We start from the raw sequence: 72,089 nt of genomic DNA, 5'->3' as shown, positions 1-72,089 counted from the left end.
CAACGTATAGAGAGAAGAAGAAGAGAAATGAGCAAAGAAAAATGAATCCTAAGCTTCTTATTTATAGCAAGCAAGCAAGCACCTCAAATAATCTTCTGATCGATGTGGGATAGATTTGACGTGCCTACCTACCTGCTTGACATGCTAGCTAGCTTGCTTATATATATTAATTCAGCTGCTTCACTCGTTTTTCTCTTATAACTTTTAAAATATGACGTTTTATAAAACGACGAATATGTCTTTAGAACGAGCATATTTTTATCTACGTTTTAACCTAAGTTTCATTAAAAACGGAGTAAGGTAAAAAAAATAATATATTTAATTATTAATATTAAACGTTCTCATACGACCCCATATATATCTATAAACCTTACTTAGCTTAATTAATCTTGTTAGCTTAATTAATATTGATTAACTGATTAATTAAATTAATTAATCTACTCAGCTAACTTAACTGCTAAGTTTATTTAACTTATTAAGTTTACTTAGCTTTTAAGTATTCTAGCAATTCCTTGCTTACGAGTTCTAATTTCTAGATACAAGGGAACCCGTATTAGTTGTATTAACTCAATTCAACTTTAACGATAATCACGAGATAAAACCCTCACAACGATTTACAAGTGCAATACTTAATAATTCCGCGGATTCACAACGAATGACAGAGTATAGCCCGAGTTCGGACAGCACTCAAACATTCAAGTCGAAATCACGATGAATAACAAAGTATAACTCAATTTGAGCAGCACTCAGACAATCGTTGGATAGTTATAATCGATCGGAGATTGAATCGTAGCAGCGATTAGAGTTATTACCCTGATAACGAGCAGAGTTTAGGGATTTAGAGGGTAAAATCCCGAGCTATTATTTACAAAAATAAAAGCTGACGGAAAGAAAAGAATTGAACAGCGATCGAGTTAATACCCGGCATCGTAGCAGCACTTCGTGACCCGTGTGTGTTTTAATTGCACTACTACTGCTCTAATTCGACGTACATAGTGAGAATTGACGTCGTTTCAATCACAGAAAGCAAGTGCCAATGTCTGCTATTTATACACGAAATTTGGCAGGCTTACGGACCGTAAGCCATATCCCTTACGGTCCGTAAGGGAAGCACTTTATTTATAGGCTGCCTAGGTTCGGGACTAGCCTTGCTGACTTGATGATTTTGACCAATAAGAATTAAACAACGTTTTATGTTGATAATCGTTAGCTAGGGTTTACCCCCTTTGAGTTTTAGGGGCCCTGATCCTGATTCCGATTGTTCTGGAAATTTTGGGTTTATGCAGAATCACTTGGGTGTCTCAATTAGGGTTTCCTTATTGGATAATTATCATACTAAGTATTAATTTTAGTGAGAGTTGTTACAACTTACCTTTGTATTTTTTTTATCATAATCGATATCTACAAAATTTAAGGAGACATGACATCAAAGTTTTGCAAGTTGATGAAGTTTAAAGGAGTTGATTTAAGAAGATGGCAAGAGGATGCACTTTCTTTTTACAGATTTGATTGGGGTGTATATCCTTACCGGTCCCAAGCATGAAGCAATGGATGTACGTAAAACTCTCAAAGCCATCCAAAGAAGGAAAACGTCGTCTTAAACTATGTCTCATCAAAATGTTAGATCAACTAGGTAGTTCGCATCACCATACATGGAAACACTTTGCATGTGTACATGTCGCTTTATGGATTTCTTATTAATTTAATGGAACTTTTAATGTTAAAGGTGTTAAACATCAAACGGTTTCCAAATTGTCTTCACAAGCCGGACAACAAGTGGAGTGAGTAAACATTCACACTTTTTCATTATAGATTGCCTCCAAGAAATATAAATTACAAGGAGAGGTAGATTATATCGAAACCTCTTCAATTTCCTAGCATAACAAAAAAATAATATTTTTTCTCATCCTGTTTTAAAATACTTAATGTTTAACAAGTTATAAAATATTTTCCATTAGAACCTTAAAACAAATTGTTTTAGCCCATGTATGTATGGATAATTACCTTAATGTTTAGAATAATTACCCTTTCAATTCACCACTTGATGTAAACCCTAGAGAACACACAATGACACCATTGCCCTTGACAAACACTAGACAACCGCTTTTCCTCAACCTAAACCTTAAAGAGATCAATGGAGGAGCACAACCATTTCTAATCATCCACTAGCACAACCACCTTCCTAATGGAGGAGTTGGTCCGCTGCCACAATCCGCTTTCCAAACGAGCTGGAAAAGAATTTAAAAGTGAACTGAGAAACCAATGTACTAGTGACCTACATGACACAATTCAATAATAGTTTTAAGTATTTCGCATGCGATTCAACAAAGGCGATTAAAGCACATAAGAGAAGTAGAATTCGTGCCAAATTGCAATTCAACAATAACTAGGATTGCGACCCGCCGCAATGCGGCGGGGATTCTTTAGTTATAACTAAGTGGATCTAGGACCCGCATGTTATGTTAAACCTGTCAAACATGGAAAAATAGACGATGTAAAAACGTTCACCAACACACGCACGTTGCGTCGTGTTTACTCGCAAAATTTAGAATGAAACGTAAAAATGTTAAACCAAAGACACAGCTACGATGTGTTAAGTCACAAAATTTAGAACCAAATATAAAGCGAAAAATTTGCGAAAAATGAAAACTATAAATGACCAAAGTTGAAAGTAAAATAGTTATAAGGATAGATTGCAAAAGATAAAAAGTTTTGGGTTAAAAGTAAAAAACAAATAGTTTTTGGTTAAAAGTAATTTATAAAATATTTTGGGTGAAAAGTAAAAAAAAAAGTATTTTTTTTTGGAAAACCCCCAAAGCCAACGTTACGACAACAATATGCATAACCATTTTTTCTTTGAAAACCCCCAAAGCACACCCCGCGTTGCGGCATGACATAAAATGGTGTCAAATAGTACTAATGTCACACAACCGTCATCGACCACCAACACTGACTCAACCTAGGATATGCGTGTTGCGACGAACCTGTCAAACATGAAAAATAGAGGTAAAAATGTTGAACCTCACATGCACGTTGTGTCGTATTAACTCGAAAAATTTAGAACTATACGTAAAACAAAATTTTGCGAAAAATGAAAAGCATAAGTGAAAAAAGTTGCGAAGCTAAATTGCAAATAATGAAAAGTTTTGGGTTAAAACTAAAAAATAAATTATGTAGGGTTAAAAATGAAAAAGGTAATAACCTTGAGGTTAAAAGTAAAAAAATCAAGTTTTTTTTGAAAAACTCACAAAGCACAAGTTACAACTAATAATGCACAAAAAACTTGTAAACTTATACATGGAATAATATGTAGGGTTTAGTTTATTCATCCGAAATATGTTGGATGAACGGTGTGATGCATATTCTATGTTTGTCATAATGTTGTTTTTTCATTGCTTAACTACACTTTTTGTTTTGTTGCACGAATGTTTGTAGGTAGTTGAAACAACTTATTTTTCCAATAAAAGTTGTCATAAGTTTATGCGGGAAGGAAATAACTACACTTATCTTAGATTTTTTTTAGTATAATTGATGTCAACAAAATTTAAGAGGACATGACATCCAAGTTTGGCAAGTTGATGAAGTTCAAAGAATGTGATTTAAGAAGATAGCAAAAGACGCTCTTCCATTTTTACAAATTTGATTTTGGTGTATATCTTTACCGGTCCCATGCATGAAGCAATGGACGTACGTAAATCCCTCAAAGGAGGAAAATGTAAGAATACGTTAACACGTCTTAAACTATGTACTCCAAGCGGAATATTGAATATGCCTAATCCATTAACTCAACTAACTCGAGTATCTACTTGTTTAATTCTAAGATCAAATAAAAAGTTTTTTTTTCTGCTTATGCTTAAGTAGGATGAGAAAAGAATCTTAACCTTTCATTTTTCAAATTAATGGTTAAGATGAAAATGTAGGAAAAAAGATGAGTTTAAGGATATCTTTAGAAAATTCTATTTATTGATTTTCTCTCTTCACATGCATATTCCACCCCCATTTTTAAACGATCATAACTATTTTATGCGACATTCTTTCATAAAAAAATCACCACAAAATCGAGCGCTTTTTATCTTTAATTTGAGTACCATATCGGTATATAAAATATGACAACTAAAAAAATGTGTTATATTTCTATGTTGGCATTTTTTATGCTGAATTTTTGTACTACATTTTTGTGCTATACCTTTTGTGCTGAATTTTTTGTCTTAATTTTTTTGCTGAATTTTTTGGTGATGGGATTTTTTTTGAACGGCTAATTTCTTTAGTCCCCTATCATCTGTGGGACTTGAACCCAAGACCTTCCCCTTTCCAACCTAGGTGTTTTAAAGGCTTTGCCTATTTTGGTGATGGGATAAGGGTTATGACTATTAGGTCATGAGTTCGATTCCAACAAGAGGGGGGGTTCTAGATTTATTGAGTTTCTCATGAATTGGTGTATAGGCATTATTGCGGCAATATTAAGATGCTTAAGATTTGAGGAGGGTAACATTGTAATTAAATATATCTATATTACTATATAAAAGATTTGAGGAGGGTAACATTGTAATTTACCTTTAGTACTAAGATGCTTAAGATAAATTTTGGGTGATTCTATTCCCACACCCCTTAAATCTTATTTCCACATCATTTTCACTATATATATATATATATATATATATATATATATATATATATATAGGCTGGTTATTGTACAAATTGGCTTAACGTATGCTGCGTACGGGATTCAGTCACAACATGCGAAATTTGATTTATAACATGCGACTTCCATTTTTTTTCACATGCGATTTTCCATTTTTTAACACATGCGATTTCTAGTGGTTTACACACATGTGATTTCATTCTTTATAACATAACGTGCGATTTCAGTTTTTTAAAACACAAGCGATTTTCAATTTCTATAATATAACGTGTGATTTTACCCCAGCGTACGCTCGTACGTTAAGGCATTTTATACGATACACAAACATTAAATATATATATAAAGGAGGGATATGGAAATATTAACACCCTAAATTTTATTGCGTATGTTACCGATACATAGAATGTGTATCCTTCCCATTTAAGCCATTATTTGTTCTTTAGTTTACTCAATTAATGAAAGCATTAAAAACTTGTTCTTTAGTTCACTCAATTAATGAAAGCATTAAATGTATTTACAATAGTCACTTAGAATTTATTTTAAGAATAATTAATGTTTCTAGAAAGTTATAAAATTGTTAAAATGTTTAGTAAAAAAAAGGTGTTAGACCATGTGTAGTGGTAATGCCTCCACTCATGGACGTTGTGTGTCATGTGGCAGTCCAGTCAGCAATGGAGTATTATAAGACGTTTTTCTAAAATGGGTGTAGTGGGGATGTGCACATTGTGTTAAAATGGGTGTAATAGAATTAAAAAAAACCATCAAAAAAATCTTATTGGCCAAACAAAAACCATCGGCTTAGTCATTGGCCAAAAAGAATGAACAAGGGTGTGGAAAAAAGGACGGCAAAACAATTTTTTTTTTTGAAAAAAACACCCGGGGGCGGTTGATGGGCGTTAAGAGACGTTTTTCTTTTGGGAAAAAAACGTTAAAAAACCCCACTACGGGCGGCCTTAAATTTGTTGTTTCACCATAAATAATTTTAGAAACGATAATCATACAGAAATACATTAGTTGAACAGAGAAACTAATTCTACATTAGTTAAAAATTATTCAAAGACAACCCGCTGCAACGTAACAAAAGGAAAAGGTGTTACACGTCGCGAGTCTACCTACCAGTATTATGGTAAATAATATATTCCCTTATTTAATATCATTATCTATTAAGAAAGAGAGGTGAGAAAAACATACATTCAAGTATATTATCTTAAAACCAATGGGGTGGTGGTCCATTGGCAAAAACAAAGCCTTTAAAACACCTAGATTGGGAAGGGAAATGTCTTGGGTTCAAGTCCCACAGACGACAGGGACTTAAAGAAATTAGCCGTTAAAAAAAACTATATTATCTTAAAATAAAATATCTTGATTGCTGCCTTTACTCCACCTAAACCCCAGATATTGACACTCTATAAATACCCCCATTTTCACTATCTCGAAATCATCTGAAAACCACCACCAGCAGCTTCCTGATGGTCACGATCCACCTTCATCAACCGCCACAATCTTCATCACAATTGCAGGTTGGATCCGACTTATGGTATCATCACAGGTTGACTATTCAAAGGATTTCGGGTAACATTATGCTTTTGCTAGTCTTGTTTTCTGATGTGATATATATATGCTGAATATAAACTTAATAACTTGTTCTGCGTGGCAGCATCATGGAAGCAATTGCACCGACAGAGTCGGTAATTCTTGAACATCAGATCTATTCGTCATTTGCATCCTGTTGCCTATCTCGTATCATGTCGTTGATCTCGTTCTTATTTACAGTTCTCTAACCGTAGCTTATACTCGTGTTTAGGGTGAAGGGCGTTATCAAGTTGTGATTATATCTGCTAAGACTGCGGGGTATGGGGCGGGGGTTTGGGCGTGGGTGGGCTGAAAACGCCCAAGCCACCACCCCGGGTGGGCATGGGTTTGGGCGTGGCCCCTTTTTCGTGGGTTTGAAGCCGGGCGTGGGGCGGGCTAGCAAAGTGACATGGCAGGCTCTCAATGGCTATGTGTCAACTCATGCCCCAAACCCCAGCTCCCAACTCAAGCCCCACCATACCCCACAGTCTAAGATCACTTCATCCTCCTCTGAGGTCATTCTTCTGTTTCTGCTCTACTATGTAGCTTATATTGCATAAAAAAGGATGCATTTTTTTAACAGTGTTTTCTTCTTGAAATCAGATAGTTGGCAAAAAGTTAGAACCTAGAGAAAAGGCGTTTAACTTTTGGTAAGTTACAAGCAGTTTTGTTTTATTAGGTTTTGCTTTTGAATACAAACAAATGCACCTTTTAATTAAGCATAACCTTAATTACGTTTGAAATATTGATTTTGTTTCTTTCAGGTGTTGTTTCTGAGCGTTTGGATCGTGAACCTACCACTGCAGATGTGTTACTTGCTGCTGCTGATATCGTATTTTCTGGATCAGAAGAGGCTTCCGCACCTGTACCTGGAAGCAGCGTTACACCAATCACCCTGCGGAAATCTGCAAGATCTAGAAATTAAGAAAAGGACGCAATGCTAGAAATCTACTGTTTGTTTTGGTGGTGTAGTGTAGATGGTGGGAAATCTAAATAAATTAGTTTTTTTATTTTTTTTAATTATAGGAGTAATTTGGTCATTTAACAAAACTTAACAACAGAATTCTGTGTTAGAAATTTGAACTCAAATGGTTAAGAAAAGTGGCTATAGGGACTTAGAGCTTTAAACATTTTAATTTTGGACTCAAGTGGTTTAAAACCACTAAAACATAGAGACTAAAATGTAATTTACCCTTTTATCTAAGAGACTTTGTGTACTTGTATCTTGTTGATTAAATAAAATTCATAGACATGTTATACTTTGTTTTGCAAATTATTATCGTCATTTTGTTAACTTTTTGATTGAGAGGACATGTTTAATATTCCAATTGAACTAGAAGAACTTAGTCGAGTTCCAATTGTGAATTTGGCTAATGAAACTATAGAACCCATTTGTCAAAAAAAAAAAAAAAAAAAAAAAAAAGAAAAAAAAAAGAACCGATTTGAAATTGGGCAAAATTCAAATAAGAATTTTTGAATCAAATAAAATTTCAAATATTTTATATGCCTTATCCATTAACTCAAGTAAATTGAGAATCTATTTGTCAAATATTTCTAGTTGATGCTATAAAATAGAGATTTGAGTTTAACTAGATTTTTACCCGTCCCGCGTTGCGGCGGCGTAGATACACGGGACGTAGAAACACGGTGTAGAAACTTATGTACTTTGATTCTGAATTGTTTTACTATACAATGAACAACCAAATAAAATTCGGCATAGAAAGGTAAGTAACTCGATTACGATTAGGTTTATTATACGATGGCATAAAAAGACAACGTTTTATATCCCTTCTAAACCCGAGTGTTCAGTATCCAGTTTATAGCTGTCCATGGTATACTCATGTCTTCTGCCAGCTCCCAATAGTTGTGATTAGAGTCCTCATCACCTTCCTGCACCACAATGTTATTAAACATTTAGATACACAAACCTTTAATTTCCCAACCATATTATAGTTCATTATGTTGCAAATTTAATATTATTATATTATATTATAGTAACATTAATTATTATTTGATATACGTCCCCAAAGAACATTGGGTTGTGAATATGCTCTGATGAAGTAATCAATAGTTTAGTACCCCATATGATAGCATTCAAAACATGGCTCATTTTGTGAACATCCATCATACTTCTGCCATACTCAATGGTTCCCCATCAAAGTAACCTGAATCCTATCACAACAATTAAAATCGATGTATTCAATTGGACCTCAAAGCATAAAGTTTACATCACCAAGTTATAGCAAAGAACCATATTAGCCTCCTAATTAAGTCAAAACACTATATTCGACATAGCACAATAGTGGTCTTAAATTGAATAGTTCCATCTCAAGATTCAATCATGATTCTCCCATTAGTCCGGAGAGTATATGCAAACAAAGTAGTTAGCAAAGCTAAATGCGTGAATAATCAAAACATACTTGAAAAGGATAAATGAAAAAAAATTGTTACCTAAACCATCTAGGCACCTAGCATAACATGGCGTATTCAGTCCCCTTATTTTTATATGACATGTAGACTTTTGAATAATACACCACTGCACGTATTTCGAGCCGTTTTTCTCTTTTATGCACCAAACCATTTAGTATACAACATTTAATATCAACCAAGAATTTCAAACCATATGGAACCCATTGAAAACATGTCCAACCTACACATTAACTAAAACCATATGGAACCCATTGAAAACATGTCCAACCTAACAGGTCACTTGATTGCGCTAAGTCTGTTCTCTTCCAAGTTTACATTCATCAAAGTTTAACAAAATAAACATTACATACCTCACGTGATTAATATCTTAGCATGTCCAAGCTTATCCACCATTCGTTCTCCTTATTGAATCATTATCAAGGCATATTCATGGGGCGTCTATCTCCTTCGTGGTAACATATTCACGTTCACAGTTCATTGGTTACATAACATCACATAATACCTGATGAAAAACATTAGTTGCAATTATTTTAGCTTCCATACACATACTTCTCTAGTTCACTCACGTTTTCCATCAGTTGTTTGACATTGACTTGATTAATCTGCCATGCATTAAATTTTCAACACTTTAACCCCAAGGGTTTTTTTTTTTTTTTTTGGTGTTTCCCTCACCCTTCTATTAACCTTGTAGAATCAAACACCATTCCTTAGTTTACCAATCAATTCATAAACCACAACTCTAAAACTTCTTAATAATATATAAACTAAACAAATCAAACCAAACAAAAATCCAAATTGAAAAAAAAGAACCAGCAAGATGAGGAGCATTAACAGGGGATTGGATTTGATTGCTGTAACTCACCAAAAACAACCTACAAAACACAATGAGCAAGCAAACCCTATCTGAACACTACAATCAAATTTGAGCATGACCCGATATAAAAGTGAACTCACTGGAATCTTAAAAACCCTAGCCGCCGTGAGTAATTGTAACATGTCACTTATACCATGGTGGAGATCCAAATTTCAACCTAAAGTTGGAGAATTTAATCAAGATAAAAGGAATTACACCGGAGACCAATCCCTGAAACCTAGCTCCACCTCTTCCGACATCGTTCGGTTCCATGGAAGAGCTCCATGCTTGTCGTGCACTGCCGGTGTCTCCACTTCTTTCTCACCTGACCCGCTCTCTCTCTCTAAAAGGCGTAAAGAGGAAATAAAACTAAATATTAGATTGTGGTGGGATATAACGTGGCAGAAAAAACAGGTGGAAAGTTAAAGCACACGCGGCAGGCTAAGGAGAGAGTATAAACACAATACATTAAAATACAACAAAACAAAGCAAAAAAAAAAAAAAAAAACCTCAATGCATAGGGTACCAATCAATATGCAGCACATTGTTACTAATTCACACATAATGACACCATTGCCATTGACCAGCACTAGACAACCGCTTTTCCTCAACCTGAACCTTAAAGAGATCAATGGAGGAGCACAACCATTTCTAAATCATCCACTACCACAACCACCTTCCTAATGGAGGAGTTGGTCTGCTGCCACGATCCGCTTTCCAAACGGGCTGGAAAAAAAATTTAAATCAATATTATATTATATTATATTATATTATATTATATTATATTATATTATATTATATTATATTATATTATATTATATTATATTATATTATATTATATTATATTATATTATATTATATTATATTATATTATATTATATTATATTATATTATATTATATTATATTATATTATATTATATTATATTATATTATATTATATTATATTATATTATATTATATTATATTATATTATATTATATTATATTATATTATATTATATTATATTATATTATATTTGTATGTATCTACGTGTGTAATGGATTTATAACCTTTCCCTTTATTGGAATGAATAAATTTGTACAAATTTCAAATTCAAATCAATTTTTAATTAAATTCAGATCTAAATTTTTAAAGTTTCATTAACTTGAATTTCTTGAGTATCTAGAAATTTGATTAATTGAACTCTCTTACTTTTAACAACAAATGGTGTCCATAAAAAATATACCATATAAAAATGGCATGGTAATTTCATTGACAAACTCAAAAACAAATAAACTGAATTTTAGTGTTACTAACGGATTTTAGGGTATTGGATTAACTTGTTGATCGGGATAACAACGTCGGTAATTAATCGAGTTAGGTGACGTAGGAGTGCCGTAACACGAACGTTATTCGGGCCTTGTTTTTAATTATTAATTTTCTAATTAATAATTGTTTGGGATTAATTATAGATGGCTTTATCTATGTCTAATCCGATAAATCATTCCGAATAACCCGCAAATAGGTTTATAGTTCTCATACGATTCAGATATTAATCTAGGTTTCATCACAATTTTGCAATTTCAATTCGGGCTCCAGGTTTGTTTAATTTCTTCTAATTACTTGTTATAGACCAATTATACATGAGGATTTTACCCTCATTAGTACCTAATTTCTTGATTATTAGTTTGATTCTTTTCACACATGAGGATTTTTACCCTCGTATCAAGCTCAATTATATTTTCCACATACATGTTTATATTTTCCATCGTAAGAGTTAGCTCGACCAGTTGGCACCTTTCGATATCCATCTGTTTACCCACAAGAAGCAATTACCTCTTAACAATTTGATCCTTAATTGCTAGTCTACGTTAAACTCAATAGAGTAGCATTATGTAACATACTCATAAATCCATAATAACATAGATCACCATCTTATTGAAAATTCATAATAACATAGATCACCATCTTGCTAGCTTCAGTTGTTATTTTCATATCTACCTTGTATGTAACCTCAATGTTATTTTCATATCACCATCTTATTGAAAATCCATAATAACATAGATCACCATCTTGCTAGCTTCAATTGTTGTTTTCATATCTACCTTGTATGTAACCTCAATGCTAAACTATATTACTTCATCCCTTCATTAGTACATATCTCCATCATCATTGTCATACCCAGTAAATTCTACCAATAGCAAAGCTAAGGTAGACTCTGAGAAGGGTAAGATGTAGACAGCGTTACCTCTGCCCCATAAGAATGAGAGGCTGCTTCCAATAGTAGTTTTGCATCAAGCCTTGGACATAAGGCACATAACACTCAACAATTGGAACAAAAGCTGATTAGTGCATGTACCCCCTTGTCTTTCGGCTATCAACGCCACCACATGATGCATGATTAACCGTCCCTCGCTTTTTAAAGTTATTTTCACGAAATTAGTAAAATAACGTTAAAATTAGTGCACTTTCACTTTTGCCCCCGAGGGCCCACACACATGTACATTATATGCGCATACCGCATGCGGGGCGTATCATTAGTACATATCTCAAGTGTCCATATTAGTACACTAATTTCCCAATAATCATTAATCAAACCATTATATATATAATTTTTTGAAGATGTAAATTTTATCAACAAGAGTTATGAAGCACTCATCTTCGCCCATAGGATTTACCATGTTTTGCTTTCTTTCCATTGACAAACAAACTCTAACAAATATGTTAACTTAAAATTCAAACAGAGACGACCAGTTTGGCAGCATTTCGCAGCCTATGCTTGAATTCCCAGCCATACTTACCTACCACTTCTCAATCACCTAAACCCCATATATAAAGACAATATTATCTTTGCTTACATAGTTTAACATAATAACTCGGCAAGTCGCAAACAAAGTGCAGTTCATACAGGTAAAGAAAAATTGCTTGAAACTCATAAATCTTCAGTCAGGTCCAATCCAACCCATAATTGCGTACGAAAAGGTCACCACTTTTGCGCTTCTGTTTTAGACCTCGTCGCTTTTGTGCGCTTCCCGCTTTTTTAAACCAAGGTCATGCCTGAGAGATCCGAATTTCACTGGTAAGGCTACTGTTCAACGTATACAATAACACACGAAACCAAACAAAATTTTTGACAAAGCATGTTAATTTCATAGTAATGATTGGTTACCTTGAAGAGAAAATGGTTGGCTACATGTCTAATTCACCTGAAATCACATCCATAGATATATAATTAGCAATGAATCAATGTATAAAACCTCCCGCTTTCAGAAACAATCAGGCTTAGGTAAAATCCTTTTTCCTAATATTAAACTTTTGGCAAAGCATGTTAATTTCATAGTAATGATTGGCATTTTGCAAAGAATGTTGTTTAATTGACTCACAAAGCCTAAAACTTTATCCAAGATTTTGTTTATTGGAAACCCAAGTGACAAACTACGATAGAAATACCCATTTGAATGATTGAATCTCTGATAATTTTCATGAATATCACAATCATAAATTAAAAACTAATAAAAAAAGCAACCAAAACAATGAACCGTGAAGGTCAAAAAATTCATCCAAGCATGAATTTTCTAGTCAATTCTCGCTGCTACACATGTGAAGCTAACTACCACATATCCTCTAAATAGAATCAAGTAAATAGATAGCAAAATAAAATCGTGAATACTACAGTTTTAATGAATTTTAGATGATGACATCATACCGTTCAACTTTGACAACCATACCTCCGCCGCCATCGTTGCCTTTGTAACCGGTCCTAACACAACCCTCATATCCTTCACCACCGGCGATCAAATCGTATTACCTGCAAAAAGAAAATGGCTTCATGTTAACTCCAAATTTAACCTAATTTGAAGAACTGTTTGACGAATTCGCAAAAACACTCAATTCAAAGGAAAAACTGGAAGCAGATCCAGCAAGATTTCGAATATTCAAAACTAATTATCAGTGTTTGAAGGAAACCTAAACGACGCCGTGTCTCCGCAACCTCCTCTGACTCTCTCTCTCTCTAACTCTCTACAGTATGTTTTCTCTCTCTTCTCTCTTGCTTATACAAAACAGACCTATGAAGAAAGGGTTTCAAAAACTTAAATGGTAAATCAGAATCAACTAACAAACCTTCCAAACAGCTAAAAGTTTGCAAACGTTAATGTATTTTAGTGACACATTTAGCCTAGGCATGTGTATGTAACTATCCTTCAAGTAACCTAGGGTTTATCTAATCAGCATAAAACCTAATTTTAACTTTCGATTGCAATTTCACAAACACAAACATAAACAACACTTAATCGACCTAACATCATACACGAATTCAAACACCTGAGAGGGCGAGAGATTGTAACCTGCGTGATGGATTTGGCGAGAGCGTATGGAAGAAGAGAAGAAGGATGACATTTATCGTGACGAAGCTTGTAACGACTTTCGAGAGTTTTGAAGAAGTTTTTGAGACCGAGAGATTGAGCAGCGATGTTAGAGGAAGAAGTGGATGGTGCTGCGACGGTGGTGGTGGTGGAAACAGCGGCTTCGTTATTGATCATGGTAGCGTTGACTGATGATGATCGGAAGGAGAAGGGTCATGACAATGAAGAGATCCATTGCCGCCGTGCTCCGCCGGTAGCTCCGCCTCCCTCTCTATGTCTGATATCTCAATCCACATGTGTAAGGCTGATGTAAACGCAACACATATGTGGGGAAAAAAAGTAAAATCAAAGTTTATTTTTGAAACACTCCCTAAGCACAATGTACAAGTAATGATGCCTTAAAAAGTTGCTTATTTATAGGGTGGATAATGACACCATTGCCATTGACCAGCACTAGACAACCGCTTTTCCTCAACCTGAACCTTAAAAAGATCAATGGAGGAGCACAACCATTTCTAAATCATCCACTACCACAACCACCTTCCTAATGGAGGAGTTGGTCTGCTGCCACGATCCGCTTTCCAAACGGGCTGGAAAAAAAATTTAACAGTGAACTGAGAAACCAATGTAGTGACCTACATGACACAATTCAATAATAGTTTTAAGTATTTCACATGCGATTCAACAAAGGCGATTAAAGCACATGAGAGAAGTAGAATTCGTGCCAAATTGCAATTCAACAATAACATTTAGAATCGTGCGATTAAAACAATGGGAAAAACGTTATTGAAGAAGCATAAATGCATAATACCTTTTACCTTGATGCATTCAACAAGAATTCCTAAATCGTTGTCATTGAAAGAAATAATTCTTCCCGTGTTCTAATTTTAGGCCAATTTGTTTTTTCTATCTCAAAATTATTGATTCATCTAATGGTTTCAAGTTATGGTTTAATTTTGTAGTTCTTCAATTAGGATTTTTTTTCTTTTCCAAGTCTTTACTCCGAAGTTCTAGTGTGGGTTTGAACATTTATTTATATACCTTAAAACCCTTAATAGAACGTATCCAGTAGAATCTCACTTAGAGCAGAGGTGTTAATAGGGTCTTGTGAGGGTGAGATAAGGCAAAGTTTTCTCCTATTTAAGGAGATAAAGAGGTTGCTCGCTAAATAATCAAGATAATATAATATACCTTAGATTACTAAATAATCCAGATAATATATTATATAACTAGAAGAATCAAACCAACAACCATACATTTGTGGGTAAACTACATTAGGTCAAAACAAAAGAGTAATGAGACAAGAAATAAAGTACACTCCCTTTAAAACGTCTACACATTAAGATAACGTTAATGCAAACAAAAACAAACGGATACGAATAGCAAAGGCGTCCAGATAAATCTAATAAGATTTGTACAATTATTTGATATACGATCGAGGTGATGATGATATATCACCCTTAGCTAGGTTAAATTTTTTTGGGGTTTAGTTTATTCATTCGAAATTATGTTGTCGTTATAGTTATAACAATGAACGGTGTGATGCATATTCTATGTTTGTCGTAATGTTTTTTCATTGCTTAACTACCCTTTTTGTCTTGTTGCGCGAATGTTTGTAAGTAGTTGAAACAACTTATTTTTCCAATAAAAGTAGTCATAAGTTTATGCGGAAAGGAAATAACTACACTTATCTTAGAATTTTTTTAAGTATAATCAATGTCTACAAAATTTAAGAGGACATGACATCCAAGTTTGGCAAGTTGAGGAAGTTCAAAGAAATTTGATTTTGGTGTATATCCTTACCGGTCCCATGCATGCATGATGCAATGGACGTACGTAAATCCCTAGAAGAAGGAAAATGTAAGAATACACAAACACGTCTTAAACTATGTACTCCAATCGAAATATTGAATATGCCTAATCCATTAACTCAACTAACTCGAGAATCTACTTGTTTAATTTTAAGATCAAATAAAAAGTTTTTTTTTTTTTTGCTTAAGTAGGATGAGAAAGAATTTTACCGTTTCATTTTTCATATTAATGGTTAAGATGAAAATGTAGAAAAAAAAATAGGAGTTTAAGGATATCTTCGACAAATCATATTTATTGACTTTCTCTTTCCACATGCATATTGCACCCTCATTTTTTTAAATGTTCATAATGTTTTTATGCGATATTATTTTTTCATAAAAAATCACCAATCGAGCTTTTTTATCTTTAATTTGAGTACCATATCGCTATATAAAATATAACCCTAAAAAATGTGTTATATTTCTATGTTGGCATTTTTTATGCTGATTTTTTGTACTACATTTTTGTGCTATACCTTTTGTGCTGAATTTTTTGTCTTAATTTTTTTTGCTGAATTTTTTGAGCTTAATTTTTTTTACAAGGTTTTTTTTTGTGTTATATATTTTATACTATATTTTTTTGTGCTATATTTTTTGTACTTGATTTTTTATGTTAGATTTTTTTGTACTGATTTTTTTTGTTGTATTTTTTTGAGAAAACACAAGCGTGGCACATGTCATATTTACACTCCTACTTAAAAGGACCAAAAATGTTTTAGCACCAAAGTGCTCTTTCTTCTTTCTTATAAGAAGTGCCGCATGTCATCATCAAAATCTTTCTTATCTTACTTAGAAATAACCCACTTTTTAGTAGATCATTCCCCTAAGTTAACACTATGAAAGCGAGTGCTTTGGGCTAGAGGTATATCATACTCTTCCAAATTCTTTAAATCAAATTTGTAACGGATTTTGGATTTTAAGTTTTAAATGCAATTCCGTATTTTAATTTTCTTCTACAAATATATTATAGTATACAATATTATATTATATTATATTATATTATATTATATTATATTATATTATATTATATTATATTATATTATATTATATTATATTATATTATATTATATTATATTATATTATATTATATTATATTATATTATATTATATTATATTATATTATATTATATTATATTATATTATATTATATTATATTATATTATATTATATTATATTATATTATATTATATTATATTATATTTGGATGTATCTACGTGTGTAATTGATTTATAACCTTTCCCTTTATTGGAATGAATAAATTTGTACAAATTTCAAATTCAAATCAATTTTTAATTAAATTCAGATCTAAATTTTTAAAGTTTCATTAACTTGAATTTCTTGAGTATCTAGAAATTTGATTAATTGAACTCTCTTACTTTTAACAACAAATGGTGTCCATAAAAAATATACCATATAAAAATGGCATGGTAATTTCATTGACAAACTCAAAAACAAATAAACTGAATTTTAGTGTTACTAACGGATTTTAGGGTATTGGATTAACTTGTTGATCGGGATAACAACGTCGGTAATTAATCGAGTTAGGTGACGTAGGAGTGCCGTAACACGAACGTTATTCGGGCCTTGTTTTTAATTATTAATTTTCTAATTAATAATTGTTTGGGATTAATTATAGATGGCTTTATCTATGTCTAATCCGATAAATCATTCCGAATAACCCGCAAATAGGTTTATAGTTCTCATACGATTCAGATATTAATCTAGGTTTCATCACAATTTTGCAATTTCAATTCGGGCTCCAGGTTTGTTTAATTTCTTCTAATTACTTGTTATAGACCAATTATACATGAGGATTTTACCCTCATTAGTACCTAATTTCTTGATTATTAGTTTGATTCTTTTCACACATGAGGATTTTTACCCTCGTATCAAGCTCAATTATATTTTCCACATACATGTTTATATTTTCCATCGTAAGAGTTAGCTCGACCAGTTGGCACCTTTCGATATCCATCTGTTTACCCACAAGAAGCAATTACCTCTTAACAATTTGATCCTTAATTGCTAGTCTACGTTAAACTCAATAGAGTAGCATTATGTAACATACTCATAAATCCATAATAACATAGATCACCATCTTATTGAAAATTCATAATAACATAGATCACCATCTTGCTAGCTTCAGTTGTTATTTTCATATCTACCTTGTATGTAACCTCAATGTTATTTTCATATCACCATCTTATTGAAAATCCATAATAACATAGATCACCATCTTGCTAGCTTCAATTGTTGTTTTCATATCTACCTTGTATGTAACCTCAATGCTAAACTATATTACTTCATCCCTTCATTAGTACATATCTCCATCATCATTGTCATACCCAGTAAATTCTACCAATAGCAAAGCTAAGGTAGACTCTGAGAAGGGTAAGATGTAGACAGCCTTACCTCTGCCCCATAAGAATGAGAGGCTGCTTCCAATAGTAGTTTTGCATCAAGCCTTGGACATAAGGCACATAACACTCAACAATTGGAACAAAAGCTGATTAGTGCATGTACCCCCTTGTCTTTCGGCTATCAACGCCACCACATGATGCATGATTAACCGTCCCTCGCTTTTTAAAGTTATTTTCACGAAATTAGTAAAATAACGTTAAAATTAGTGCACTTTCACTTTTGCCCCCCGAGGTCCCACACACATGTACATTATATGCGCATACCGCATGCGGGGCGTATCATTAGTACATATCTCAAGTGTCCATATTAGTACACTAATTTCCCAATAATCATTAATCAAACCATTATATATATAATTTTTTGAAGATGTAAATTTTATCAACAAGAGTTATGAAGCACTCATCTTCGCCCATAGGATTTACCATGTTTTGCTTTCTTTCCATTGACAAACAAACTCTAACAAATATGTTAACTTGCAAATCCAACATCACTCGCTTAGCATATGGGTCAAGATTATTTCAACATACATCTTCATACACTACAAGAAAACGTATCGATGACGCTGTGCAATAGCGACGACGACATCACCAGTCGCCCCTATTGCACCACGTCGCTGCTATTGGCGTCGCTGGTAATAGGTCGATCCGTGTGATGTACTAAACATTAACTCTTGACCCTTGATGAAAACATGATCCAAGGGCTGTATTCTTCCTAAAAAAACAAACACACACTTCATATGCACATCCACTTCTTTATCCTTAAAACAAACCCAACAGTCACCGAACCATCTTCAATGGAGCATCACCGCAGCATCACCAGAGCATCATCCGTCACCGGAGCATCACCAGAGCACCATTCGTCACCAGTAGGGCTGCAAACGGATCGAACAAACATGAACAAGTCCTTGTTCGTGTTCGTTTGTTAAGAAATATATGTGTTCACGAACTGTTCACGAACGCTTACCGAACAAGATTTTATGTTCGTGTTTGTTTCTTAAGGAAATGAACTTGTTCGTGTTTGTTTGTGTTTGTTTGTTAATTTTAGGCAACGAATGAAAATGAACGATGATGAACACAATTGAGCGCAAACTAATGTTCATGAACATAAATGGTAACAAATGAACACAAAAAAAAAACGTTCATGAACAAAATATATAATACATTGACACTTATTAAATATTTTATTTGTTGGAATTTTGAAGTATTTAAATAAAATGTAGAGTTAATTGCCCGGATGGTCCTTGTGGTTTCATGTTTTTTTCACGTTTAGTCCCCACCTTTTGAAAATAGCAGGTATGCTCCCAATGGTTTGTCATTTTGTTACTCGGATAGTCCCCAGAGTAGAGTAAATGTTGGGGGACTGTCCGAGTAACAAACTGACAAACCATAGGGAGCATACATGCTAGTTTCAAAATGTGGGGACTAAACGTGAAAAAACGTGAAACCGCAGGGACCATCCGGGCAATTAACTCTAAAATATAAAAGCTAAAAACACTAATGAACTATCGATATAACAACCCGAACGTAAACCGACACCCTCAAAAAAAAATTTCCGATACCCTAATACATCTTAAAATGTCCCAATATGTATTATAATATATCCCGTATGTGAAAACCAAGCCCGAAATACGTTATTGTATTAAAATAAATTAAAAACAATAAATATTAAGTTGAGACGGGCTGCGTAGACCCACCCCACATCTTACGCGGGCCGTATGAAGAGGTAAACCGGGTTCCTTTGATTCCTTTAAGTTGAAGTGGGCCGCGTAATAGTTCTCGATAGTTAACGCGGGCCGCGAGTGACCTAAGTTGTGGCGCAGCCCTGAGCTGACACGTGTCGATATCATGTCGAACCTAGTAGATGACCGGGCCAAGCTATTGTGTTGACCAAGGTTGACGCGGGCCGCGTAAACCTGGCCTGTGTTTTACGCGGGCGGCCTGGAAGTCAGATTTCACAACTATAAATAGAACGCATCAGTTTTCGATTTCCGTCGTTCACAATTCAATTCTCAAATCACAATTTTTGTAGGAAGTTATTATACCCGGGTATTATACCCCCTAAATAGCGAGGTTCTGCTACGATGTAAGTATTATAACCCCTGGAGACGTATTAGATACGCTGCCCGATTGATCTAGGGTTCCGTAACGGCTGTCGTGGTTCTGCCCGACGTAGTCGTTGGAATGCCGTCTCGGGGAGGGTATTACTAATGTTAAAATGGGTTATTATACTAACACACGTGCATTTGTGTAATTTATAGATTATTCCCAGGAAATCCTTACTGAAAACCCTAAAACAGCAATGTGAGTTGATCCACCTTTTGTAAACCTTTTTGTTTACTGTTTTTACAAAACCTCACTAAATTAAATATATAAAAAGCAGTTATTGAGTATTTGTAAAGAATAAAATTATAGTGGGTATGTTGGGGTTTTGTATACAAAATTGGTTACTGGTGTGGTAACATCCCATAAGTTGAGTATGACCGTACCACTGATGTTAATTGTGATGTCTTGGAAACAAATGTAATTGCGGATGTGCCCTCAATACTGCAAATTGGTTAAACTAGGATTCACTCACCAGTGTGTATTTCCCACTGACAAAATGTTTTTAAAACGCATTTCAGGTAACAAAATGTGAAAGCCAAATAGAAGCCAGCTGGACAACACTGAAGGCTTGGAAAAGTGGCAATAAAGTTACCTAAAAAGAAATAGATGTTTTTCTTAAATAAAATAGGGTGTACCCCTATAAAATTATATGTACTGAAAACTCGGGTTTTACCTATGTGTTTAATGTTATAAAATGTGGTGGTTTACTCTGATAACATATTTCCTAACTACGGTCCTTCTGTCACGACCCCCGACCCCATCCTGGCCGGAATCGGAAGCCGCGAGCAGTCAAGTGGTACCGGTGATTATTTTGAAAAACATTGCAGCGGAAATTTCATCAGGATCGTGAGTTAGGAAAAATATCAGAGTTTAGAAACACCGGATTTTATTTAAATAGATGGAATAAATTCCATGTTTTACAAAGGTAGCTTTTAATACGGGATAAACCCAAAAACAATATTTCCTTAAGTTCATTTAATTAATAAAATAAGCCACTTCTTGAAGTCTTTCAGTGCTGGATCTAATCCTTACTCCAATCTACTGTAATTACCTGAAACGCGTTTTGAAAAGGTTTTGTCAGCGGGAAATACTGAGTGAGTTCATTCAGTTTGCACAAAAACATATTTGTTATAATTTACAGTATTAAGGGGAATTACAATGTTTCTGATATCAAACCAACTACCCACAGTACTTGTCACTCGACTACCCATTGGCTATCTCGTTGTCCAAATGGTGTCTGTGACTGTGGTCAGATCACCCCTTGGCTAACTCGTTGTCCAAGTGTGACGGGAAATAAGTAATGTATACAAAACCCCACATACCGGCTGTAATTTGATGATTACATAGACTTAATCCCTGTAATTATAACTTTGAAAATAACTTGGATTTTTGTAAAACAGTTGATAAAAAGAGAATGACTCACTTTATAAATATGCAAGATTGAGTTAACAAGCTTCTTGATTCTACTTCTTCCGATAATTAAGCATGCACTTTATTATTCTGGATCTTCTGATGATCTATTAGTTTGTTTGATTGTGAGTGTGTAGTTGGGGGTATTTTTGGTAGTTAAACATATAGTTTAACAGAATGGAATACGTATTTGTGTAAAACCTAAATCAAACCTTAACGATAGTCACGTGATTCGAACCTTAACGAACTTCACAAAGTGTAGTCTTATTCAGACAGTACTTTGGCATCCGTTTAACGAACTCACAAAGTATAGTACTTTGGATTCCGTTTAACGAACTCACAAAGTATAGCACTTTGGCATCCGTTTAACGAACTCACAAAGTATAGTACTTTGGATTCCGTTTAACGAAATTCACAAAGTACTATACTTTACGAAGGGTCTCTCGCGACAACTGTTTGAAAGCTTCCGTTCTAGTTTGACCGTTTGTTTACACTCCCACTCAAACTAAGGGGGAGTATTAGCCATTATATTGTTACCATATTATTGTATAGTATAATATGAAGCTTATATTCTCTCCATATAGATAGGAGGTTAGTTAGGGCATCGATGCATATATATTGTATCATTGATATTGTAATGATCAAGGAATATACAAACCATAATAATCATCACTCCTATAGTTAGTTGTAACGCCATTGTTAGCCCCGTAGGTCACCACCCTATACTCGCAGCCCTATAGGCAATCATCTATACTCACAACCTCATAGGTAAACCACCTATACTCGCAACTCCGCGGGTAATTGCCTATACTCGCATCCCCATAGGTAACTGTTGTATTATGATCCTTATGTGCCATGTTCACAACCTTAGACCATGTAACAAGACTTGTAGCCCCATGGTAACCTATTAGATTTATATGAACAGATCCGATAAGTCAATGATGCTAACCAAGTTGTGACCCGTAAGAGTTACACATTGGGCAACTGATGAAGAGTGTAAAAGACGAGCCTTAAGTGTAATATCTTAAGTGATTTAATGCGTTTTGTGTGATTATATATTTAGAATGTGATAACTACGAGTTTTTGTGGTTTTATAGGTCAATCACATAAAATGGTGAAATACGGATGCTTAATGACCAAGAGGAACAAACGAGGTGTGTATCACGATGTATTACATTATTCGGGACGTGTTCGGGTCAAGTGGTAGCTTGAATGTGAAACAAATGCGAAACCATGAAGTCCAGGGGGTGGAGTGTCATTATGTGAAGTTAATATGTTGCTTAATGCTTATGGTTCCAGCAAAAGTCAACTGTAGCCTACGATGGATGACATAGAGCATCGCATATGTTATCTTATGTGAGGGATATTAAAAATAATGGGTTTAAACCCCTACCTCAAAAGACACGCACATAAGGAGGCACACAAAGTCAATATTGGAATATCATCACAAGTCACGTGAGGAGGGTAGTCAACAACACATCATCCATGATAATTTTCAATACACACATATACAAATGAATTGGAGAGAAATGACATCATGTGGGACTAGGAAAGGCTGCACGTGGACTTTCTTATTGGACCGAGATTGAAAGGTAAAAAAAGGAAGTATTATATCATCGATATATGATCATCATCATTATACATGGCATGGGCCGACTTCTTTGATTGGGCCGCCATTTAGGTTGGGTTTTTGGTCAACATCAAAATCATCATCAACTCACGTGGATTGTTTTGTTTTTCTTTGTGGGGCCGAATAAGAAAAAGGCACATGTGGGCTTGGAACATAATAATCACATTGGTTTTATTCACGAGTCAGCAACATAAACATATCAATCTTCGACGGCAGTAGACGGCAAGGGTTTTTCAACCGGATATCAAGCCGGTGAAGATCAGTCAACCGAACCGAGATGAGCGGCTAAATCTCTCGTGAACACTTCGGGTGAATGATTGTGTAAGACAGTATTGATTTGGTTTATTGTTTTATGTATTGAGTTCGGATTGCAACCGTGTGACAGACGACCTTTACTTGCGTTTTTATAATTCGTTTGACAAACGAATCCTGTGTTAGACAGAGACATAAATACGTTTAAATCTGATTATACTTTGTTGGTTGAATAATTATTCATTGCATGAATAGTTGATAATTATATCGTTTAACCAATAGTATCCAATATGACAATCAACTAAGTTATTAGTAATTACAAAATCTGAATCCCGGAGTGATCACCTTTTCTCATCATTGTTTTAAACCACAATTTTTATTCGTTAATTTAGATAATTCTCACAATCAATCAAACTGAGTTTTCAATTTAGTAGTAGTTAATTAATACTTAGCATCATAACACTTTCCACAATCCTCCTCTGGTTCGATATCCGACTTACTCTAGCTACTAGTTTATTTCGGTTTTTGCATGACCCTTACGACAGTCATGAAAATGGCGCCGTTTCCGGGGAGGCGTGCGCAAAGTGTTTAGTGTTAAGTTTTAGGTTAAAAAAATAAAAAATAAAAAATAAATAAAAATCCAAAAATAGTGTCAGTTTTGTTTGTTTTGTTCAAATTTATGCGTGGTGCTTGTGTTTTTGTGTTTGTGCAGGATGACCGATCTTACAATATTCTGCAGCTCTCTTAGATGCATTTTGTGCGGGGAACCACTTCACCCGTGTATCGGTTGCCACGAGGCCCGATTTAGACGAGAAAAAGCGAAATTGGAAGAGCCACCGATGCCTTGCTATGATAATCCTTCCCCTCCACCATATTTCTATGATTCTGATACAACGGTGGAGGATGGTTATTACTCTGATGGATGGGATCGGGACGAGGATACTTATTATGAGCCAAGGACGGATGGTCGATGTTTCTGTTGCGGTCGTTATCATACTTCTTATTATGATGATGTGTGCGCGGTGTATTTGGAAAATCCAGATTATTGGAATAAAAAAATGATGGATGCGTACATCTCAACACCGTATCAGGGATACCGACAGTATCATCCCGAGGAATATCCTGAGCCCGAGGGTGTCTATGCTTATAAGACCGAGGAGGAGAAAGAGCTTGCTATGTTGGAAGTGACTTTGTCCAAACTCAAGCAGTATTTATCAGCACCCAACCTTTCCGATGAAGATCGAATCAGCTGCCTAGTTTCCAAGTGTCAAAAGTTAAAAATGAAGATAGAAATAGAAGAGCGTCTCTCACCATTATCTGTTGATATTAGAGATTATTCTCACATGGAGGAGGAGGTTGTGGAGGATAATACCACACCAATGAATCCTTTATCTGATGAAGAGTCATTGGTGGATCAGATGGTGTGTGAGGATGAGGAGGCAGAGCAGTCTGAGGAGATAAATATGTGTACCGAACTTCTTCCCATATTAAGCATTCCAATTAACAAGTGTGGGGAAGAGGGTTCAAGGAAGAAGATGAAAAGGGTGAAGCTACAAGACATCGGTGTATATCTCGTGAAGTGGATCAGCAAAACCCGCGTGTGCTTTCTAAACATGCCAATTATATCGACGAGCTTATGGAGACGGCATGTAAATTTCCGGGCATTCGTTGGAAATGTTTTGGGTAAGTGTGCATTGAGACCACCGTAACGCATAGCAGGTACGGTCTGGCTGAAGACCTTTAAACTTAGCGCTCTCGGGAGGCAGCCCGAGGATGTAGAGTATTGTATTTTGGTTTGGTTTCGTTTTGGTGTGTTTGTGTTTTGACAGGTTTCTATATTCCATCTTCACGGATTCAAGGAATCAAGTGTGGGGATGTTTGGCAACATCCCCGATGAGATCTCAAAGAATCTATGAGGGGCGTATGTTCCGGTTAGATCGCAGCAGTTACACCGCCACAGACACTCACTTGTTTTCTGATTAGGTGCATGTGTGTATCTATCTTGTGTTTTATTTGTTTTCGTGTATTTGGTGGTGTAAAATTTTTGTGTTGGGAGTGGTTTCTTTATGTCGCGTCGAGTAGGTTATTAGTCGTTCATGGTTTGCGGGTGGTATCTCTCGAGTTTATATTATAAATTGCACCATACATTGGGGACAATGTATCCCAAGTGTGGGGATGCGGTAACTTGAGAAAAGGGTTGGTAAGATTGTTGATCTTAAAAGCTTGAAGGGTTGAAAAATTGAAAAATTTTAAAATTTTTTGTCTCAAGTATGCTTGAACTACATGAAAACCAATATTTTCAATTGCTTAAAGGTTCCTTGCTGATATTAAACTAACTTAGATCCCTAGTCATGGTTGTCCCTTTAAGTTTCATGAGAGTTTTTCTGACAGGTTTTTAAAAGAATTAAAAAGAGATGCCTAACTAGGGGTAACATGCTTTAAGAATTACACATGCTACGTGTCGGTAACCCATATTCCTTTTGTTCGGTGAGATATTTGAGCCTACTTAGTGGTTAGTTAAATTTGCAATAAATGTTCATTTGCTGAGAGTAGGCCATATGTTGCTTTGTGTTAGAACTTGTGCGGTTTGATACGTGCCAAGACTGTGGTTTAGCGTATGCGCATAAATGATAAAGGCATTAGGATCCCTTCATTATTTCATATGTTGATTGTTTATCCACCCACCTTAGTTAACCATGTTGTGCCTCTTACCCTTCGTTTGTTACACCTTGTTTGACTCGTTTGATTACCAACCATGAATGACAATTGTGTATTTGTTATGAAAAAGAAAAAAAAGAAAAAAAAAAGAGAAAAGAAAGAAAAAGAAAAAGAAAAAGAAAAAAAATTATTATTGTTATGTTCATGTTAAATAAATGGGTTGAAAATAACCCATGTGTTAGTATTATTGTGAATAAGTTATCATGGTTTGGTATTTTCAATTGTGTTCTCCAATAAACATAAAAAGCTAAAAAAAAATCTTTCCCTACCTTTACCCTTAACCCAAAACCCGAAAGTCCTTTTGATATGTGCTACGTTATTTGATACAGTGGAGGTGTGATTGCCATACAAGCTTATGATTGCAAGGTAGCGTATTTGGTTTTGAGCGAATATACACTAGCACATTACACGCTAGTCTTGATTAAACCGAGAGGAGTGGTCATTGTGAGGGGTGTGTGGCATGTGTGTAGTATCATAAGCATGTTAGTTTTAGCTAGGCAAGTCTTAAATTGTTTTAAATGCGTTCCACTTCCTTGTCAGATTGTCAATCTCGATTGTGTCAGTCTATCTATGGGACGGGTATGGCTCGGGACCTTAAATTGTTAATTAGTAAGGGATTTGAAAGTGATTTGTTAATAAGGTGAGTAATGTGTATGATGGTTGCTTGAGGACAATCAATGTTAAGTGTGGGGATGTGATGGAGAGTGTAAAAGACGAGCCTTAAGTGTAATATCTTATGTGATTTAATGCGTTTTGTGTGATTATATATTTAGAATGTGATAACTACGAGTTTTTGTGGTTTTACAGGTCAATCACATAAAATGGTGAAATACGGATGCTTAATGACCAAGAGGAACAAACGAGGTGTGTATCACGATGTATTACATCATTCGGGACGTGTTCGGGTCAAGTGGTAGCTTGAATGTGAAACAAATGCGAAACCATGAAGTCCAGGGGGTGGAGTGTCATTATGTGAAGTTAATATGTTGCTTAATGCTTATGGTTCCAACAAAAGTCAACTGTAGCCTACGATGGATGACATAGAGCATCGCATATGTTATCTTATGTGAGGGATATTAAAAATAATGGGTTTAAACCCCTACCTCAAAAGACACGCACATAAGGAGGCACACAAAGTCAATATTGGAATATCATCACAAGTCACGTGAGGAGGGTAGTCAACAACACATCATCCATGATAATTTTCAATACACACATATACAAATGAATTGGAGAGAAGTGACATCATGTGGGACTAGGAAAGGCTACACGTGGACTTTCTTATTGGACCGAGATTGAAAGGTAAAAAAAGAAAGTATTATATCATCGATATATGATCATCATCATTATACATGGCCTGGGCCGACTTCTTTGATTGGGCCGCCATTTAGGTTGGGTTTTTGGTCAACATCAAAATCATCATCAACTCACGTGGATTGTTTTGTTTTTCTTTGTGGGGCCGAATAAGAAAAAGGCACATGTGGGCTTGGAACATAATAATCACATTGGTTTTATTCACGAGTCAGCAACATAAACATATCAATCTTCGACGGCAGTAGACGGCAAGGGTTTTTCAACTGGGTATCAAGCCGGTGAAGATCAGTCAACTGAACCGAGATGAGCGGCTAAATCTCTCGTGAACACTTCGGGTGAATGATTGTGTAAGGCACTATTGATTTGGTTTATTGTTTTATGTATTGAGTTCGGATTGCAACCGTGTGACAGACGGCCTTTACTTGCGTTTTTATAATTCGTTTGACAAACGAATCCTGTGTTAGACAGAGACATAAATACGTTTAAATCTGATTATACTTTGTTGGTTGAATAATTATTCATTGCATGAATAGTTGATAATTATATCGTTTAACCAATAGTATCCAATATGACAATCAACTAAGTTATTAGTAATTACAAAATCTGAATCCCGGAGTGATCACCTTTTCTCATCATTGTTTTAAACCACAATTTTTATTCGTTAATTTAGATAATTCTCACAATCAATCAAACTGAGTTTTCAATTTAGTAGTAGTTAATTAATACTTAGCATCATAACACTTTCCACAATCCTCCTCTGGTTCGATATCCGACTTACTCTAGCTACTAGTTTATTTCGGTTTTTGCATGACCCTTACGACAGTCATCAGCAACAAATTTTAAATCCACTTAACTGGATTAACTGGTGACCACGAATAATTAACGTAATGAAATATATAATTATCTAGATTTATTATATTCACGAGAAACGAGATTTATATTTACACGAGTTATAAATAATATAACATTTTATCATATTATTTAACTAAACTAAGTTTTCGAGCTTCGAATCACGTCTGGGCTTAAACGAGACACATTAGATTTGGGGAATTGGGGGCCATGAGATGATTAATCTTGTAGTTAAGGTTATTATAAGGCTATAGGGTGTGGTGACCCTCATAACCACCATGACCCTCCACGTCAGTGCCATGTCACCCACCTATAATCCACCATCCAAAACTAATAACCTAAGGGTGTGGTCATGACCCAAACCACTATCCCCTTATTTATTTTAATTTATCTTTGTCTAAAGAAAAATGAAATGATTTATTAAAAATGGAAAGGAGGATCATCGTTGTCATGGTTTAGTCCATACAAACCATGATGGATCATGCAAGGGGGTGGTGTAGCCTTCCATTCATGTTCCTACGTGGCGACCCCCACACCTTTTAGCCTAACTAACCTAATTATTTAATCAATATATACTAAGACTATCTCCAATGCATCCTTAATATTCTTGCCCTTACAAGCCCTTACCATTGGAGCCAGGGTGCCCTTTAAGACCCTTAACAATGCAGCCCTTAATTATGGATGCATGTTTGTTGGTTTTGTTGATAAGGTGGGCCCAAACCAAAAGAAAAAACTTTTATTTAAATATTGTGTGTAGTGGGTAGGCGATGAGGTGGAAATTTAGAAGAGTATGGATATTTGTAGGGTTGGAGATAAAGTAAATGTTTTAAGGATTTGTATGGATATGATGTGGCAGCTAAGGATGCTTAAGGGCGCCTGTAGCATTGGAGATAGTCTAATAATCTTTATATTCACAGCAAGCCAGCCGCAAAAGAAATCACCACATCTTTTGACCCCACAAAAAGAAGCCCCCACCTACTCAAAGCGCGACCCCTTTTTGATTTCGTCCGGTCAGAAAGCAAGCCGCCGCATCGCCGCTTTCTTCAATCACAAAATGTTCACGTCTAGCACCCGTTCACCTTAGTGTCTTAAACGGTTAATCTTTAATCATTAAGGTATATCTATGTCATAGGTAGATTAATCAGTGAACCGTATATGCATATTTGTAACCACGATCTTGTTCAGTTCATTTTTAGTGTTGATTATTTATATAATATTCAGCTGAATCTTACTAATTATAGATGTAATTAATATATATACATGAAACCCATTTTGATAAAAGTAACAAGATCGTCACTGAAACCTAAAAGTGGTATCAGATCCACACTTACAACATGCAAATCGGAACCGGTCAGGTTATAGATCTCAAACTTTAAGTTGTCTAAAGTTTCAGATCTTGATGATTTTAGAGTAACAGGTTATTTGGTCAAAAGTTTTTTTATTATTTTATTTGACCAAAAGATTGGCCAGTTTATTTTGATAGTGTTGAATATGTAAATCTAGACTGACTTTATGGTTGTGTTGTTTTCGATGTCGGTTTTGTTTTAGTTTTTGGTTTATGCTTTTGGCCCACTTTGATGGCTCAAAGTTATAATAGATTAGGGTTTTATTTTCATTATTTATTTTTATAAATATTATAATGTTGAAGACCTGAAGACAAAAACTGAAGACAATGAAGTTAGTAGGAGTTGCTCAAGACAACAAGATGCACTCAAGTCCATCCTTATGGTTGTTTGTGTGTTGTGACCTCGTGACCTGATAGGTGGTTGAAAGTCCTTAGCTTTTCATGTTCAAATTCGCTAAATTATGTGAATTTGAGTTCTTGAATTCACTACTTTGATATGGTTTGTGTTTTGCAGGATTTGATATGTTTAAGATGCATTTTGGAAGCTTAATTGAGCTTTGGAATGGAGCTAAGGGGACCAAAATAAGATAAATGAAGAAACATAGGAGTTTGGGCATTAGCCTGCGTCGGCGACGAGGTTCAAGCACGTTGCTGACGCCATGTTATCCCTAGCCAAGGCCGTAAACAAAAAGTTTGGCTGGCGGCCAACACAAGCATGGGCGGCGGGGTTTAAGCCCGTCAGCGACGGCCTTGCCTGTTAAAAAAAAACAATTTTTTGGTCTTTTGCCATTCAATTCGGGTTTATTGATGGATTTTGACCATGATTCGAATTGGGATGTTAAATAGAGGTTCTTGGAGCCTTTTAATCAAGAGCTCATGTGACCTAGAACAAACAAACGTACCATGTAGAATCTCACTTATAACAGAGCTATTGTTAGGGCTTTTGGAAGGAGATTGGGGCAAACTTTTCTCCTGTTGAAGGAGAAAGAAAGGTTTCTCCTGTTGATGCCTTTGATTTCAAAATAATATAATATATAACTAAAAGAATCAAATCAATAACCATGCCAAAGAATCACATAATAACTCACAATAATAATAGTATCAAACATTGATGGGTAAACTATCTTAGCTATGAAATAAAGGAGTAAAAAGACAAGTAATAAAGTAGCACCAACTCCTTAAGGGTAGTTATACACTCCCTTTAAAAAGTCTACATGCTAAGACAACATTAATGCAAAGAAAATGATATGAAAAGCTAATGCTTCAAGTCAAATCTTAGAAGATCTATACTAATTAATATTTAGTACACTATCCTTGTTATGATATACCCTTAGATAGGTTAATTAGGTTTAGGTTATTCATCTGACACTATCCTTGTAGTTATAATCAGTCAATGGTGCGATACATGATTCTATGTTGGCCGTAATGTTATTTTCTCACTGCTTAACTACACTTTTTTTGTTGCATGGGCGAATGTTATTGCAAACAAAAAGATATGAAAAGTTAACGCTTCAAGACAAAACTAAAAAGATCTATTGTAATTAATATTTAGTATACCATCCCCATGATGATATCACCCTTAGCTAGGTTAATTATTCGTAGGTTTAGGTTATTCATCCAATATTATATATTATATTGTAGTTATTAGTGGTCAATCGTGCAATACATGATTCTATGTTTGAGTAAATTTTATCACTGCTTAACTATGGTTTTTGTTAGGTTGCATGAACGTAGTTGAAACAACTCATTGTCCTACCAAAGTTGTCGTAATTTAGTACGCAAACGAAGAAACTATACGCTTATCTTGTTCGGTAGTATTTTTTTTTAGCTTAAACGATGTCTACATAATTTGAGGGCAACATTACATCTAAGTTTAGAAAGGTGATGAAGTTTAAAGGGAGTGATTTAAAAGATGGCAAGAGGATGGCCTTCCTTACTGCCACTTTGATCGAGGTGTATATCCATACCACTCCTAAGTGTCAAGCAATGGACAACCATAAAACTCTAAAAGCCATCGAAAGGAAAGAAAATGCATGAAAACAGTGCCACATCTTAAACTATGTGTCGTCCGATATTATTTATATTTATTGTAATGTTAAATGATCAAAGAAATTATGAGTTTCTCTTTAGTACAGTTAAAAATGGGAAATCAACTCAAATAGCCACACATTGGCATACTCACTTTATGAATTTCCAAATACATTAAGATAAACTTTCTATTGGTAATGTTAAAGGTATTTAACGTCAAGCAGTTTCTAAAGTTTATTAATGTATTTGAAAATTCATAAAGTAAGTGTGTCGATGTGTGGCTATTTGAGTTGATTTTCCTTTTTTTCATTTTATTGAAGAGAAACTCATAATTTCTTTGTTCATTTAACATATAACATATATGGGACGACATATAGTTTAAGATGTGGCATTGTTTTCATACATTTTCTTTCCTTCGGATGGCTTTTAGAGTTTTATGATTGTCCACTGCTTGACTCTTAGGAGTGGTATGGTTATACACCACGATCAAAGTAATAGCAAGGAATGTCATCCTCTTGCCATCTTCTTAAATCACTCCCTTTAAAATTCATCAACTTGCTAAACTTAGATGTCATGTTGCCCACAAATTATGTAGACATCCATTAAGCTAAAAAAAATACCACCGAACAAGGTAAGCATAGTTTCTTCACTCACACATTAAATTACGACAACTTTGGTTAAAAAATGAGTTGTTTCAACTACCTGCAAACGTTCATGCAACCAAACAAAGAGCGTAGTTAAGCAGTGGGAAAATTTACCCGCAAACATCAAATCATGTATTGCACCATTAACCAATGAGAACTACAATATAATATTGGATGGATAACCTAAACCAACGAATAATTAACCTAGCTTAGGGTGATATCATCATTGGGATCGTATGCAAAATATTAATTACAATAGATTCTTTTAGTTTTGTCTTGAAGCGTTAGCTTTTCATATCATTTTGTTTGCAATAACGTTCGTCATGCAACCAAAAAAAACTGTAGTCAAGCAGTGAGAAAATAACATTACGGCCAACATAGAATCACGTATCGCACCATTGACTAATTATAACAACAATATAATATTGGATGAATAACCTAAACCTAATTAACCTATCTAAAAGGGTATATGATAAGGAGGATAGTGTACTAAATATTAAATAGTATAGATCTTCTAAGATTTGACTTGAAGCCATGGCTTTTCATATCTTTTTGTTTGCGTTAACGTTGTCTTAGCATGTAGACTTTTTAAGGGGAGTGTATAAGTACCCTTAAGGAGTTAGTGCTACTTTATTTCTTGTCTCTTTACTCCTGTATTTTATAGCTATAGTTTACCCATCATTGTATCATACTACTATTATTGTGAGCTATTGATGAGATTCTTTGGTATGGTTATGGATTTGATTCTTTTAGTTATATATTATGTTATCTAGATTATTTTGAATTCGAAAGCATCAAAAGGAGCAACCTTTCTTTCTCCTTCAACAAGAGAAAAGTTTGCCCCAATCTCCCTCCAAAAGCCCTAACAATAGCTCTGTTATAAGTGATATTCTAGAGGGTACATTTATTTGTTTGTTTGTCTGTCTTAAACGCATATTAATAAATGTCGAAACCTACAAATTTAGGAGGAAAGACTTGGAGAAGAAAAAAACCCTATCCTAATTGAAGAACAACAAAGTTAAAGCCTATCTTGAAACCATTAGATCAAACAACAATTTTAAGGTAAGAAAAAACAAATCAACTAAAAAATTAGAATACGAGAAGAAATATTTATTTCAATCGCAACGACTTGGGAATTCATGTTGAATCACATCTAGATAAAAAAGGTATTATGCATCTATGCTTATTCTTCGACACTTCCCATTGTTTAAATGCTATGATTCTAAATATTATTGTTGAATTGTAGTCTGCCACCAACTCTCCTTCTATTACTTGCTTTAGTCGCCTTTTTAATCACACGTGAATGATTGAAAATTATTTTTGAATTGTGTCACACACACGCATGCATATATATATATATATATATGTATATATATATAGTGGATGAGGGTAAGAGTTGGCTACAAAGACCATTTTTCCTACAAAGTGTAAAAAGTCATAAAACACCACATTTTCAGCCATAAAACACACTCAAACCCCACAAATAACAAAGTGAAGATTACTAAAACGCCATATTTGTGGGTTTTGTGTTGTGATTTGGATGATAAGGCTTTGATTATCGAATGACTAATATTAGTGTGTTTTATGTTGATTATCGTGTTGTGTTTTATATTCATAGTTCTACGATGGTGTGTTTAAAGTTTTTATGGGCTGCTAGGGTTTGGATATTGTGTTTTAGTGCTATTCACTATGTTATTTGTTAGTTTTGAGTGTGTTTTATGGTTGAAACTGTGGTGTTTTACGACTTTGTACACTTTGTAGGAAAAATGGACTTTGTAGCCGAACCCCACCCTAGTGGATGATTCAAATAACAAGAAATCTTGTGTAAGAAGAAAAAAAATAAGAATTCTGAAACAATAAGAATGCTTCATTTTGTTTTATTTGATATTTGTAATTAATGTTAATATAAGGGTATATTAGTAAACTTACATAAATCATTAATTTGTAATCTTCCTCTTTAATAGCTAACTAAATTAAATTTGCAACTTACTTAAAAAAAAATAATTTAGAGTGTAGGAAAAAGTTTTAGTGTGGATAAGTAATGATAAATTTCCCGTGTATATGATGTGTGTAAAATGCAACATATAAATTACATCAAATGAGACATAAAACTAACCCTTTTTAAGTACTAGTGTCGGAAAAAGTGTGCTTTTGTCTTCCTTTTGTATTTTCAGGGTTAAAAGAGCTTAAACGAACAAAAGAAGCAAAAATGCAGCCAAATCCAACATAAATACAAAGAAAAGGAAGAAACGTGGCATGACCGACTCTTCAACAACATCTCCCAAAGCAAAAACAAGAAGAAAGCTGAGCATGGGGCTGTGCCCAGCTGAACACGGGGCGTGTCCAGCTCAACACGGGGCGTGCCCAGCGAACACGGGGTCATGGTCAGCCTTGGCACAAAAGACAAACCTGTAGAAGCTTCCATTGCCCACCACGGGGCCGTGCTCAGCGGACATGGGGCCGTGGCCAGACTGTTGCAGGCACATTTATTGTAATTGCGAATAAAATTAATGAAGAGAGAGAGTGTCAGACGGACACGGGGCCGTGCCCAGGCCTCTGTTCAGCCTATAAATAGGAGTGCTTGGAGCCATTTCAACTCATCCCTTGGCACACCACCTCTCTCACACTTCACCCACCACCCACCACCATCACAACACCATCATCCACCACCATCATCCATTATCCATCATAGAGTGTGTGAGTCGTCTCGGGATCCAAGATTGATCGTAAGAGTTCTTGACAATCAAAGGCCATGTTTGCCTAAGTCTCTTACATCACTTGGTGAAGACAAGTGTTTAGTGTAATACTTTTTATTTTTAATTTTTTGCACTTTTTATTTGGTTTTGTATTAATGACTTTAATAACTAGTTTCTTATGTTGAAGGTGATTCTTCCTTATCGTTTGTCCGTAGTGTCTTGACATTATTTTACTGTCTATATAAAATAAAAGATTTTCACCATTCATATCTCCACGGTTTATATGGAGGTATGTTGGCTACCTGGTCGGGGGTTAGCGAAACGGTTTGGTAAGAGTCTTGCCCTTGTTCAGCGTTTAGAGGTCCTGCAAGGGACCTGGGTCAAATTTAGTAGGATCTCCTTCAATGCCCAAAGGTATTGGATGGCGGGGATCCAAACTCTTTGACCCCCTCATAAGTTAAACTACTATTAATACTATAACCCGACTACTTATGACTGTATCCCTGCTGACTCAGACTACTTAGTCGAGGGTAACGTCACCTTCAAAAGAGGGGCCTACCATAATTTGCATTAATAACTTAATTAATTATCTTTCAATAATCCGACCCTTTAGGATTGTATCCTTGCTGACTCAAACTACTGGGTTGAGGGTAACGTCACACTCAAAAGAGGGGCCTACTACAATAACTAAGATAATCTCTTAAACAAGTGCAAACGTGCGAAAATAATCAAAGGTTACACTATACACGAGTCGGATCCAAGTGATTCATCTTGTCTATCTGTTTTACTTTTATTTTTATTTTTCAGCATTTAGTTTTATTTTCTTAGTTTTAAAAATCTTTTCTAACATTTTGATTTGGTTAGACGTTGAGGATAAACAGGTACTAAAAGCTCTTGTGTCCTTGGACGACCTCGGTATCTTACCAACACTATACTACGTCCACGATGCACTTGCCCATATGTGTGTGTAGTGTTAGTAAGGTGCTGTTTGTTTTTTCAGAGGTAAAACGTCTGCAGTCTGCGGACCACATCTGCAAACATCTGCAGCTGAAGAGGTGGACCAAACCTCTGCAGTCTGCAAGAAGAAGACTGTTTGTTTTTTAACTTCTGCAAGCTGCTGAAATAAACTGAAATATAAATAAACTGATTTTATTTAACTTAAAACAGTTTCTTAACATTCAAACATAAATAATAGAATGCATCAATGAACACATACATACAACAAACCAATTCAACATAAACATAAAATACAGATATAATCATATACATTGACACACCATATGCACTAATAATATTTATGCACCTGAGCTTGGTGGGTCTAGCTTTGCGTTTGACAAGCGGTTTCTTCACATCATCAGCCGGATAAAACTTCGGCGGCTTCCCAACCAGAGCAGCTGCAACGGCTTGCTTCTCATGTTTAGGAAAAGCACCACCGTTTTTGACCTAAAAATGACCACAAAAAAACATAAATTTATCACCTAAAAACAATCATAAATGATAGATTAGCCCAATCTTAAACCTAATTTTTTTAATTATTAGTTGAATAATCAATTAGTAATTAAGCAGAAAATTAGAAACATTTTATTTTATAGTTTATAAAACACAATGCAATCAATAATTAGATATGCAAATGAATCATGAACAAAGCGTAAATTATATTATCCAAATGGATAGCTACAGCTACAATTAATATGAAAGCTTCTAATGAACAATTTACAAGCTAAAAATAACAACAAACTGGAATATGAATGGGATAATTTTGACCTACATCGTTGTAAATGCAGAATTACAGTTGACTGCTAGCTATGGCTAGCTAATATTGTTAGAAGCGATTTGGATTACCCGTGAAGAAGAGCCGCGGGATGTTGGTGTAGTCGGCTGAAGGAAGCGACTGAAGGTGGGGTCGATGGAGATGTCGGGTGGCGGAGGAGTGGAGGGGCGGAGGGGCGGCGGAGGTGGGTGTCGGCTGGAGTGGAGGGGCGACGGAGGTGGGTGTCGGCTGGAGGAGGAGGGCGAAGAAGGTGGAGGGGGTGGCGGAGGTGCAGGGCGGCGGAGGTGGAGGGGGTGGCGGAGGTGCAGGGCGGCGGAGGTGGAAGGGGTGGCGGAGGAGGTGGAAGGGGTGGCGGAGGAGGTGAGGTGCGTTGGAGGAGGAGATGGGTGCTAGGGTTCAGTGTTTTGAAAGAGGGAAGATTGGAGAAGAGGAATGAAGATGTTGGGCCTTGTCTGCACGAGGAAGTGGTGGGGAAGAGGTTTTTTAATGAAACCTCTTCCAAAAAACAAACGGGCTGCAGACCTCTACGTCTGCGCGTGGTCTGCGTGGAGAAGACAAAAGAGGTTGTGAAGTACTTTTTCTAAAAAACAAACACCACCTAAATATCCTGTTTTATAAATTTAAAACTTGGCTAAAAAGTGTAAAAAGGGCTTAAAATATATACCTAAAACATATACACACCCACACGCATCAGTATAAGATAAATTTTTATGTGCATAGGCAGAAAGATTTAGTGAGGAAGATGATAACATTTATGACTAATTAATTAATCAAAGATAATAATAAATTTGATAGGAAAAAAACTATTTAATGTTTTACAATAGTATCTTTTGTTCTTTTTCTTCTCAATTAAATTTTCTTCTCAACTGATTCTCCACACACACATAAAGGCTAGGAGTTGGCTACAAAGTTTAAATTTCCTAAAAAGTGTTAGAAGTCATAGAACACCGTAATGTCAACCATAAAACACACAAAAAACCCACAAATAACATAACGAAGATTATTAATAAAACATCATATATGTGGGTTTTGTGTTGTGTTTTAGATGACAAGGCTCTGATTATGGAATGACAAATATTATTGTGTTTTATATTGATTAGCATGTTGTGTTTTATATATTCATAGTTCTACGGTGATGTGTTTGAAGTTTTTATGCACTATTAAGGTTTGAATATGATGTTTTAGTAATCTTCACCATGTTATTTGTGAGTTTTAAGTGTGTTTTTTACTCAACTTATAGTGTTTTATACCTTTTTACACTTTTTGGGAAATTTAGACTTTGTAGCCGAACCCCACCATATATATAGGAGAAGGATCCGTTAGGAACCATCCTTTATTGCGAGAACCGCGAGAACCAATGTGAACACAACAAAAAATACCTAAAAATAGCTAAAAAACACACCAATTTTTTTTTAAATATTTTTTTATAAAACAATCGCTGGATTTCGTTACAAAAAAAAAATGGCTACTAAAAGTAGCGATTTTAATGTAAAAAAATATTAATTTTTTTTGTGTTTTTTTGTTTTTTTTTTTTTGTGTTTTTTTGATTTTTTTTGGTTTTTTTGGGGTTTACTTTTTAGCATTTTAGCTTGGGTGGTGGGGGGGGTTAGGTTTTTTTAGCTATTTTAAGTTATGTTCATATTGGTTCTCGCAATAAAGGTGGTTCTCGCATGGGGTTCATGCGAGAACCACCTTTATTGCGAGAACCGCGAGAACCAATGTGAACACAACCTAAAATAGCTAAAAAAACCTAACCCCCCCCCCCCAAGCTAAAAATTAAACCCCCAAAAAACCTAAAAAAATCTAAAAAAAATCTAATTTTTTTTAATATTTTTTATGTTAAAATCGCTACTTTTAGTAGTAAAAAAAAACTAAAATTTTTTTTGCCTACTAAAAGTAGCGATTTTTTTTATAAAAAATATTAAAAAAGAATTTTTTTTGTGTTTTTTAGCTATTTTTAGACATTTTTGGTTGTGTTCACATTAGTTCTCGCGATTCTCGCAATAAAGGGTGGTTCCTAACGGATCTTTGTCCTATATATATATATATATATATATATATATATATATATATATATATATATATATATGCTACTGCAATTTATTTTATTAGTTGTAGTTGTAGTGTTGTTAATAGAATTAGATCAAATTACACCATATTTATTATACAAGACTCTCAATATTAAATATTCATTGGAAATAATGCATATCAAATTGCATCATATTACACCAAATCAGATGGATGATGTTATGTGAATATTAATGAAAATCGTTTGTGACACCAACATAGAAGTTTATGCTTCAATCACTCATATACGCTGAGTAGTGAAAAGTTTTTCACCTCACATTACGATATTGTTAGAAACTTGTAATTGTATATATTACGAATAATTTGATGCAATTTAGGAGTGACTAACATTTGTGGTTAAAAAACATAGAATGAAGTTTATTGATTTTTTTTTCAGTTAGTTAGTAGCATAAGAGGTGTTATTTTGATAAAATATAGTTGAAGGTATGTTTTTCTCTCCGCTCTCTTAATAAATAATTATATTAAATAAGGGTGTATATTTTTAGTTATTTACTATAATACTAGTAGGTAGACCCGCGTACGCGGTGGGGTAACACCTTTTGTTACGCTATAGCTGGTTGTCTTTGAACAATTGTTAACTAACGCAGAATCAATTTCTCTGTTCAACTAACGTAATTTCGTACAGTGATCATTTCTAAAATTATTTATGGTGAAACAACAAATTTAACACCTCTTTTACTAAACATTTTAATAATTTTATAACTTTCTAGAAACATTAATGATTCTTATAATAAATTCTAACTTTTAGACTGATCATTGTAAATGCATTAAATTTTTAGTGCTTTCATTAATTTAGTGAATTAAAGAGCAAGCAATGCCTTAAATGGGAAGGATACACATTCTATGTATCGGGAACATACACAATAAAATTTATCTTAAGCATTTTAATATTAAAGGTAAATTACAATGTTACCCTCCTCAAATCTTTTATATAGTAATACAGATAAATTTAATTTTAATTTTAATCCACCACTTGTGGCCTAATGGTAGGAGGCTTGGTTTCTCATGTGGAGACCCAAGTTAAATCCCCACTTGTGTCATTTTTGATGGCTAAAAGACATCACAGATATCACCAATCTCCATTAGGTGCGATTGTGCAGCTACCTTGACTAAGGCATATAGTCAAGTGTACAATGGGAAGTCTAGACACCTAGGTGTTAGACATAGTATGATTATAGAGTTAATCATGAATGGAGTGATATCTGTTGAGTTTGCAAGATCTGAGCTTAATTTAGCTGATCATCTAACCAAAGGGTTAGGAAGAGATCTCATGAACAAATTAGCTAAAGGGATGGGTTTAAAGTCCATTTAAATATCTTTTGTCAAGACACCCAATTCCCATCTAATACAACGTTAGATGCAGGATTCAATGTGGAAAGCTAGTCATAACGATACTGGAACACATTAGAAAATCATCCCAAGGTATGTGTTCAGACTACAAGATAAAGAAGGTTGAAGTTAACGTTCTCATTAGTTCATTGATAAATTGTAGTGCAGGTGCAAGAGTAATGAACTACCTATAAGAATATGAATTTTAGCCGCTTCAAGAAGTTTTAGACTTGAGCTATGATATATTCTTTGAAGGATTAGGACACAAGCTAGTAAAATATTGTGTCAAGTGGAATTTGGATTTGTAAACATATGTGTATGTTACCTATATGTATTTAAACGGATAACTTGGGATCAATTCATAGAGACACCCGGTTATTCTAATATTTGTATCGTGTACGTGACATTTTCATTATGCATGCATTTGTGTTTCTGTGAGGATGGTTAAATTAATCGTGGTACCACTAAAATGGGGAAGGAATGTTGGTAATTCTAGTGTAACCAACGGATTTTAGGGTATTGGATTAAATTGTTGATCGGAATAACAACGTCGGTAATTAATCGAGTTAGGTGACGTAGGAGTGCCGTAACACGAACGTTATTTTGGCCTTGTTTTTAATTATTAATTTTCTAATTAATAATTGTTTGGGATTAATTATAGATGGCTTTATCTATGTCTAATCCGATAAATCATTGCGCACAACCCGCAAATAGGTTTATAGTTCTCATACGATTCAGATATTATTCTAGGTTTCATCACAATTTTGCAATTTCAATTCGGGCTCCAGGTTTGTTTAATTTCTTCTAATTACTTGTCATAGATTAGTACCTAATTTCTTGATTATTAGTTTGATTCTTTTCACACATGAGGATTTTTACCCTCCTATCAAGCTCAATTATATTTTCCACATACATGTTTATATTTTCCTTCGTACAAGAGTTAGCTCGACTAGTTGGCACCTATTGATATCCACCTGTTTACCCACACAAAGCAATTATCTCTTAACAATTTGATCCTTAATTGCTAGTCTACGTTAAACTCAATAGAGTAGCATTATGTAACATACTCATAAATCCATAATAACATAGATCACCATCTTACTAGCTTCAGTTGTTATTTTCATATCTACCTTGTATGTAACCTCAATGTTAAACTATATTACTTCATCCCTTCATTAGTACATATATTCATCATCATTATCATACCCAGTAAATTCTACCAATAACAAAGCTAAGGTAGAGTTTGAGAAGGGTAAGATGTAGACAACCTTACCTCTACCCCATAAGAATAAGAGGCTGCTTCCAGTGAGACCCCCGGCTCGATAGTAGTTTTGCATCAAGCCTTGGACATAAGGCACATAACACTCAACAATTGGAACAAAAGCTGATGAGTGCATGTACCCCCTTGTCTTTCAACTATCAACGCCACCACATGATGTGTGATTAACCGTCCCTCGCTTTTTAAAGTTATTTTCACGAAATTAGTAAAATAACGTTAAAATTAGTGCACTTTCACTTTTGCCCCAGAGGGCCCACACACATACATTTTATGCGCATACCGCAAGCGGGGCGTATCATTAGTACATATCTCAGGTGTCCATATTAGTACACTAATTTCCCAACAATCATTAATCAAACAATTATATATATAATTTTTTGAAGATGTAAATTTTATCAACAAGAGTTATGAAGCACTCATCTTCGCCCATAGGATTTACTGTGTCTTACTTTCTTTCCATTGACGGCCAAACTCCAACAAATATGCTAACTTGCAAATCCAACATCACTCGCTTAGCATATGGGTCAAGATTATTTCAACATACATCTTCATACACTACAAGAAAACAGAGTATTACCGGCGACACCGTGCAATAGCGACGACATCACCAGTCGCCCCTATTACACCAGTCGCTGCTATTGGCGTTGCTGGTAATAGGTCGATCCGTGTGATGTACTAAACATCAACTCTTGACCCTTGATGAAAACATGATCCAAGGGTTGTATTCTTCCCAAACAAACAAACACACACTTCATATTCAAATCCACTTCTTTATCCTTAAAACAAACCCAACAGTCACCGAACCATCTTCAATAGAGCATCATCGGAGCATCACCAGAGTACCATCCGTCACCATTCGTCACCGGAGCTTCTTCATCATCACCGGAGCATCGTATTCGTCTCCAGAGCATCTTCTCCGGCAGCCACCGTTGACGACCACTATCAGACACAGAGCATCTTCTTCGTCACCAGAGTATCTTCTCCGTCCACCACTGTAACGGCGACAAGCACAAGTTCCGGCCAGTTTTGTAGTTGTATGTAAAAAATGTGTAGCTTTGTATTTTTCCTGTAAATATCGTCTTTATTCATGTATTGATTGGATGTGCGATATTTGAATGAAAATATGATTCTCCTTTATCTTCAATCTTTGTTTGATCTTCTGAAAACCAGTTTATAAGTTTCCTAAAGTTTGTTATCTGCAATTCCGTCTTAAGACTTATTATCAGCGACCTGTCAAACTCGTCTCCAGTGAAGTTTCAGGCAAAACTCCGGCTAAAGCATTAGCAGCTACATCTCACCGCTACTGAGTCAACCCTTTAGCGGCGACAGGTACCAATAGCGGTGACATATGGGGCAATACCGGCCAACCTTTAGCGGCGACCCTTTAGCGGTGACATAGGGGTCTTTAGCGAGGACATTTGTCGCCTGTTGCCCCGTTTTCTTGTAGTGATATATATACATGCACCACATGAATTTTTATTCATTTCATTTACCGTGGCCTAGTTATAAGATTTCTTCTATGGAGTTTGTATTCAATTTAGTAACAATTTCTTTTTTGTGACATTTTATAGAACATCTAATATGCATCAACATATCTACTACTTAGATATCAACGTTTATTTGATCTAAATTTCCAGTTGAGAATTTAACTAAGTAGACTACAGGACATGAAAGCTATATATCACATAGGTCTAAATATCATATATGTGTACGTGTACGACGCTTTATGAATTTCCAATTAAGTTAGATGAACTTTTGATTCGTAATGTTAAAGGTGTTTAACATCAAAGAGTTTCCAAGTCACAAGCCGGACAACAAGTCGAGTCAACGTCCACACTTTTTCATTCTAGATTTTTTAATCTCGTCTATTACTTTTCTATTTTTTTCCTCTGCCAAGAAATATTAATTTTAAGAAACATTAATTTTAAGAGGGCTAGATTAAATCTAAATCTCTTCAATTTCCTAACATAATAAAAAAGTTTAATTGTTTTTCTCATCCTATTTCTAAAATCCTTAACTAATATCTAACAAGTTATAAAATATTTGCCATTAATACCTGAAAGAAATGAAAATTGTTTGAGCCCATTTATGAATGGGTCATTGATGTAAACCCTAGAGGATACAAAATGACACTATTGCCCTTGAGAAACCCTAGACAACCACTATTCCTCCACTTGGTCAACCATATCAATGGCATGCCACTCTATAAATACCCTCCATTCACCATTCTAAATTCATCCCCCAACACAACCACCTTCCTAATGGAGAACAGATCCACTCTCATGTTCTCACTCATCTGCATCCCAAATGTAGGTTGGATAAGAATTATTTGACTTATGATATCATCACTTGCTGACTGTTTATAGAATTTCGGGTAAAATCTTTTGCGCTTGTATATGTTTTTTCTTTATTATGCATGTTGTTCCGTTGTTATATATGATATCATCAAGGAGCTATTCTATATTTTTACTAACCACTAAAGTCATTGGACTTGTTGATTTGCAGATTGGTTGGGAATTGGCGGGGTAGCAAGAGGAAAAGGACGGGTGTGTTTATATATGGATTTCAAGTCCTTTCTCTTTTGGTGTTCTTTAGTTTAAAACTAAATTTGTGTTGTCAATGTGGTGGTGGTGGAGTGGTAAGGGTAGGTCTTGTGTTGTAAGAGACCCAAGTTCGATTCCTGCCCCCCCCCCATTATTTTTTGCGGCACCTGGTAATGTTGGAAGACTTGGCGAATAGGTAGAGATCGCTAATTTCGATCCTTGAACTGAGTGGGTTTTACCTCACCGCACTGTCGTGCCTTCGGGCGAGTGTTCACGGGCTTCGATCCTAGGTGAGGGTTTTCCCCGGTTCGGAGGCGAGTGTATCCCGATGTGGTGAATTTCGCCAGAAGACCATTTGAAGGATTCGTTAGCCGTTCAAAAAACTAAACTTGTGTTGCAGTTTATATGATCATATTTGAGGTCATGTATTCTAGCTATCTCGAAAGATTGGCTTGGTTGTGAATGTTTATAACATGCTTATAAAGTAGAATATTATGTGTTTTGTTGTATATGTATTTTATTTTGTATTATGAGACATTAATTATATTTAATGTGAAAATTAATAATTCTGAACTTTTTTAAATACCTAAAATCCACCACGTATTTACGCATAGCTTCTTGGTTTATTTGCTTTAAATACATTTCATAAACAAAAGAAATAATTTTTAGGCATTCATCCTATTGGTTTGTTCCATGCTATAACACGTAGGTTACCAGTTCGATCCTCATAAGTATTTTTTGTATTATATTTTCTTTTTTGGATTTTCAACTGTAAATAAAAACTAAAAAGTAGTAATAAAAAAATTAAAGTAACTGTAAAAGTCTAAATCCCAGGACAAAATTTATATAAAAAAAATAAAAAGTTTTGTGCATTAAACAATAAAGAATTTTCGACAAAAAGAATCAGCGACCAAAAAATAAAATGTTATGAATTAAATTTTATAACTAAATTTTCTGCATTAAACTAAATTTTCCTTCAACAACGATCTTGATTTCCTTTTTCTTGTATTTATAGGTACCATATTTACTATACTCTTTTCTCAAAGTTGATTGGATAGGAGTATAATAAGCAGGGAGGGACGAAGCATTATGGTTACCCGGGGGTGCATCCGCCCACCCCAATATTTCGGCTAGAAGTGTATATAGTCCGATTTTTCGTCTGAAAATTTAAAGTTTATATCGGATCGCCCTCCGATTATTTTTTCTAAATGGTAGGTAATTTGGTAAATATATTTTAACTCTTATTTTATTTGTTTAACCCTAGATTACCCACCATACAACAAACTTAATACCAAATTATTAATTATCAAATATGATTTATCTTTTTCCCAGCCGTCGTAACTTTTTGTTTCTGCAATCCTGCCGCAAGACTTTTGGTTCTGACTTCTGTTTCTTCAGTTCTCCGCTAAGACTTTTGGGCCAATTTCACAATTTGGGAAGTGGTGCCATCCTTATCCATTTGCAATTCAGTGATTCACGGTTCCACCAACATTTGGGTAACAATTCTTTTCTTTATTCTTTTATAGTTATTGTTAATTGTTAATAGGATTATTGGAATGCATTATTTATTTTTATTCATGAATGAGAATTATAATTACATAAATGACAAGATCTAAAATAATTAATAGATAATGAGTTGTAATTTTTCGTCCAGGCTCCATTTATCTCGTATCATTATATATATATATATATATAAGTTTTTTGTTTGTTATACAATATTTAGTTTTTCTATGTGCAAGAATGGGTCATTTGAATGGTTGAATTTTTTGTTAGTTTTATTTGGAACTATTATTATTTGACCCGACTTGAATCGAATAGCCGACCTGACCCGACCCGAAACATAACAATAGGAAAAAAAAATTTCAGTCCCATCACTTTACACCCCCTGGAAACTTTTGGTCAAGCTCCCCCACTAATAATAAGTATGGTACCTATAAATACAAGAGTTCACATTAGTTTAGGGTTACACCATACAACACCAAAGTAACCAACACCATTACCTCCGCCACCCTCCCTGCGCCGCCAGAACCCTAGTGCTGCCTGCCGTGCCGCCGCCCAGCTGCAAGACCTTGCCGCCACCCTCCGTGCTGCCGAACACTATGCTGGCCACCCAGATGCTGCTGCGTTTCCCTTCACTTCTCGCCAGGTTTGACCGTGAAGTGTTCTCAGGTCTCGCGTTCGGGTATTTGGGTTTCAAGATTCGTGTCAAGTTGTTGATTTAGGATCGCGGTTCCTGAACAAACATCAACTTGCGAGACGGTTTGCTGGACCAAAGTGTGAATGCTAGGTTTTCGAAAACCCCCTATGGTTGTGTTTGTTTTAATGGTTGTAATTGGATCACTAGAACGGGTTAGTTGGTTTTAGCGTACACGCTTCCGCTGTATATAATTAATATGAGATATTAATTGATAGTAAATAAAATTAGATTTTATTTAAAATTAAAATTCTACACCGACGAATCCGAACAATGGTGTACTAGTTAAATGAAAGCAAACCACTTTAATTTGCATCTTTTTGTGATACATCCATAACGCTTGATCTGATTCTAACGGTTTTCATCAAAATTATTCACTACCTTGTCCGCTCAAAACAATGTGAGCTTAGAACAAGGTTGTGACGTAGGACAAAAACTAAAAGTAACCACTACTAGAAAACTTACTTTCACTGAGTCGGTAATGACCACAAATCTCTTAAAATAAAATAAATATTTCTTAACTATCTTCGGATAATTACTTAATTAATTGACGGAACTTTTGAATAACTGTCTTCGGATAATTACTTAATTAATTGACGAAACTTTTGAAATCTGAAAAAAGAAAATAACTTGGGTTATTGGATTTTATCACCCCTAACTATTGGCTATTGGCCACTACCACCCCCAACTATCACTTTGACGTCCGCCACATCTGACTTAACACTTAGTGTGTTCTATCACCACGTCGTTAACTGATCACTAACTTTTGATCATGTTACTATACATTTGGGGTGTTCTAAGATCCCTAAAACCTTCTTAAGATCCCTATGACACCCCCAAAAGTATAGTAACGGGATCTAAAGTTAGTGACCAGTTAACGATGTGGTGACAGAACACACTAAGTTTTAAGTTGGAGGTGACAGACGTCAAAGTGATAGTTGGAGGTGGCAGCGGCCAATAGCCAATACTTTAGGGTGATAAAATCCAATAACCCAAATAACTTCATATTTTCATACGAAAATTAACCCATAGATCCCATAAAATCTCCCATGTAATCTGTTAGCAATTACGGATAGATCTTCCACGCATCATTGTATTTGTCTCATCGCTAGAAAATGAAGTATCCCTAACGTATTATCAATGGCAAAATACCAAGGGATCTCTAATATGTTGGATATCACCAAATGATTACAAAGGAAGCTATGCTTATTTGACAGATGTCTATCCGACTACGATGGTACTTTTGAACGGGTAATCATTTTTCATCATTCCTTTTGGTGGCCAGGATCATATATAACAATGTTGTTATTGAAATATGATCATAAAGTTTCACACACTAAGCAAATTTATAAAGTAAGCATTTAAATACAATTTGAAAGTATAATTAACCCCATCAAGATTCTATGTACTACTAGTGGGAATGCCCACGCGTTATCGCATGTAGTTATATTTTTTTGCCGCAGGTTGCGCGATGGGTTTCACACAATTTATTTTTAAAACCAATTGCTAACACAACTAATGTGTCAATTCACGAAGAGCAATTGAGTATAAACAAAATAATTGACATTAAAAACAACCTTTTTGGATGCAAAAGATAAGTTGTAACCATTTCTCATGAGTTAGTAGTTTTGACCTTGTTTTAATCTTTCAGATAAAATTTTTGGTTCAAATGTAAATAGATTAAACATGTTGAAAATTGACCCTGATATATTCAACATTAAAAATACATGAAAGGAAAGGTTAAATTGGTTCGTGTCAAGTGCAGGCTCCATGTTCTCACACACAAAGACATATATATATATATATATATATATATATATATATATATATATATATATATATATATATATATATATATATATATATAGGACAAAGATCCGTTAGGAACCACCCTTTATTGCGAGAACCGCGAGAACCAGTGTGAACACAAACAGTAATACCTAAAAAAATCTAAAAAACACCCAATTTTTTTTTTATTTTTTTACTATTTTTTATATAAAAATCGCTACTTTTAGTATCCAAAAAAAAAAAAAATTTTTTTAAATTTTTTTTTTTCAAAAAAAAAATTTTTTTGGCTACTAAAAGTAGCGATTTGAACATAAAAAATAGTAAAAAAATAAAAAAAAATTTTAGATTTTTTTTTGATTTTTTTAGATTTTTTAGGTTTTTTGGGGGGTTTAGTTTTTAGCATTTTAGCTTGAGGGGGGGGTGGGGGGGGTTTAGGTTTTTGGGGGGTGGGGGAGGGGGGTTTAGGTTTTGGGGGGTGGGGGGGGTTTAGGTTTTTTTTTTTTTGGGGGGGGGGGGGGGGGGTTTAGGTTTTTGGGGGTGGGGGGTGGGGGTTAGGTTTTTTTAGGTTTTTTTAGCTATTTTAGCTTGTGTTCACATTGGTTCTCGCGGTTCTCGCAATAAAGGTGGTTCTCGCATGAACCTTACCCTATATATATATATATATACATATATATATATATATATATATATATATATATATATATATATATATATATATATATATAGGGGGCCGTTAATGAGAACCACCCCGAGTTGTAAGAACCGCGATAACTACACCCCACAGGTGGGCGTTCACCATGATTTTTTTTTTACAACTAGATGTGTGTATTATAAACACAGCCGTAAAAAAAAATTTAAACGCCGCGGCCGAGGGGGTAGTTTTTTACACCACAAGTTTGGTGAAAAAAAAAAGAAAAAAGAAAAAAAATTAAAAACACTAAACTTGTGGTGTAAAAAACTACCCCCTCGGCCGCGGCGTTTAAATTTTTTTTTTTTTTTTTTTACGGCTGTGTTTATAATACACACATCTAGTTGTAAAAAAAATCATGGTGAACGCCCACCCATGGGGTGTAGTTCTCGCGGTTCTTACAACTCGAGGTGGTTCTCATTCTAGAAGCCCCCTATATATATATATATATATATATATATATAAGAACCCAAATGCATAGAAAACACTAAAAAAATGCGGCTAACGGGTCAGGATTTTAGCAAGTACATCTTCGTTAATCGTGGCGATGCTTTTATGCCGCAATGGCTTCCAATCCACCAGCAGCTCCAAGACCATGACCAATCATCAACTAAAACAAAAACATTCCTTTATAAGATTCGAATCTCCATGAATCAAGACATTACCTATAATTTCATATAGTTCATGTACATAAGCCCTAACCAACACAAATATTGAACATATAAATGAACTAAACTAAACATGGTGTTGGTGACCTGCAGACTACTGGCGTTGCCTGCAGACTACTGGCGTTGCCTGCAGACTACTGGCGTTGCCTGCAACTTTGCGCGCATTACCTGCTGTAAGTCGCCTAAGAAAGACATAAAAAAACTGAACTGACATATCCGACATTGGTGAATAAGAAAACTTTTTTTTTTGTAAACTTTAAAGTAGGGGTGTTTACAATCTGGTTTTGACAGTTTTTAGATCAAATTGTGAGTCAAATCGTTGGTAAATTTTTTATTATCGAAAATCAGAACCGAGTCGTTAAAATTTAAAACCAAACAATTATTATCGGTTTGATTTCGCGGTTTGAATTTAATACAAGTTGTCATAAATACAGCATGAAACATGTATAAAAAGTACTCCAAAACAAAACTGCCAAAATACGTTAAACAAGTTATATAAGCACCAAAAAGAACAAAGAAATTGTGAAACATCCGTTCATAACTTATATATGAATGTGAAATCGGCAAATTTGACTATGAGAACATGACTCTTTTGAGGATGATGTTTGGGTTGTGGGTTCACTCCAATTAATTAACCAATTTTATTTATCAAGCTCAATATAAATAATTTAATATATATCTAAAATGAAAAATATAAAAATTAAATATATTTTAATCTTAAGGTCCGGTCCCGTTTTATATGGTCCATTTTACGTGTTAACCGCAAACCAATCGTGAAAGCAGACCGTTGATCGGTTTGAGCGGTGTCATGGTTTTAAACCAAACCATGAACACCCCTACTTCAAAGAGTGCATTCAAATTCCCTTTCACACCTCATATTTTTTTTTAAAATCAAATGAGAACCGGAGTGGTAAATTGAGTGGGACGGGCTGGTCTGTTCAGGATAACTGGTAAATCAACAGGTAATCACAAAATACAAAAAAGATCAATGAACTCACCAATATTCACAATTTACATAAGAGGATGCAACAAGTGAAGCACTTGAAACCAAGTGTGGGAAATTTACCTGCATTGCTCTCGTTGATATCTTTGACTTAGAAATAATCTGGATAATATAATATATAACTAAAAGAATCAAACCAACAACCATACCAAAGTACTAATAAGGATAGTATCATACGTTGGTGGGTAAACTACATTAGGTACAAATTAAAGGCTTAAAGAGACAAGAAAAAAAGTAGAACTAGCCCATTGAAGGTACATGTACACTCTCCTACAAAAGTTTATATTCTATGACAACGTTAACACAAACAAAAGGATACGAAAAGCTAAGGCTTCAAGATAAATCTAAGAAGATCTATACAATTATTTACTATACGATCCTCGTGATGATATCACTCTTAGCTAGGTAATTTTTTTGGGTTTAGGGTATTCATCCGAAATTATGTTGTCCTTATAAATGCTGAACGATGTGATGGATATTTCTATGTTTGCCGCACTGTTGTTTCTCATTACTTAACTACACTCGTAATTTTGTTGCGCGAATGTTTATAGGTAGTTGAAAAAACTTATTTTCCCATAAAAGTTGTCATAAGTTTATGTGCGAAGGAAATAACTACGCTTACCTTTGTATTTTTTTTTTTTTTTGCATAATCGATGTCTACAAAATTAAGGAGACATGACGTCAAAGTTTTGCAAGTTATGAAGTTTAAAGGGGTTGATTTAAGAAGATGGCAAGATGATACACTTTCTTTTTAAAGATTTGATTGGGGTGTACTCCCACGCATGAAGCAATGGACGTACGTAAAACTCTCAAAGCCATCCAAAGAAGGAAAACGTAAGAATACATTGACACGTCTTAAACTATGTGGCGTCTCATCAAAATGTTAGATCAACTAGGTAGTTCCCATCACCATACATGGAAACACTTCGCATGTGTACATGTCGCTTTATGAGTTTCTAATTAATTTAGATGAACTTTTGATTCATAATGTTAAAGGTGTTAAACATCAAACGGTTTCCAAGTTGTCTTCACAAGCCGGACAACAAGTGGAGTGAGTGAACATCCACACTTTTTTGTTCTAGATCGCCGCCAAGAAATATAAATTACACCGAGAGCTAGAATATATCGAAACCTCTTCAATTTCCTAGCATAACAAAAAAAAAAATCTTTTTTCTCATCCTGCTTTTAAAATACTTAATGTTTAACAAGTTATAAAATATTTTCCATTAGAAGCTGAAAAGAAATTGTTTTAGCCCATGTATGTATGGATCAGAATAATTACCCTTTCAATTCCACCACTTGATGTAAACCCTAGTTAACACACAATGACACCATTGCCCTTGACAAACACTAGACAACCGCTTTTCCTCAACCTGAACCTTAAAAAGATCAATGGAGGAGCACAACCATTTCTAAATCATCCATTAGCACGACCACCTTCCTAATGGAGGAGTTGGTCCGCTGCCACGATCCGCTTTCCAAACGGGCTGGAAAAGAATTTAAATGTGAACTGAGAAACCAATGTAGTGACCTACAGGACACAATTCAATAATAGTTATAAGTATTTCGCATGCGATTCAACAAAGGCGATTAAAGCACATGAGAGAAGTAGAATTCGTGCCAAATTGCAATTCAACAATAATATTTAGAATCGTGCGATTAAAACAATGGGAAAAACGTTATTGAAGAAGCATAAATGCATAATACCTTTTACCTTGATGCATTCAACAAGAATTCCTAAATCGTTGTCATTGAAAGAAATAATTCTTCCCGTGTTCTAATTTTAGTCCAATTTGTTTTTTCTATCTCAAAATTATTGATTCATCCAAAGGTTTCAAGTTAGGGTTTAATTTTGTAGTTCTTCAATTAGGATTTTTTTTTCTTTTCCAAGTCTTTACTCCGAAGTTCTAGTGCGGGTTTGAACATTTATTAATATACTTTAAATTTTAAAACCCTTAATAGAATGTACCCAGTAGAATGCCACTTAGAGCAGAGGTGTTGATAGGGTCTTGTGAGGGTGAGATGAGGCAAAGTTTTCTCCTATTTAAGGAGATAGAGAGATTGCTCGCTAAATAATCAAGATAATATAATATACCTTAGATTACTAAATAATCCAGATAATATATTATATAACGCGAAGAATTAAACCAACAACCATACATTTGTCGGTAAACTACATTAGGTCAAAACCAAAGAGTAATGAGACAAGAAATAAAGTACACTCCCTTTAAAACGTCTACACATTAAGACAATGTTAATGCAAACAAAAACAAATGGATATGAATAGCAAAGGCTTCCAGATAAATCTAATAAGATTTGTACAATGATTTGATATACGATCGAGGTGATGATGATATATCACCCTTAGCTAGGTTAATTTTTTTGGGTTTAGTTTATTCATCCGAAATTATGTTGTCATTATAGTTATAACGATGAACGGTGTGATGCATATTCTATGTTTGTCGTAATGTCGTTTTTTCATTGCTTAACTACACTTTTTGTTTTGTTGTGCGAATGTTTGTAAGTAGTTGAAGCAACTTATTTTTCCAATAAAAGTTGTCATAAGTTTATGCGGAAAGGAAATAACTACACTTATCTTAGAATTTTTTTAGTATAATCGATGTATACAAAATTTAAGAGGACATGACATCCAAGTTTGGCAAGTTGATGAAGTTCAAAGAATGTGATTTAAGAAGATAGCAAAAGGCACTCTTCCATTTTAACAAATTTGATTTTGGTGTATATCAATACCGGTCCCATGCATGAAGAAATGGACGTACGTAAATCCCTCAAAGAAGGAAAATGTAAGAATACATTAACACGTCTTAAACTCAACTAACTCGAGAATCTACTTGTTTAATTGTAAGATCAAATAAAAAGTTTTTTTTTTCTGCTTAAGTAGTATGAGAAAGAATCATAACCTTTCATTTTTGATATTAATGGTTAAGTTGAAAATGTTGGAAGAAATAGAAATTTAAGGATATTTTTGAAAAATCATATTTATTGACTTTCTCTTTCCACATGCATATTGCACTCCCATTTTTTAAACGTTCATAACTTTTTTATGCGATATTATTTTTTTCATAAAACAATCACCATAAAATCGAGCGTTTTTTATCTTTAATTTGAGTACCATATCGCTATATAAAATATGATAATTAAGAAACCCCAAAAAAATGTGTTATATTTCTATGTTGGCATTTTTTATGCCGATTTTTTGTACTACATTTTTGTGCTATGTGCTGAATTTTTTGTCTTAATTTTTTTTGCTGAATTTTTTGTGTTGGATTTTTTGTACTACCTTTTTTGTGTTATATATTTTATACTATATTTTTTTGTGCTATATTTTTGAGAAAACACAAGGGTGACACATGTCATCTTCACACTCCTACTTAAAAGGACCAAAAATGTTTTAGCACAAAGTGCTCTTTCTTCTTACTCATAACAAGTGCCGCATGTCATCATCAAAATTTTTCTTACCTTACTTAGATAAAACCCACTTTTTAATAGATCATTCCCCTTAGTTGACACTATGAAAGAGAGTGCTTTGGGCTAGAGGTATATCATACTCTTCCAAATTCTTTAAATCAAATTTGTAACTGATTCTTGGATTTTAAGTTTTAAATGCAATTCCAAATTTTAATTTTTTTTCTATAAATATATTATATTATATTATATTATTTTATATTATATTATATTATATTATATTATATTATATTATATTATATTATATTATATTATATTATATTATATTATATTATATTATATTATATTATATTATATTATATTATATTATATTATATTATATTATATTATATTATATTATATTATATTATATTATATTATATTACATTACATTACATTACATTACATTACATTACATTACATTACATTACATTACATTACATTACATTACATTACATTACATTACATTACATTACATTACATTACATTACATTATATTACATTACATTACACTAGGTTAGAACCCCGTGTAATACACGAGCTGAATAAATGTAATTATATATACCAAATAATAAAATAATATATCTTTTAAAATCTCATTTATTACATGGGTTGAATAAATGTAATTTTTATATATTAAATAATAAAAAAAGTTGTATCTTTAAGAAACCTGTGTATTGTACGGGTTGAGTAAATTTAATTTTATATATTAAATAATGAAAAAAGTTACATTTTTAAGAATCTCATGTATTGTACGGGTTGAGCACATGTAATTTTATATACCAATCAATAAAAAGTTATATCTTGTTATATCATTATATACCCTGTGTATTATACAGATTGAATAAATCTAATTTTGTATACCACATAATAAAAAAAAGTTACATTTTTAGAAACCCGTTGTATTACACGAGTTGTATAAATGTAATTTTGTATAGTAAATAATAAAAATGTTATATCTTTAAAAAAACTCATTTATTACATGGGTTAAATGAATCTAATAAAATAAATAAATCATTTACATTATATTAGTTTATATTTAGTGTACGTCTTTTCTTAATTTTAGGATAAATAATTTTGAAATCTAATAAATATTTCAAAATATTATATTATCTCCTATACAAATTGTTTAAATTTATATTAATTTTTATTTTATATTTATCTTTTAATAAATATTAATTATTTATAATTAAGTAGGATAGAGAGGAAAAACTAAAAAATAGATGGCTATAATAAATGACATGTGTCTCTTTATTGATTTCTTTTATTTATATAGTATAGATTTGTATGTATCTACGTGAGTAATTGATTTATAACCTTTCCCTTTATTTGAATGAATAAATTTGTACAAATTTCAAATGCAAATCAATTTTTAATCAAATTCAGATCTAAATTTTTAAAGTTTGATTAACTTGAATTTCTTGAGTATCTAGAAATTTGATTTGTGTAAAACCTAAATCAAACCTTAACGATAGTCACGTGATTCGAACCTTAACGAACTTCACAAAGTGTAGTCTTATTCAGACAGTACTTTGGCATCCGTTTAACGAACTCACAAAGTATAGTACTTTGGATTCCGTTTAACGAACTCACAAAGTATAGCACTTTGGCATCCGTTTAACGAACTCACAAAGTATAGTACTTTGGATTCCGTTTAACAAAATTCACAAAGTATAATACTTTGGCATCCGTTAGTTGGTTCCTGAATCGACCGAACAGAATATCGTATCGGTGATTATTGGTTAGAACACCAACGTATAGAGAGAAGAAGAAGAGAAATGAGCAAAGAAAAATGAATCCTAAGCTTCTTATTTATAGCAAGCAAGCAAGCACCTCAAATAATCTTCTGATCGATGTGGGATAGATTTGACGTGCCTACCTACCTGCTTGACATGCTAGCTAGCTTGCTTATATATATTAATTCAGCTGCTTCACTCGTTTTTCTCTTATAACTTTTAAAATATGACGTTTTATAAAACGACGAATATGTCTTTAGAACGAGCATATTTTTATCTACGTTTTAACCTAAGTTTCATTAAAAACGGAGTAAGGTAAAAAAAAATATATTTAATTATTAATATTAAACGTTCTCATACGACCCCATATATATCTATAAACCTTACTTAGCTTAATTAATCTTGTTAGCTTAATTAATATTGATTAACTGATTAATTAAATTAATTAATCTACTCAGCTAACTTAACTGCTAAGTTTATTTAACTTATTAAGTTTACTTAGCTTTTAAGTATTCTAGCAATTCCTTGCTTACGAGTTCTAATTTCTAGATACAAGGGAACCCGTATTAGTTGTATTAACTCAATTCAACTTTAACGATAATCAAGAGATAAAACCCTCACAACGATCTACAAGTGCAATACTTAATAATTCCGCGGATTCACAACGAATGACAGAGTATAGCCCGAGTTCGGACAGCACTCAAACATTCAAGTCGAAATCACGATGAATAACAAAGTATAACTCAATTTGAGCAGCACTCAGACAATCGTTGGATAGTTATAATCGATCGGAGATTGAATCGTAGCAGCGATTAGAGTTATTACCCTGATAACGAGCAGAGTTTAGGGATTTAGAGGGTAAAATCCCGAGCTATTATTTACAAAAATAAAAGCTGACGGAAAGAAAAGAATTGAACAGCGATCGAGTTAATACCCGGCATCGTAGCAGCACTTCGTGACCCGTGTGTGTTTTAATTGCACTACTACTGCTCTAATTCGACGTACATAGTGAGAATTGACGTCGTTTCAATCACAGAAAGCAAGTGCCAATGTCTGCTATTTATACACGAAATTTGGCAGGCTTACAGACCGTAAGCCATATCCCTTACGGTCCGTAAGGGAAGCACTTTATTTATAGGCTGCCTAGGTTCGGGACTAGCCTTGCTGACTTGATGATTTTGACCAATAAGAATTAAACAACGTTTTATGTTGATAATCGTTAGCTAGGGTTTACCCCCTTTGAGTTTTAGGGGCCCTGATCCTGATTCCGATTGTTCTGGAAATTTTGGGTTTATGCAGAATCACTTGGGTGTTTCAATTAGGGTTTCCTTATTGGATAATTATCATACTAAGTATTAATTTTAGTGAGAGTTGTTACAACTTACCTTTGTATTTTTTTTATCATAATCGATATCTACAAATTTTAAGGAGACATGACATCAAAGTTTTGCAAGTTGATAAAGTTTAAAGGAGTTGATTTAAGAAGATGGCAAGAGGATGCACTTTCTTTTTACAGATTTGATTGGGGTGTATATCCTTACCGGTCCCAAGCATGAAGCAATGGATGTACGTAAAACTCTCAAAGCCATCCAAAGAAGGAAAACGTCGTCTTAAACTATGTCTCATCAAAATGTTAGATCAACTAGGTAGTTCGCATCACCATACATGGAAACACTTTGCATGTGTACATGTCGCTTTATGGATTTCTTATTAATTTAATGGAACTTTTAATGTTAAAGGTGTTAAACATCAAACGGTTTCCAAATTGTCTTCACAAGCCGGACAACAAGTGGAGTGAGTAAACATTCACACTTTTTCATTATAGATTGCCTCCAAGAAATATAAATTACAAGGAGAGGTAGATTATATCGAAACCTCTTCAATTTCCTAGCATAACAAAAAAATAATCTTTTTTCTCATCCTGTTTTAAAATACTTAATGTTTAACAAGTTATAAAATATTTTCCATTAGAACCTTAAAACAAATTGTTTTAGCCCATGTATGTATGGATAATTACCTTAATGTTTAGAATAATTACCCTTTCAATTCACCACTTAATGTAAACCCTAGAGAACACATAATGACACCATTGCCCTTGACAAACACTAGACAACCGCTTTTCCTCAACCTAAACCTTAAAGAGATCAATGGAGGAGCACAACCATTTCTAATCATCCACTAGCACAACCACCTTCCTAATGGAGGAGTTGGTCCGCTGCCACAATCCGCTTTCCAAACGAGCTGGAAAAGAATTTAAAAGTGAACTGAGAAACCAATGTACTAGTGACCTACATGACACAATTCAATAATAGTTTTAAGTATTTCGCATGCGATTCAACAAAGGCGATTAAAGCACATAAGAGAAGTAGAATTCGTGCCAAATTGCAATTCAACAATAACTAGGATTGCGACCCGCCGCATTGGGATTCTTTAGTTATAACTAAGTGGATCTAGGACCCGCATGTTATGTTAAACCTGTCAAACATGGAAAAATAGACGATGTAAAAACGTTCACCAACACACGCACGTTGCGTCGTGTTTACTCGCAAAATTTAGAATGAAACGTAAAAATGTTAAACCAAAGACACAGCTGCGATGTGTTAAGTCACAAAATTTAGAACCAAATATAAAGCGAAAAATTTGCGAAAAATGAAAACTATAAATGACCAAAGTTGAAAGTAAAATAGTTATAAGGATAGATTGCAAAAGATAAAAAGTTTTGGGTTAAAAGTAAAAAACAAATAGTTTTTGGTTAAAAGTAATTTATAAAATATTTTGGGTGAAAAGTAAAAAAAAGTATTTTTTTTGGAAAACCCCCAAAGCCAACGTTACGACAACAATATGCATAACCATTTTTTCTTTGAAAACCCCCAAAGCACACCCCGCGTTGCGGCATGACATAAAATGGTGTCAAATAGTACTAATGTCACACAACCATCATCGACCACCAAAACTGACTCAACCTAGGATATGCGTGTTGCGACGAACCTGTCAAACATGAAAAATAGAGGTAAAAATGTTGAACCTCACATGCATGTTGTGTCGTATTAACTCGAAAAATTTAGAACTATACGTAAAACAAAATTTTGCGAAAAATGAAAAGCATAAGTGAAAAAAGTTGCGAAGCTAAATTGCAAATAATGAAAAGTTTTGGGTTAAAACTAAAAAATAAATTATGTAGGGTTAAAAATGAAAAAGGTAATAACCTTGAGGTTAAAAGTAAAAAAATCAAGTTTTTTTTTGAAAAACTCACAAAGCACAAGTTACAACTAATAATGCACAAAAAACTTGTAAACTTATATATGGAATAATATGTAGGGTTTAGTTTATTCATCCGAAATATGTTGGATGAACGGTGTGATGCATATTCTATGTTTGTCATAATGTTGTTTTTTCATTGCTTAACTACACTTTTTGTTTTGTTGCACGAATGTTTGTAGGTAGTTGAAACAACTTATTTTTCCAATAAAAGTTGTCATAAGTTTATGCGGGAAGGAAATAACTACACTTATCTTAGATTTTTTTTTTAGTATAATTGATGTCAACAAAATTTAAGAGGACATGACATCCAAGTTTGGCAAGTTGATGAAGTTCAAAGAATGTGATTTAAGAAGATAGCAAAAGACGCTCTTCCATTTTTACAAATTTGATTTTGGTGTATATCTTTACCGGTCCCATGCATGAAGCAATGGACGTACGTAAATCCCTCAAAGGAGGAAAATGTAAGAATACATTAACACGTCTTAAACTATGTACTCCAAGCGGAATATTGAATATGCCTAATCCATTAACTCAACTAACTCGAGTATCTACTTGTTTAATTCTAAGATCAAATAAAAAGTTTTTTTTTCTGCTTATGCTTAAGTAGGATGAGAAAAGAATCTTAACCTTTCATTTTTCAAATTAATGGTTAAGATGAAAATGTAGGAAAAAAGATGAGTTTAAGGATATCTTTAGAAAATTCTATTTATTGATTTTCTCTCTTCACATGCATATTCCACCCCCATTTTTAAACGATCATAACTATTTTATGCGACATTCTTTCATAAAAAAATCACCACAAAATCGAGCGTTTTTTATCTTTAATTTGAGTACCATATCGGTATATAAAATATGACAATTAAAAAAATGTGTTATATTTCTATGTTGGCATTTTTTATGCTGAATTTTTGTACTACATTTTTGTGCTATACCTTTTGTGCTGAATTTTTTATCTTTATTTTTTTGCTGAATTTTTTGGTGATGGGATTTTTTTTGAACGGCTAATTTCTTTAGTCCCCTATCATCTGTGGGACTTGAACCCAAGACCTTCCCCTTTCCAACCTAGGTGTTTTAAAGGCTTTGCCTATCTTGGTGATGAGATAAGGGTTATGACTATTAGGTCATGAGTTCGATTCCAACAAGAGGGGGGGGGGGGGTTCTAGATTTATTGAGTTTCTCATGAATTGGTGTATAGGCATTATTGCGGCAATATTAAGATGCTTAAGATTTAAGGAGGGTAACATTGTAATTAAATATATCTATATTACTATATAAAAGATTTGAGGAGGGTAACATTGTAATTTACCTTTAGTATTAAGATGCTTAAGATAAATTTTGGGTGATTCTATTCCCACACCCCTTAAATCTTATTTCCACATCCTTTTCACTATATATATATATATATATATATATATATATATAGGCTGGTTATTGTACAAATTGGCTTAACGTATGCTGCGTACGGGATTCAGTCACAACATGCGAAATTTGATTTATAACATGCGACTTCCATTTTTTTTCACATGCGATTTTCCATTTTTTAACACATGCGATTTCTAGTGGTTTACACACATGTGATTTCATTCTTTATAACATAACGTGCGATTTCAGTTTTTTAAAACACAAGCGATTTTCAATTTCTATAATATAACGTGTGATTTTACCCCAGCGTACACTCGTACGTTAAGGCATTTTATACGATACACAAACATTAAATATATATATAAAGGAGGGATATGGAAATATTAACACCCTAAATTTTATTGCGTATGTTACCGATACATAGAATGTGTATCCTTCCCATTTAAGCCATTATTTGTTCTTTAGTTTACTCAATTAATGAAAGCATTAAAAACTTGTTCTTTAGTTCACTCAATTAATGAAAGCATTAAATGTATTTACAATAGTTACTTAGAATTTATTTTAAGAATAATTAATGTTTCTAGAAAGTTATAAAATTGTTAAAATGTTTAGTAAAAAAAAAGGTGTTAGACCATGTGTAGTGGTAATGCCTCCACTCATGGACGTTGTGTGTCATGTGGCAGTTCAGTCAGCAATGGAGTATTATAAGACGTTTTTCTAAAATGGGTGTAGTGGGGATGTGCACATTGTGTTAAAATGGGTGTAATAGAATTAAAAAAAACCATCAAAAAAATCTTATTGGCCAAACAAAAACCATCGGCTTAGTCATTGGCCAAAAAGAATGAACAAGGGTGTGGAAAAAAGGACGGCAAAACAATTTTTTTTTTTTTGAAAAAAACACCCGGGGGCGGTTGATGGGCGTTAAGAGACGTTTTTCTTTTGGGAAAAAAACGTTAAAAAACCCCACTACGGGCGGCCTTAAATTTGTTGTTTCACCATAAATAATTTTAGAAACGATAATCATACAGAAATACATTAGTTGAACAGAGAAACTAATTCTACATTAGTTAAAAATTATTCAAAGACAACCGGCTGCAACGTAACAAAAGGAAAAGGTGTTACACGTCGCGAGTCTACCTACCAGTATTATGGTAAATAATATATTCCCTTATTTAATATCATTATCTATTAAGAAAGAGAGGTGAGAAAAACATACATTCAAGTATATTATCTTAAAACCAATGGGGTGGTGGTCCATTGGCAAAAACAAAGCCTTTAAAACACCTAGATTGGGAAGGGAAATGTCTTGGGTTCAAGTCCCACAGACGACAGGGACTTAAAGAAATTAGCCGTTAAAAAAAACTATATTATCTTAAAATAAAATATCTTGATTGCTGCCTTTACTCCACCTAAACCCCAGATATTGACACTCTATAAATACCCCCATTTTCACTATCTCGAAATCATCTGAAAACCACCACCAGCAGCAGCTTCCTGATGGTCACGATCCACCTTCATCAACCGCCACAATCTTCATCACAATTGCAGGTTGGATCCGACTTATGGTATCATCACAGGTTGACTGTTCAAAGGATTTCGGGTAACATTATGCTTTTGTTAGTCTTGTTTTCTGATGTGATATATATATGCTGAATATAAACTTAATAACTTGTTATGCGTGGCAGCATCATGGAAGCAATTGCACCGACAGAGTCGGTAATTCTTGAACATCAGATCTATTCGTCATTTGCATCCTGTTGCCTATCTCGTATCATGTCGTTGATCTCGTTCTTATTTACAGTTCTCTAACCGTAGCTTATACTCGTGTTTAGGGTGAAGGGCGTTATCAAGTTGTGATTATATCTGCTAAGACTGCGGGGTATGGGGCGGGGGTTTGGGCGTGGGTGGGCTCAAAACGCCCAAGCCACCACCCCGGGTGGGCATGGGTTTGGGCGTGGCCCCTTTTTCGTGGGTTTGAAGCCGGGCGTGGGGCGGGCTAGCAAAGTGACATGGCAGGCTCTCAATGGCTATGTGTCAACTCATGCCCCAAACCCCAGCTCCCAACTCAAGCCCCACCATACCCCACAGTCTAAGATCACTTCATCCTCCTCTGAGGTCATTCTTCTGTTTCTGCTCTACTATGTAGCTTATATTGCATAAAAAAGGATGCATTTTTTTAACAGTGTTTTCTTCTTGAAATCAGATAGTTGGCAAAAAGTTAGAACCTAGAGAAAAGGCGTTTAACTTTTGGTAAGTTACAAGCAGTTTTGTTTTATTAGGTTTTGCTTTTGAATACAAACAAATGCACCTTTTAATTAAGCATAACCTTAATTACGTTTGAAATATTGATTTTGTTTCTTTCAGGTGTTGTTTCTGAGCGTTTGGATCGTGAACCTACCACTGATATCGTATTTTCTGGATAAGAAGAGGCTTCCGCACCTGTACCTGGAAGCAGCGTTACACCAATCACCCTGCGGAAATCTGCAAGATCTAGAAATTAAGAAAAGGACGCAATGCTAGAAATCTACTGTTTGTTTTGGTGGTGTAGTGTAGATGGTGGGAAATCTAAATAAATTAGTTTTTTTTATTTTTTTAATTATAGGAGTAATTTGGTCATTTAACAAAACTTAACAACAGAATTCTAACTGTGTTAGAAATTTGAACTCAAATGGTTAAGAAAAGTGGCTATAGGGACTCAGAGCTTTAAACATTTTAATTTTGGACTCAAGTGGTTTAAAACCACTAAAACATAGAGACTAAAATGTAATTTACCCTTTTATCTAAGAGACTTTGTGTACTTGTATCTTGTTGATTAAATAAAATTCATGGACATATTATACTTTGTTTTGCAAATTATTATCGTCATTTTGTTAACTTTTTGATTGAGAGGACATGTTTAATATTCCAATTGAACTAGAAGAACTTAGTCGAGTTCCAATTGTGAATTTGGCTAATGAAACTATAGAACCCATTTGTCAAAAAAAAAAAAAAAAAAAAAAGAAAAGAAAAAAAAAAGAACCGATTTGAAATTGGGCAAAATTCAAATAAGAATTTCTGAATCAAATAAAATTTCAAATATTTTATATGCCTTATCCATTAACTCAAGTAAATCGAGAATCTATTTGTCAAACACTTCTAGTTGATGCTATAAAATAGAGATTTGAGTTTAACTAGATTTTTACCCGTCGCGCGTTGCGGCGGCGTAGAAACATGGTGTAGAAACTTATGTACTTTGATTCTGAATTGTTTTACTATACAATGAACAACCAAATAAAATTCGGCATAGAAAGGTAAGTAACTCGATTACGATTAGGTTTATTATACGATGGCATAAAAAGACAACGTTTTATATCCCTTCTAAACCCGAGTGTTCAGTATCCAGTTTATAAGCTGTCCATGGTGTACTCATGTCTTCTGCCAGCTCCCAATAGTTGTGATTAGAGTCCTCATCACCTTCCTGCACCACAATGTTATTTAACATTTAGATACACAAACCTTTAATTTCCCAACCATATTATAGTTCATTATGTTGCAAATTTAATATTATTATATTATATTATAGTAACAATAATTATTATTTGATATACGTCCCCAAAGAACATTGGGTTGTGAATATGCTCTGATGAAGTAATCAATAGTTTAGTACCCCATATGATAGCATTCAAAACATGGCTCATTTTGTGAACATCCATCATACTTCTGCCATACTCAATGGTTCCCCATCAAAGTAACCTGAATCCTATCACAACAATTAAAATCGATGTATTCAATTGGACCTCAAAGCATAAAGTTTACATCACCAAGTTATAGCAAAGAACCATATTAGCCTCCTAATTAAGTCAAAACACTATATTCGACATAGCACAATAGTGGTCTTAAATTGAATAGTTCCATCTCAAGATTCAATCATGATTCTCCCATTAGTCCGGAGAGTATATGCAAACAAAGTAGTTAGCAAAGCTAAATGCGTGAATAATCAAAACATACTTGAAAAGGATAAATGAAAAAAAATTGTTACCTAAACCATCTAGGCACCTAGCATAACATGGCGTATTCAGTCCCCTTATTTTTATATGACATGTAGACTTTTGAATAATACACCACTGCACGTATTTCGAGCCGTTTTTCTCTTTTATGCACCAAACCATTTAGTATACAACATTTAATATCAACCAAGAATTTCAAACCATATGGAACCCATTGAAAACATGTCCAACCTACACATTAACTAAAACCATATGGAACCCATTGAAAACATGTCCAACCTAACAGGTCACTTGATTGCGCTAAGTCTGTTCTCTTCCAAGTTTACATTCATCAAAGTTTAACAAAATAAACATTACATACCTCACGTGATTAATATCTTAGCATGTCCAAGCTTATCCACCATTCGTTCTCCTTATTGAATCATTATCAAGGCATATTCATGGGGCGTCTATCTCCTTCGTGGTAACATATTCACGTTCACAGTTCATTGGTTACATAACATCACATAATACCTGATGAAAAACATTAGTTGCAATTATTTTAGCTTCCATACACATACTTCTCTAGTTCACTCACGTTTTCCATCAGTTGTTTGACATTGACTTGATTAATCTGCCATGCATTAAATTTTCAACACTTTAACCCCAAGGGTTTTTTTTTTTTTTTTTTTGGTGTTTCCCTCACCCTTCTATTAACCTTGTAGAATCAAACACCATTCCTTAGTTTACCAATCAATTCATAAACCACAACTCTAAAACTTCTTAATAATATATAAACTAAACAAATCAAACCAAACAAAAATCCAAATTGAAAAAAAAGAACCAGCAAGATGAGGAGCATTAACAGGGGATTGGATTTGATTGCTGTAACTCACCAAAAACAACCTACAAAACACAATGAGCAAGCAAACCCTATCTGAACACTACAATCAAATTTGAGCATGACCCGATATAAAAGTGAACTCACTGGAATCTTAAAAACCCTAGCCGCCGTGAGTAATTGTAACATGTCACTTATACCATGGTGGAGATCCAAATTTCAACCTAAAGTTGGAGAATTTAATCAAGATAAAAGGAATTACACCGGAGACCAATCCCTGAAACCTAGCTCCACCTCTTCCGACATCGTTCGGTTCCATGGAAGAGCTCCATGCCTGTCGTGCACTGCCGGTGTCTCCACTTCTTTCTCACCTGACCCGCTCTCTCTCTCTAAAAGGCGTAAAGAGGAAATAAAACTAAATATTAGATTGTGGTGGGATATAACGTGGCAGAAAAAACAGGTGGAAAGTTAAAGCACACGCGGCAGGCTAAGGAGAGAGTATAAACACAATACATTAAATTAAAATTAAATTAAAATACAACAAAACAAAGCAAAAAAAAAAAACCTCAATGCATAGGGTACCAATCAATATGCAGCACATTGTTACTAATTCACACATAACTAGAATTTTTACCCGCCGCGCGTTGCGGCGGCGTAAAAACTGTGTAAAAACCTAAGTAATTCGATTGTGATTTGACACCCAAGATTAAAATTCAAACAGAGACGACCAGTTTGGCAGCATTTCGCAGCCTATGCTTGATTTCCCAGCCATACTTACCTACCACTTCTCAATCACCTAAACCCCATATATAAAGACAATATTATCTTTGCTTACATAGTTTAACATAATAACTCGGCAAGTCGCAAACAAAGTGCAGTTCATACAGGTAAAGAAAAATTGCTTGAAACTCATAAATCTTCAGTCAGGTCCAATCCAACCCATAATTGCGTACGAAAAGGTCACCACTTTTGCGCTTCTGTTTTAGACCTCGTCGCTTTTGTGCGCTTCCCGCTTTTTTAAACCAAGGTCATGCCTGAGAGATCCGAATTTCACTGGTAAGGCTACTGTTCAACGTATACAATAACACACGAAACCAAACAAAATTTTTGACAAAGCATGTTAATTTCATAGTAATGATTGGTTACCTTGAAGAGAAAATGGTTGGCTACATGTCTAATTCACCTGAAATCACATCCATAGATATATAATTAGCAATGAATCAATGTATAAAACCTCCCGCTTTCAGAAACAATTAGGCTTAGGTAAAATCCTTTTTCCTAATATTAAACTTTTGGCAAAGCATGTTAATTTCATAGTAATGATTGGCATTTTGCAAAGAATGTTGTTTAATTGACTCACAAAGCCTAAAACTTTATCCAAGATTTTGTTTATTGGAAACCCAAGTGACAAACTACGATAGAAATACCCATTTGAATGATTGAATCTCTGATAATTTTCATGAATATCACAATCATAAATTAAAAACTAATAAAAAAAGCAACCAAAACAATGAACCGTGAAGGTCAAAAAATTCATCCAAGCATGAATTTTCTAGTCAATTCTCGCTGCTACACATGTGAAGCTATGTTGGTGCACTTGTGTCTGTACTTTGTCTGTATTCGGTCTGTATGTAAACGATGTCCAAAGTTAGTCTGTAAGTTGACCAAGTCAACTATCCTCCTAGTTTGACTTGGCCAACAGATAACATATGTTTGATATGTGTGTCGATGTCGAAGGATAGACTCGAAGGATTCTGTTGATCCTTCGAGGTGATCGAAAGATAGGCTTCGAACAATAGACCTCGAAAGGTGATCTTTCGAGGTCCTTGCTAATCCTTCGAAAGCTTTCTATCCGAAAGATGATCCTTCGGACCATCTATCGGATCCTTCGACCAGGCATCATGAGCTGGGTATATATATACCCATGCAGTGTAGTGTGAAAGGCAGATGCACACAGACAAGAGTTAGAGAGCTTGAGAGCATTCTGCTGGAAACACACACACACACTTGAGAGTTTACATCTTTGGTTTTGTAAACATTGTGCTTGTAACCGGAACCTTCATACGTATTAATACAGTGGTGTTAATCGGTGAAATCTTGTGTGCTTGTTTCTCTACTTGCTTCATCCCGGTTTGCCTACTAGCTTGGATTCCGCACTTGCTAGTAGGTTAGTATAACAAGGTTTAGGTTCGTTATCCTCCGCGAAAAGGGACCTACAAGTGGTATCAGAGCCTCGCTCTTTACCTTGTTTAAAACCGGTTTGATCGAGTTCTTTGGTGTGTTTGGACACTTGGTTTAGCACTCGTTTTTGGCAGTTTCCTTGCATTTTGAAACTGAAAAACGGATACTAAACCTATCGGGAGTGTTCGGGGTCGGTTTGGGTAACATAAAAATCGTTTTTGTGAAACTTTGAACTTTCCGGCCATACTTCCGGTTTGTCTCCGGTGACTGAACTTGAAGATAAGGTTGCCTATTTTGGTAAAATTTTTGAAAGTCAAATTGTTTGGTGAAAAGTTGGTGGCAGAACATCCTTTCTGCCGAAAGTTGGTACACCAACCTGTCACTTTTCTCACCAACCCATCTGTACTTTTGTCAGTGTGTCAGCCGTCGAAAGATAACTTTCGAGCTCGAAGGATCATCCTTCGATCAAGGAGATTCGAAAGATAACCATCCTTCGAACATCTTTCGAAGTCAGTGTGTTATCCTTCGAGTCAAGGAATCTTTTCGATAGATACATCCTTCGAGTCACTGTTCATTACGAAAGATAAGGATCCTTCGTGTTGGGTGAATCTTTCAAGGTTATCTTTCGAGATTATTGTTCGAGCCATCAACAGTGATCCTTCGAACACTGTTGATTCTTCGAACAGTTGTCATCCTTCGAGGCCTGTGTTCGAAACATAAGGAGAATCTTTCGAAATCATCCTTCGAAAGATAAGGACCCTTCATATAGTCAATCCTTCGAAGTCAATCCTTCGAAGTCTTTGTTCGAAACTCAACAAGGATCTTTCGAACCTTGTTGATCATTCGAACAAGTATTGATCTTTCGAACAGGTTGTATCTTTCAGTTCATATCTGTTTTACACTTTAACAGTTTGTGGTGTGTAGGTTTGGTATATATATAATTGATCAAAATGAGTTGCACAAGTCCTTGGGATTGGAGTACGGATCCACAACCAGATCTGAAACAGATGTCGATGGCTGAATATATGACGAGTGCCATTCCAAAACAACAACAATCAATAAGTTCATGTCAATGGGCTTTGGTATCCAATCAAAGTCAAAGTCTTCAGAATCTTCTGATTAGTGAGAGTGAAACAGGCAGTAACAATCGTCCACCAAAGCTGAACCACATGAACGATTTTCCGTCATGGAAGGGCCGCTTTCACACATATGTTCAAGGACAAAGCACCGACCTTTGGATGTGTTTTGTCAATGCATTCAATGAAAGTCTTGAAAGTAGAGCATCCACTTCAGAAGGTTACGCCAACATGCTTGAAAATGACAAGAAGGCTTATGAATTGGAGAAAAAGGCCTATGCCATACTTACTCAAGCACTCAACAAAGACATCTACCATCAGTTTTCATATTGCAAGACCACGAAAGCATTGTGGGATGCCTTAGTTGCTAGAGGAGAAGGCAATGCAGCTGCTCGAAAGTCTAGGCATGATTTGTTGAAGAAAGAATTTGAATCTTTTCAGTTTTTGGAAAACGAGACTCTGAATGATATGACCACACGTTTCTATCATTTGATTAGTGAAATGTGTGCTTATGGGGTGGCAGCTACTCAACAAGACATGGTGAATAGGTTTGCTGACGCCCTACCCCCAAAATGGAGTTCGTTTATTGAGTTGTTGAAGCATACTAAAGCTCTAGATGAAATCAACATCTACGAGTTCATTCAGAAGCTGGAACATAAAAATGATGAAGAAATTAGAAAAGCAAGGCGTGCTCCAGCTCCTCAGAATACAGAAATGTATCTTCCAGGATTCGATGCTTTGGCAAGATCCGCTGCAGCTCAGCAACAGCAACCTAAGCTGCAGACTGCATTTGTGTCCAATACAAGTTCAAGTTCCTTTCCATTTCCTCAATCAACAGCTGCTCCACCACAACCTCAATTCGATCCGAGGTCCTATATTCCTGTTCCAACACAGCCACAACCACAACCTCAACAACAACAACAGCAAGCTCACTATACAAGCAATCCTCAACCTCAACCCCAAAGTCATCACACAATCCGAGTCGACAACTCAAATCTTTCACACCTTAGCATTGAAGTTGCTAAGGAACATATGGAAATTATCAACACCATGGTCAGTGCTTACTGTGGTTTGGTAGCTGGTCAGCTTGGAAACATCAACATGACCAATGAAGATTATGATCAGATCGACAAGGAAGAAATGGAGTTGATGGATATTAAATGGGCTTTTGCTAGTGCGGTTAGAAGGGCAAAAGATTTCATGGCGCGAACTGGAAGAACTTCGTTGGAAGGAAAGAAAAACACGAAGTATGGGTTTGATATTAATGCCGTCACGTGCTTTAACTGTGGCGAGAAAGGGCACTTTAAACGTGAGTGCACTCGACCAACAAAACACGGCAATCACAACCCGTTCAGAAACCAGACTAATGTGAATGCCCAACAAGAAAACCGTGAACGGAGGATGGTGGCAGTGAATAACAATCAGGGACAGCCTGGAGCTACCAATCACAATCGGGCTTTGGCTGTTCAAGCTGATGAAGGATGTGACTGGTCAGTGCAGTTTGGTGAAGGTGATCAAGGAAGTGGAACTGCATTGTATGCTAAAGTCATCGAGCAGGTTCATAAAGAAGAATCTTCTGGGAGCGATGACAGTTCTGGTTATTCTGGCAGTTCGGATGAAGAAGGCTCTGTTTCTGGGGATAATCACTCAGAGCCTGATGTGAATGAGGAAGGAGATGATGATATACAGGAGCTACTGAATGAAGCTGATGAGCTTAAATGTCAGAAATCAATTCTGATTAGGAAGGCTGCTGCTACATCAACGGAAATGGAAAAGCTATTCTCTGAAGATGGAGCTTTTTCTTTTCAAACTGCCTTTATGGCAAATGGTTCAGCCTCTACTAGTCAGGTAACTTCTGAACCTCCTGCTCCTAGTATTTGTAAATCATGTGCAGAGATGAAGCTTGAATCAGAAAAGCTTCATAGTCATAATCAGAATTTGGTTATTGAACTGTCAAAATGCCAAGAGGCAAACATGGCTTTAACCCGGAATGAAAAAGAATTTAAATCTGTAATAGAAACATTAAAGAAAAATGTGTCCGAGGTTAACAAAGTAGTTTACCACAAACAAGTAAGTATAAATGAATACATTAACCTTGTGGAAGAAACTAAGAAGCAATTAGCCATTGCCCAATGCAAGCATGATGCGATCAAACAGAAATTGGATAGTTATTCTAACTCCCGATTTGTGCTTGATCACATCATAGACGTTCAACAACTGAAAGGTAACGTGAAAGGTGTAGGGTATAAGGCGTGTCCACCCCCTTTGATGGACAACTATACCAAGATGCCCGATGAAGAGGAAATGCCTCGGTATGAACCCAGTGTGCCTTTGAACTTTGAGGAATTTTCTACTGGCCTAGGGTTCAAATCGGACAGTTCTTCAAACACAGCCCCTAAGGAACAAGAAACTTCACCATCCATTAAACAAAGTCCTCCAATTATCGAGGACTATGAGACATCGGATGATGAATCAGAAGTGGCTGTAAGTGATCAGGATAAATCACTTAGCAAGATGAAAGGAGTAGATATTCCACGAGAGAATCACATCCTTTGTGATCCTGATACTCCTGAGGCTTCATCTGTTGAGAAGCAAGTGATTGATCCAGTCAAGGTTGATAAGACAAGTGTGTCTACTGTTAAAAGCAGTAATGTGTTGTACACTTTGGTTGGAGATAATAAAATCTACTCAGATCATGTTTTTCCAATTAAAAATGTAAATAAATCTTTGATTGACAAAGTCTTTGAAGACAATACAAACAAATTTTTGGGAAAAACACTGCCGGGAATTGTGGTAACACAATGTGATCCAATTCCTAAGGCTGAGATTAGGAAACAGTTTGGCAATCAAAAATCTCCAACCACTCAACAACCGACTGCTTCTAAGGGTAAACAACAACAACGAGCTCCAAAGCCAAAGGCTAAGGTTGAATCAAAAGGAGCTCGTTACACGAAGAAAGGAAAAGATGTAAAATTTGTAGCATCAAGAGGTACAGATAAAATTGAGACTTTTGAAAACAAATCAAACACTGATTTTGTACAACAAGTCAAAATTTTGAAACGTAACAGTGATAACAATTACACCCAACACACAAACGGGTGTGATGAAAGAGCAAGTACCTCAGGTTCTACAGGTTCAACATCTGGTAGTCAATCAAGTTCTCCTAAGTCTGTTGAAAGGAGAACTTGTTTCAAATGTGGAGAAATTGGGCACATTATCAGAAATTGCCCAAATGCTCCAAAGAAGAAATTTGTTGAGAAAACTCCACCTGAAACAGTTCACCCTCAACGTCGATCAGTTTCACCTAAACAAGATAAACGAACTGTAAAAGAACAAGAAACTAAACAACGACGTAAGAACATAAAAACTGTTGAACAAGCTTTAAAATCTGAAGTCAAAACAGTTAAAAGGAAACCTAGTTTGTCACAACCTTTAAAATCAGAAACTGTACATAATACACAATCTGGTAAACAAAAACAAGCTAGGAGACCTAAAAGGGGTGCTAGTTCAGGGGGAGTAAATGTGTTTGAAAATCATCAGCAAATCGAGCTCATTATTCGAGATGCTCAGGGACGACCCAAGACCACTAAGGCTTGGGTCCCCATCCTCAACTAATGTGTTCGAATGACATGTGCAGGATGTTCTAGGAGGAACTATTAATAGTCATTGGATTGTTGATAGTGGGGCATCCAGGCACATGACTGGCGACTTACGGCTCCTATACGACGTGAGAAATATCAGAGGAGGGTAT

The 72,089-nt window shown here is 34.7% G+C and overlaps 8 long non-coding RNA genes across 10 annotated transcripts; 4 read left to right on the top strand and 4 right to left on the bottom strand.

Annotated features, from left to right (window-relative positions):
* Positions 1-6,199: 6,199 nt before the first annotated feature.
* On the top strand, positions 6,200-6,504 carry LOC110883685. The gene is made up of 3 exons (XR_002560559.1): positions 6,200-6,214; positions 6,300-6,330; positions 6,447-6,504. It is a non-coding gene; the product is annotated as an uncharacterized LOC110883685 (long non-coding RNA).
* Positions 6,505-6,597: 93 nt separating this feature from the next.
* LOC110883684 lies at positions 6,598-7,192 on the top strand. Its single transcript, XR_002560558.2, has 3 exons — positions 6,598-6,729; positions 6,818-6,864; positions 6,979-7,192. It is a non-coding gene; the product is annotated as an uncharacterized LOC110883684 (long non-coding RNA).
* An 838-nt stretch (positions 7,193-8,030) lies between these two features.
* LOC110883683 lies at positions 8,031-9,782 on the bottom strand. 2 transcript variants are annotated; one of them, XR_002560557.2, is made up of 4 exons: positions 9,714-9,782; positions 8,995-9,146; positions 8,294-8,386; positions 8,031-8,104 (listed from the first exon to the last, which is right to left on the bottom strand). It is a non-coding gene; the product is annotated as an uncharacterized LOC110883683 (long non-coding RNA). The 2 variants fall into 2 exon arrangements; XR_004877539.1 differs by having other exon boundaries at positions 9,599-9,777.
* Positions 9,783-12,310: 2,528 nt separating this feature from the next.
* On the bottom strand, positions 12,311-12,774 carry LOC110883682. Its single transcript, XR_002560556.2, has 2 exons — positions 12,647-12,774; positions 12,311-12,534 (listed from the first exon to the last, which is right to left on the bottom strand). It is a non-coding gene; the product is annotated as an uncharacterized LOC110883682 (long non-coding RNA).
* Positions 12,775-61,766: 48,992 nt separating this feature from the next.
* On the top strand, positions 61,767-62,165 carry LOC110883681. The gene is made up of 3 exons (XR_002560555.1): positions 61,767-61,875; positions 61,961-61,991; positions 62,108-62,165. It is a non-coding gene; the product is annotated as an uncharacterized LOC110883681 (long non-coding RNA).
* Positions 62,166-62,258: 93 nt separating this feature from the next.
* Positions 62,259-62,674, top strand: LOC110883680. The gene is made up of 3 exons (XR_002560554.2): positions 62,259-62,390; positions 62,479-62,525; positions 62,640-62,674. It is a non-coding gene; the product is annotated as an uncharacterized LOC110883680 (long non-coding RNA).
* Positions 62,675-63,672: 998 nt separating this feature from the next.
* LOC110883679 lies at positions 63,673-65,473 on the bottom strand. Of its 2 annotated transcripts, none has more exons than XR_004877538.1 (4): positions 65,229-65,473; positions 64,623-64,774; positions 63,922-64,014; positions 63,673-63,732 (listed from the first exon to the last, which is right to left on the bottom strand). It is a non-coding gene; the product is annotated as an uncharacterized LOC110883679 (long non-coding RNA). The 2 variants fall into 2 exon arrangements; XR_002560553.2 differs by having other exon boundaries at positions 65,344-65,472.
* A 276-nt stretch (positions 65,474-65,749) lies between these two features.
* LOC110883678 lies at positions 65,750-66,311 on the bottom strand. Its single transcript, XR_002560552.2, has 2 exons — positions 66,228-66,311; positions 65,750-66,115 (listed from the first exon to the last, which is right to left on the bottom strand). It is a non-coding gene; the product is annotated as an uncharacterized LOC110883678 (long non-coding RNA).
* Positions 66,312-72,089: the final 5,778 nt, after the last annotated feature.

This window comes from Helianthus annuus, chromosome 13 (genome assembly GCF_002127325.2).
Source record: "Helianthus annuus cultivar XRQ/B chromosome 13, HanXRQr2.0-SUNRISE, whole genome shotgun sequence".
Taxonomy (NCBI): domain Eukaryota; kingdom Viridiplantae; phylum Streptophyta; class Magnoliopsida; order Asterales; family Asteraceae; genus Helianthus; species Helianthus annuus.
Note: the sequence above shows the minus strand (reverse complement) of the source record. Positions and strands in the feature narration are given on the sequence as shown.